Source organism: Nicotiana tabacum, chromosome 10 (assembly GCF_000715075.1).
Source record: "Nicotiana tabacum cultivar K326 chromosome 10, ASM71507v2, whole genome shotgun sequence".
Lineage (NCBI taxonomy): Eukaryota > Viridiplantae > Streptophyta > Magnoliopsida > Solanales > Solanaceae > Nicotiana > Nicotiana tabacum.
The window spans coordinates 153,198,910-153,270,525 of record NC_134089.1 but is presented as its reverse complement, the minus strand read 5'-3'; the positions used below and the strand labels follow the sequence as shown (position 1 = coordinate 153,270,525).

General features: G+C 37.5%; 5 protein-coding genes across 8 annotated transcripts; 1 reads left to right on the top strand and 4 right to left on the bottom strand.

The window, feature by feature from the left end:
* Positions 1-14,759: 14,759 nt before the first annotated feature.
* LOC107779021 (chromatin remodeling protein EBS) lies at positions 14,760-22,925 on the top strand. 4 transcript variants are annotated; one of them, XM_075223412.1, is made up of 6 exons: positions 14,760-15,132; positions 15,842-16,184; positions 16,311-16,379; positions 17,645-17,783; positions 20,728-20,782; positions 22,781-22,925. In XM_075223412.1, exons 1-5 carry the CDS (start codon positions 15,060-15,062, stop codon positions 20,752-20,754), a joined length of 651 nt encoding a protein of 216 aa, XP_075079513.1. In that variant the 5' UTR covers positions 14,760-15,059; the 3' UTR covers positions 20,755-20,782; positions 22,781-22,925. The 4 variants fall into 4 exon arrangements, with proteins under 4 accessions (XP_075079513.1, XP_075079512.1, XP_075079511.1 ...); XM_075223411.1 differs by lacking the exon at positions 22,781-22,925 and adding an exon at positions 21,327-21,821; XM_075223410.1 differs by lacking the exon at positions 22,781-22,925 and adding an exon at positions 21,132-21,821.
* Positions 22,926-28,021: 5,096 nt separating this feature from the next.
* Positions 28,022-32,345, bottom strand: LOC107779032 (plant UBX domain-containing protein 4). The gene is made up of 4 exons (XM_016599374.2): positions 31,775-32,345; positions 30,257-30,530; positions 28,703-28,798; positions 28,022-28,595 (listed from the first exon to the last, which is right to left on the bottom strand). The coding sequence occupies exons 1-4, from the start codon at positions 32,221-32,223 to the stop codon at positions 28,215-28,217; spliced, it is 1,200 nt and encodes a 399-aa protein (XP_016454860.2). The 5' UTR covers positions 32,224-32,345; the 3' UTR covers positions 28,022-28,214.
* A 2,169-nt stretch (positions 32,346-34,514) lies between these two features.
* Positions 34,515-36,592, bottom strand: LOC107778994 (glycine-rich RNA-binding protein 4, mitochondrial-like). The gene is made up of 4 exons (XM_016599330.2): positions 36,205-36,592; positions 36,031-36,099; positions 35,042-35,148; positions 34,515-34,953 (listed from the first exon to the last, which is right to left on the bottom strand). The coding sequence occupies exons 1-4, from the start codon at positions 36,329-36,331 to the stop codon at positions 34,840-34,842; spliced, it is 417 nt and encodes a 138-aa protein (XP_016454816.1). The 5' UTR covers positions 36,332-36,592; the 3' UTR covers positions 34,515-34,839.
* Positions 36,593-36,813: 221 nt separating this feature from the next.
* On the bottom strand, positions 36,814-43,625 carry LOC107779039 (pyrophosphate--fructose 6-phosphate 1-phosphotransferase subunit beta-like). The gene is made up of 16 exons (XM_016599383.2): positions 43,313-43,625; positions 42,588-42,749; positions 42,355-42,476; positions 41,964-42,017; positions 41,720-41,826; positions 41,531-41,636; positions 41,147-41,210; positions 40,905-40,993; positions 39,854-39,985; positions 39,491-39,661; positions 39,263-39,378; positions 39,020-39,131; positions 38,835-38,919; positions 38,011-38,055; positions 37,822-37,890; positions 36,814-37,338 (listed from the first exon to the last, which is right to left on the bottom strand). Exons 1-16 carry the CDS (start codon positions 43,473-43,475, stop codon positions 37,262-37,264), a joined length of 1,674 nt encoding a protein of 557 aa, XP_016454869.2. The 5' UTR covers positions 43,476-43,625; the 3' UTR covers positions 36,814-37,261.
* An 11,708-nt stretch (positions 43,626-55,333) lies between these two features.
* On the bottom strand, positions 55,334-59,161 carry LOC107779046 (protein NRT1/ PTR FAMILY 6.4). The gene is made up of 5 exons (XM_016599395.2): positions 58,706-59,161; positions 58,494-58,614; positions 58,190-58,407; positions 56,864-57,402; positions 55,334-56,422 (listed from the first exon to the last, which is right to left on the bottom strand). Exons 1-5 carry the CDS (start codon positions 58,706-58,708, stop codon positions 55,531-55,533), a joined length of 1,773 nt encoding a protein of 590 aa, XP_016454881.2. The 5' UTR covers positions 58,709-59,161; the 3' UTR covers positions 55,334-55,530.
* Between the last annotated feature and the right edge of the window lie 12,455 nt (positions 59,162-71,616).

Genomic DNA, 71,616 nt, shown 5'->3' with positions numbered 1-71,616 from the left:
AACACCCTCTATCTATTGCATTGTTCATAAATTGACATATACCGAACCTTTATATTTCACATGAATCCCAACATATGTTGATTGTTACCAACTCAGTGCGCCTGTTATTCTTTCCTGACATGCCATTTTGATGTGCTAGCCAGATCCCGTTTTGTGCAATTGGAAAACTGGTGGCCAATTTTGAAGTCATTTCTCACTTGTTCTGACCAAACAGACTCATGAAGAGGAAGTAAACAAGACAAAAGGAACAGAGTAAAGGACAATAAAAAGAGATGATTCCTAACAAGAAAACTACAAAGTAGAAACTTATCAGATGTGGATACCAACTCTAATGACCATGACATGCACCTTCGGATTAAGTGGCCTAATCTGTCAAACAAGTCTGATGTTCAACTCTTGTTATACCCCTAAACCGTGAAACTGGGCTTCAATGCTTCGATTATCTAATATGATTCACAATCCTTATTCGACTTGTAGTGCCCGAAGGGTTTTCACCATCAAGCCTCTCTCATTTTCTCTCTCTCAACTTACCGTCACCTTATGGTGCCTGTGAAGGTTTTCACCGATAAGACTCTCTCATTTTTTTCTTTTCTTCTTCTTTCCACTGATTCTGTAGATGACAAGGCATTAACCATAGTAAAAACATCATGTGTTCCTGGCATGTCTAAACTCAACACTCTCAAAGATTATCTGGGAGGTCTTTTTAGGATTGTGATGTGGCTTTTGGACAGGGTTAGAAAGAAAGGATATCATAAAGGCTCAAAATAACTAAGACAACAGAGTTAATTTATTTACAACTTTTGGAATCCATTTTAAAAACTTTGCCCCAATTTCTAAAACAAGGGAATTTGATTCTCTTTTTTCTTTTCTTTTTACTAAGAAAGACTGTCCCACTCTCAACTTCGTGGGATTATGAAATATTTTATTTAGTATGACCGAACCGTAAGGCTGCCTACGTATCTTGTGGTGACAAGAATAAGGTCAACCGTAGTTCACACGACTACTTTTTGTTACTATTTTCCTTTTCTTTTTCCTTTCTGCTTTTTCTTTTCTTTTCCTTTTTCCTTCTTTTTCCTTTTTTCTTTTTTTCTTTATCTCTATTTTTCTCTTTTTTTAAAAAAAAAATTTCTTTTGGAATGAACCTTTTAAAATAAACCTATGGGGACATAAACTTTTTTTTTCTTTTTTCGTATGACTCTAACTTGATTTCAAAAGAAGGGAGGTCAAAGAAATTAGTACATGCTCGAAAAGGGGTACCAAAGGGTTTAAAGTATTTGGATAGCTGAAAGAGGGTCTCCCAATCCCTGAAAATGCCAAGTACAACACATACAACTTGAAATGAAAATTGAAGATCATGCACAATATTTCTTTTGAGGCTTCGGCATTGATATTACCGATATGACTTCCACTTTTCTTAGTGCCTTGTCAAGTACAGAACCCTCGTTGGGTGATTCCTTTTTCACAGTGGATATCTTACGTCAATTCGGAGAAAACTTCCTTTATTTTGTAACTTGAGATGCATTTGAACTCAAAGTTGCTTGCTTTAAATCGTCCGGGATGCACTCTCCTTTAACGAATTCTTGTCACCCTATTAACTTTCCAAATTATCTGCCCCAGTTTCATATGGTTCGGGCTTCAAATGATCTCAAAATATCCAAATCTGTACTTATTTCCCTCAAGTGTCCCTATCATCTTCAAAATTGTTTCATTGTTTCCTGATTAAACTAACTTTTAAGACCAGGCTGAGAATTATGCGTGTATTTTATGTCACTAGAATTAGTAGGAAAAGAACTATAAAAGGGAAAGAGAACTAACAAACACTAACTAGAAATAACAGAAAATAGGAAATTGCATTATACAGATGGTAAAAAGGTTTGAACAACAAAACAAGTAAAATAAACTGGGGTACAGCCCTGGAACAAACCTAGATAATACTAAATGAGTTACTACAACTAAAGGAACTAGGCAAAATTAAAAGGATAGAAGGGTTTGAGGCACAAGACAATATTCGGATTACAACCCTGAAATAACCCGAACAACAGAAATAACAACAAAATAAACCACCAAGACTCCTCCCTAGCTAGCCAAGAAAGGAGCATCCTCCCAATCACCAAGCTCGATATCCTAGCTACTGGGTTCCACATCAACATTACTAGAACCTTCACAAGTCTTCATCGCATTGTCCTTAGCAAATTGCTTTTAGGTCTCTTTGGCCAGCTCATTCTTAGGATCAACTTCCGGAACCAAGAGTGATAGCACTGAAAGCTTTGTGGCAAGTGGCCCTCCAAGGATCCCAGAAGAGTTCTCATATTCCTTTTCCACACAAATCATGTCCACCATATGCGTCTTATTTTGAACAGGTAATGGACTTTGGCTAGTATCTGCTGCATTTGGATTTTGCACGGTAATGTCACCTGCATCAATAAGCTTCTGGACTGCTCCTTTCAGATGCCAACACTTTTCTATGTCATGCCCCGGGGCATTAGAGCAATATGCGCACCTTTGAGAAAAATCAAAATTCTTTGGAAGAGGGTTTGACACTTTTATCTGAATCGGTTTCAACATGTCCAATTGCATCAGCCTTTGGAACAAACTGGCATATGATTCTCCAATAGGAGAGAAAGACTTTTTCCTTTGCTGCTGCCTTCTCATTTTGTACTCTAGCCTCAGTTGAAACCTTTTGCGGGTAGGTGGTTGATATGCTTGAGGAGGCGGGTAAGACATTTATGGAAGTGGTGCAGGCCATCGCGGGCCTCGTGGGTGTGGAGCATATGGTGGTGCATTGCGGATAGGGTACTGGGAAGGTGAGGTATGACTTTGGGGATTTTATGGAGAGAAGTAGCATTGGGGAGAAATATTTGGAGCGCGAGGATATCCATGGGGTCGATATTGAGGCTGAAAGCGTTTAGCAGGAATGCCCATTGGATCCCGTCGTTGGCGGGGCTCAACAACATCTTTTCTATCAATCAGAGGACTGACCCGAGCAACTTGTTCCATCTGAGCCAAAACTCCCCAAAACTTCCCTCAGGTTTCTTTTCCATCTAAGATAGGGAGGAGCGGTGTGGGATAATATCTAGATTGTACTAAAAGTGTCGAACAAAATCTTGAGCTATGTCACCTCATGCATGCCACTTATTGACATGACATCTTGACGAGTGTTCCATTCCAAAGCTGCCCCAGTCAAGCTCTCACTAAAATACGCCATCAACAAATCATCTTTCCCGCCAACACTTCTCATTTCACTGCAGTAACCTCTCAGATGGGCTACTGGATCTCCACGTCCATCATATAAATTTAGCTCTGGCATTTTAAAACCTTTCAGCTTTCTGGCTATCTCATCTTGCTCCACTGTCTTAGCAGACTTTGCAATCTCACCGGGAGGCTCAAATTGAGGAGCGTGAGAGTATGGAACCGAGACCTTGAAAGTTGGTTCTGAAGCACAGTATTGGGCATCACAGATTTTGAAAACAGTCTCGCTAGAGGATCGAGAAGAGGTAGCAGGTGGATGTGCTACAAAAATATGAGTGGTCAAAGGAGCGGGATATGATATAGTTTTGGCGGGTGGAGTGTGAAAAGGTTGTAGGGAGATATCCTGGACTTGTGACATTGGCGGAATGGTGACAAGGCTTTCAGTGTAGTTAGTAGGAATTGATGGTGGAGGGCGCCCACTAATCCAGGCTTGGTATATTTCGGACATCTGTCTTTTCAACCTTAAGACCTCTTCTCTCAACTCAGATTTTGATTCAACAATTCCCTTAAGCGGGTCAACAACCCATGTGTCCAAGTCTTTGCTAGCCATGGCTACCTTGCTCTTTTACCTTGTGTTATATGGATGTGTTACTTAAAACCACAAACCAACCACCCTTCTGCTCAATGAAAATAACAAAAGGAACAAAATGGGGTCATCTTGTTAGCATTAGGGCATTTAACAGCTAAAAATATCACATCGTGTGCAATGCACCTAGCAACAATTAACGGTTCTAGAAAGATTTCGTGGGTCACAAGGTCACTTGGTATCATCCCAATTTTGTTCATTTCAATCTTCTCTTCTATTTTCTTTTCTAGCACTTCTTGGCTTGCTTATTTTCCTTCCTCTTTTTTTCTTCTAGTTATCACTATTTTCTTTCCTCTCATTTCTCACATCCCATAATTTCACCTCTTTTTTTTCTTTTAATAAAAAAAATGATTCGATCGAACCCTTTGTAGGTTGCCTACGTACCATGACACCGCATGAATCAGATCTTTGCGTAGTTCGGGAAGATCAAAAATAAAGTAAACAAACTAACGTTCTCAATTTCTTTTTTTTCTTTTTCTCTTTTTTACCTTGATGAATACTCTGATGAGAAATTATTAAGGAAAAACCCCTAGAAGAGAAAAATATTTTTTGATTTTTTTTAGGGAGGAAATATAAAGGATGAACCAAAGAAAAATATTTTCGTTTGATATCCTGAAAGAAAGATTTCGACCAAAGAAATGAAAAAGATAAAAAAAAACTTTCAGATTTCAGTTTTGATTGCCTAAGGGAGAAACTCTGAAGATAAACCAAAACTAAAGTATGTTTTTTTTTTCTTCTATGTACAATGTCCTAAAGTTCTAGTAAAATAAAAAGAATTTTTTTCTGTAATTTCCCAACGAAGAACCTCAAAAGAATTTTTTTTTTTTGGATTTTTTGGAATTAAAATCTTAAAGAAAACTTTTTAAAGAGGCACTAAAAGAAAATTCTCTCTTTTTTTTTTTTTGAATTTTTAGTCTTAATTTACTAAAGGAAATATAAAAGTAATTTTTATTTCTAAAGGAAAACCACCTCAAAGGATTTTTTTTCATTTCTAGAATTAGTATTCTAAAGAAAACTTTAACGAAAATATAAAAGCAAAATCTCTTTTTATTTTGGATTTTTGATTTATAACGCAACTTTTTTTCCAATACAAAATAGGAAATACAATAACAAAAAACTCGACATTATTGTACAATACTAGAAAGTAAAAGACGACATAAAAAGAAAAACTCAAAACATAAAAAAGAAAAGAATATCTCCTATTAATCCACTCCTAAATGAGCGATCCTGACTAAATGGTCCTGGGCTCTGTCATGCTCAAACTTCGGTAAGTAGATCCATACCTATGAGAAAATTAAGACCAAATAAAGTTAAAGACCTGGAACGCTATGTGAGACAATAACCCTTCCTGTTGGACACATGCAAGACATAATTGTGATTATTTTTGTAAAATGGCTTATTTGGCCAAAAGGTGGCTAGAAGTGCAAAATCTGGCTAAGACCCCGTAAAGCCAAGAACCTAAGATTTACTAGGAAGGCCGGACCCTATGTGAGTTGCCTACGTATCCCGCCCCGAGAGATGAGAATCAGGTTCGCGTAGTTCGGGCAGATCGGATACAGACAAGATTTAAAAAGGCAACTAATTTAGAAAAAATATTTTTTTGTCCTTTTTTTAAAAAAAATGATGAAACATGTAAACTCTTTTTGGATTTTTTTCCTTTTTCCTTTTTTTTGATTTTCTGATTTTCGGGAAATGATAAAAAAAAGTACAAAATCTTTTTGAATTTTTCATATTTTTTTTGTCTTTTTCTTAACAAAAGTGTGACATAAAACATAACTGGGCCCTACTTGCTTTATTCTCACACTTCACCCTCTTTTTTTTTTTTTCACTCGCCCTCAATTATCATTGGTCTGCCAAATGACCCTTTTACCCTTGGAGAAATGCAATATGTAGTACATAGGATGCATCAAGATGGTCTATTATTTTGGATACACCTGTCCTAGATGGACTCAACCCCTGTGTTGAGTCCCCAAAGTCAAATGCACATGATGCAAATAAACATTCCTACTAGGGATCCGGCATGAGGCTGAGTTATTCTAAGTTCAAAATCTGGGTATGTTGTTGTAGACTTGTGTACCCGAGCGGACAACTCGAGCCGAAGGGGGGGCTACGTACCAGGAACCAAAAGGCCATCAGACTTTGTAACTTGTCCGAGCCTCTTCCTAATTTAAGGTATGACACTAACAGAAGAGGAGTCACGCCAGTGTGCACATCCCCGAAATGAGAAGAGAAGGGTTGCGTAGCAGTTTATATACAGTTCATATAATATCAAAGCGGTAAAAAACAACATTTAGCACATTAGGCCCAAACACGTAATTAAAACCAGATAATAAATAAAAGCCAAATATAACAACTATTCTAAGCTCGAATTCTGAGCCCTGAACCAGAAGTTTTGAGTTCTAATCCCAGTAGAGTCGCCAGAGCTGTCCACCTCCTTTCTACACACCCGAGAGGATATAAGGGAGTTTTTTCTAATTTAAGTGACAATCGAAACGGGATTATTTTATTTAAAATTCAGAGTCACCACTTGATATAATTTATTGTGTCCCAAGTCACCGGTTTTAAATCCCGAATTGAGGAAAGATTGACTCTGTCTTATAGTCCGCGAACACAGAAATCAGGGTAAGTAATTTTGTTAACCCGGGAGAAGGTGTTAGGCATTCCCGGGTTCCGTGGTTCTAGCACGGTTGCTCAACTGTTATTATTGGCCTATTTATTTGATTTTAAAACATCTTTGAAACCTATGTGCATTTTTTAACTTTTAAACCGCTTTTATTATTTCAGAAAAATTCAAGGTTATTTAAAATACATCGTAAGCCACGCTACATGAAATGTGCCCGTGGTTCACGACACGTTCTATTTAGCCTTGTTGGAAATTGAAGACGGGTCACATGAAATGCATACCCCGGTTTGGAAATTGTGCGTAACAACTTCGTCACGGGAACCGTACCCGTAGCTATGACACTTTATTTTATTAACACACCTAAAGCAAACTACGAAATTAAAACACCTCATCTCGACATCTTAAAACTTTATCTAGTCCTGCCTATCACACAAAGAAAAGTGAACCGAAAGAGCTAAAGGTCCGAAATGATCTTCTTTGTAGAAACATTTGATGAGAAATGACGTAGAACTTCATTTATCACTTATGCACCTGACTAATTGAACGAAGTTACAGTTTATAATTGTACAAAAAAAATCACAACCAAAAATGAAGAGATTTTCATCACATGGAACATCACCAACAAGCATTAAGTCACCATCTTTAACTTCGTAAGCAGGTGCAAATTCTGACCCTTTATACCCTTTCCTTTCTGAGTATTCACCTATGTTGAGTTTGAACATGTTTTCCAACGCCTTAAGTAGTTCTAAATATCCCTTATACATTTTAGATCAATTTTTCTAAGATAAGGAGCTCGTCCCTTTAACACGCATTTTCTTATATTATCAAACTTCTTTCGGTGGGACTTCAGATCATTTGGTCTTGTTTTTGCTATTAATATATTGAAATTTAAATCAAACTTAAAAGGACTATACTCTTGGACTCAGCATGTGTATGTAGGACCAAAATTCCCACTTCTGAAACTACCAAAATATCAATAAACAAATTTAAAGTAATAAAGAACACATAAACGAATCTAGCTTGAAATACTTAAACATCAAAACAAAACAAACATGTAACAATATTGAATAAGTAAGGAATAAGATGACTTTAATAACAAATCTTTAGATTATATAAGAAGAACCTCCTTTGAAGGACCTATAACAAATCCGACTGGGATCCACGACGGAATTCGAACACGACCTCGATAGCATAGGAACCTCGCCGGTGACGGAGGAGCGACAGAAAAAATGAGAGAGAAGGCTACGTTTTGGTTGTTGTGGCAGTCGTGAGTGAGTTAAAGAAGCAGTAGCAGCTGCTTGTTGGTTGTCGCTGGTCAGCGATGGCGGGGAGCTTCAATGGAGTTTTCTTGCTGTCTCCATGAAGAAGACGATGGAGAAGCTACGTGGGGGGTGGGCTTCCTTAGTGTTCTAGCGGCTGAAGCTCCTTAGTATTAGGTCTAATTTTTGTTTTTAAGAAGAAGAAGTAGCAGCTTCTTTTTTTGTCTAGATCTGTTTGCGTCCAAGCTCCCTGGAAAAACGGCGGATGCGATTATGTATTTTTTTTAGGCGTAGGTCTATATCTCCTCCCTTTATTTTTAGCTGCTAGGTCCTTATATGTAGATGTCTAGGGTTTAATTAAAGGGTAGGGGTGTTGGGCTAAGGGTTAATTTTGGGGCAATGGGGATTTGGGCTCAAGGGCTAGTCCAAAATTGGGCCATTTTCTTGCCCAAAATTGAGCTAAAATTGTCTTGAATTAACTAACAATTGGGCTTCTTAGAAGATTTGGATTTCATTAACTAAGGCCCTAAGTTTTTCTTATTTAAAATAGTATAAAGCATTTATAAAAATGTAAGAATACTCCTAATTAATTAAAATAAACTATTAGAGATAAACCATAAATGAAACTGTTTTCTTTTTGGTATTTTTTTTCAAGATTAAAATGACTACAAACAACTATATTTTTGTAATTTTCATTTTCTTGTAATAAAATAAGTAAAAGAGTCAAAATTAGTTGAAATAATGATATTAGGACTAAACTAAATATTTACATACTAAAATATAAAAAATCTTGGGGAGGGTCAAAAATCACATGTCCGCAGTCGGCCATCGCGCAGTGCTTAGCACGATACCGTTGATACTTGGACGACATCTTCTCGTTGATGGACTTCCTCCTCCTCTCCCGACGCTCTCGCTCGGTCTCCATGATGAGGATCTGATACAAAGGAAAAGGAGAAGTTAGAAATAAAATACATGTCGACGATCGACACACAAGCCCAACGACGAAGAGGAAAGGAAAGACGCTTACCCGCAAGGCCATACCAGCGACGTTCTAAGACAATTCCATGTCACTCATCGCCCTAAGCACCTCGTTTTCAGGGGCAGCTCATAGAGGAGCTAAAACAGACGCCAGTTGCTCATAGTTCAGTAGCAAATTATAGTCCCTCGGGACGACTATGTGACGATCAGACCCTTCCGCTCTGACCTCCACGTGAGTATGACGACCTAAGAACTTGTTGACATCCTCCGGATCGACGTCTAAACCTGAGCCGTCACCTTCGACGCGACGACCTCCAACGTTAGACGACGCACCGCCCTCAGCAGAGTGCACGAAGCCGGCTCCTAGGTAAACTCCTTCTGCTTGGGGAGTTCTCCCTAATAAAATGGCGTCAGCCATAAATGTGGGTACGGGTGCCGCCTGCGATGCCCTTCTTCTTTCAGCGTCCACGGCCACGCCCTTCCTGAGCTCCATTCTCCTCATTTTTCTCGATAACTGCTCGTCCCCATTGGAGGATTTGTCCAAGAGGTGTGGGGCGGCATTGAAGAAGTCTCCTCCCTCACGACCATGACCCGAGAGGGACCTACTAATTGAATAGGTTGAGGACGGCCTACTCGAACAGATTCACTCAAAACAAAGTGCGTGTCCGCGACGGCAACGGCCTGTCGGAACGCAGGGACTAGCGCCTTCCGCCTGGAAGCTCCTCAACCTGTCGTCACAAAGGGTCGCATCAATAAACGATGTCATATAGCCAACGAAGGGGTAGGAGAAACACTTACCAGATGGAACTTTAAGGCCATAACGCTTTACGAAGGCGGGCCAATCCCGAGTTTCCGCTGCACCGGGCAACAGACGGGCTACCCAATCCCTTGTGCCCGCAATAGGGCGAGGTGAATGTCCCGTAGCTGCAAACGAGAAGCAAACAAACTTCATAATGAATAAAGATGAAGGAAGAGTAAAACGAGCAGTGACACTTACGAGTCTCATTCCATCGCTCCGGGAACCTGGCAGAGTCAGAAACGATGTGTTCAGTTTTGACGAAGAAGTACTTGTGCCAAAACTTGCGACTTGCCCGGTCGTCTGTCTCGACCACCAGCCCTTTTGTGCCACGGTGCCTCAAATGCACTATGGTACCCCTATGGAAACTAGGCGAGAATAGATTCAAAAAGTGATGGATGGAAACGTCACATTCCGCCAACTCTGCATACTTGGTCAACAACAGGAGTATCTTAAGCGTATATGGCGAAAGTTGTGCTAGACAAACCTGGTAGAATCTATAGAATTCTTTCTCTAATGGGAATAGAGGAAAAGTATAGCCAATCACGAAAGGGTACTCACAGAAAGCAATACCCAGGTCTATGGACCTCTACAAAATCTCTCCCCGCCGGAACCATATCGACATGAGCAGGAATGCCATACTTTACACGAAGAGCTTCAATGTGAACTTGCTACGTCTCAGAGAGTACGGGGTCAGGATTAGGAGGGGGATCTTTGAGAAAGTCACTTCGAGACATGGGATGTCTCGGTAGTAACTCCTCCACCGTAGGAAGGCTGTCACCCTCCTCTACCACCGTATCTTCACCGCCCGAAGGGGACACTATGGACAATGGGGCGACTTCAGGAATTCCTTCGCGAGATCGGTGTTGCCTTGGCATGATTTCGTTAAAAGCGAAAAAAAGTGTTGATACAGCATAAGCAAGGAAAGAAGATGAAGTTGTGAACGAAGAATATTAGAAGAAGAAGTGGAAGATTGTCAGTGCTAGCTCGGGAGGTAAAGAGGGATATTCAGAGGTGAAATGGCCAAGAACTTTCGAAAAAACAAACCCTCTTCCTATTTATAGGAATTGGTGGCGCCAAAATCGAAGCGGAAGGCCACAGAGTGGCACCAGAATCGAAGTAACATGCCATCAACTCCTATCTCAAAAACACACGTAATGATGACGCACGTGAAGATGACATCATTTCCCGGTAAAATGTATAACCTAGTATCTTGCCAAGCACGTCGATCGCCCACCATTGGCCAATGTCGTAATGCTTCGAAGGGTCAAATTTTCCCGTAGAAATGCATGGTGTCCGCTCATCGAGGATGCACCAGGATGCAACCTCGACAAGCGGAGGGACTAACTGTATGGGTCTAAATTTGAACAACCACGACCATCGAGGAGTACGACGAAATGGCGAGTTTCCCATAACCTGACGCCTTGCAGAGGACGACCTTGAGACAAATAAGAGATTGTACGACCCTTGTAATAATATAGGCCCGTTAGGGGATACTAAGAATATTCCTTCGAATATTCCTTATAATATGTCTTTTACAGCTTAGAGGAGACTGACTCCCTATATATATAGCGAACCATAACTTTGTAAAGGGCAGATGGAGAATATTGGCTATAATTCTACTTATGAATGAGAAATGTTCTTGAAAGGATTTTGCTGATTCAGATCGATAAAGCAATCTTGTTACCCGTCTTCTCCTTATCCATCTTTCCGTTAGAGATTATTATACTTAGCTAAGATTTACCCCTTCATCTTTGATTGATTTGTTTAAAAATGTTTCAATATCTTTTGAGTCAAACAACTATCTCAGGTCAAAGGAAACTTTTACATCACATTCTTCAAGAGAATATCCTATTGACAGTTTATGGTAATTCTAACCTTTAGGAATTATCCAATGAGTCGGTTCAATGATCATATCTCTATATGCATCATCTATCTATGTGATTTAGTTAATGAGATCAACTAATCTTTATCCAATAAAGACGATCACATAAATATTAATCTAATCAGATTACTAATGTCCAAATTAATAATCCTATGATCAAGAACAAATTTAGATTAAATTATAAGAAACTTCACTCTCATTATCATGATCTCCATCACAATGTCAAGTCTCAAATTTAATCAAGGACCTTATCAAATTAATCAAGCAATTAATAGTAATGATAAAAGAATATCAAATGCCATATATAATTTATATCAAATAATGTTCACAAAAATATGTCCAAATCATCAAATATGAGATTGGATCTAGGACATATTTACTATATCCCTAACACTATCATGATGTTTCAGTATTAAAAATGATTGATTTTTCAACGAATTTTCAAGCACGATTATTTTTCAAAAATTGAAACAAAGTGACTAGCCCGTATAATTTTACCTAATTTGGATATATTAGATAATTGTAGAGCCCAACTCGCTAATTTTGAAGTTACCGTCGGGAATAGCTACTTATTTGGTCGTAGTAGGTGATAACCCGTTTTGCCAAACTTTTAAAATTAGCTTATTTCGAGAGAAAAAATTGAAAATTATTTTTAATTTTTTTTTCGGTGAAATAATTTGTGTTTGATTAATTAATTTGAAAAACACTCTTGAACAGTAATTTAATGTTTGTCCAGGATTTAAAAAGTGTTTTTGTGTGTATTTTTCTACAAAATGCTTTTCAAAAAGAACTTTTGGAGAAACCATTTTTCTACTTTTCAAAAACTGCATATATTTCTACTAAAAAAATTATTTTTCCTTTTAAAAGCTTGTTCAAATACTTTTAACTCCCGGAAAAGAAAACTTTTGGCCAAACAAGCTACTATTTGGCCACTAATGTGACATTTGTTCTCTATTGTAGACAATCAGATTAGAATTCGGGTAAACACCAAAGAGCATCATGAAATTTAACACACTAACAGAATATGATTTCTTTTATATCGTATTCTACAATCATTACTTTCATCTAACAAAGTTTACTCTAAGTTGTTAGTATATTTATTGAACATGTTTTTCTTTTATCCATATTTCTCTTGCCTCTTTTTGAACAGGCAAACTATATGTTTTTAAGTGGAGAGGCAGAATATATTCATTTAAATTGTAATTGAATAATTATAAGCTAATTTCAAATACTTACAACCTTGTTGGATTTGGCGATTCGTAATAACATATACTTCTCTTGCGTCTTTTATAAATTTCAACGATATTGTCAAGAGTCAATCCAACAACAACAAACGACAACAACTCAGATGAATCCAATTAGTGGGTCTGGACTCTAGGGAGGGTAGAGTGTACGCAGTCCTTACCCCTATCCCGGAGGGACAGAGAGACTCTTTCCAGGAGATTCTCGGCCCAGAGATAATAGATCCGTAACAACAACATAAACCAAAAAAATAGTATCAGCGTCGTAAAAGGCAACAAATAAATAGAAGGCTAAAATAATGTGAAACACAACAAAAATCGCTAACAATCATAGACAAAACACTATCTCACTAACCGGCCCAACGAGGAGAAATGCTCGACTACCCCCTAACTTACAACCCTAATGCTCGACCTCCACGCCTTCCTATCAAGGGTCATGCCCTTGGAAATCTGAAGCCGCACCATGTCCTGCCTAGTCACCTCGCCCCAATACTTCTTAGGCCGCCCTCTACCTCTTCTCGTACATGCCAGAGCCAACCGCTCACACCTCCTAACCGGGGCATCTAGGTTCCTCCTTCGCACGTGACCGAACCATCTAAGCCTCGCTTCCCGCATCTTGTCGTCCAAGGGAGTCACGCTCACCCTCTCCCGAACATCCTTATTCCTAATCTTATCCATCCTAGTGTGCCCGCACATCCATCTCAACATCCTCATTTCTGCTACTTTCATCTTTTGGATATGTGAAATCCTGAATGGCCAACACTCAGTCCCATACAACATGGCCGGTCTAACCACCGCTTTATAGAACTTACCTTTAAGTTTCGGTAGCATATTCTTGTCACACAGGACTCCAGACGCTAACCTCTATTTTATCCACCCACCCCTCGATACGGTGCGTGACATCCCCGTCGGTGTCCTCATCTTTTTGTATAATTGACCCTAGGTACTTGAAACTCTCTCTCTTAGGAATGACTTGTGAGTCAAGTCTCACTTCCATGTCCGCTTCCCCCAACACGTCTCTGAACTTACACTCCAAATATTCCGTCTTGGTCCTACTAAAGTTGAAACCTATAGACTCTAGGGACTACCTCCATACCTCCAATCCCTCGCTAACGCTGTCGCGCGCCTCATCAATCAGAATTATATCATCAGCGAACAACATATACCATGGCAGTTCCCATTAAATATGGTGTGTTAGTGCGTCCATCCCCAGGGCAAATAAGAACGGGCTGAGCGCAGATCCTTGGTGTAACCCTATAACCACCAGAAAAGGATCTGAGTGACCTCCAATAGTCCTAACCCGAGTCTTAGATCCATCATACATATTTTTTATCGCCCTAATATAAGTTACCGACACACTTTTCACCTCCAGGCATCTCCAAAGAACATTCATAGAGACCTTGTCATACGCCTTCTCTAGGTCAATAAACATCATGTGCAAATCCTTCTTCCTATCTCTGTACTGTTCCTTCAACCTCCTGATAAGGTGGATAGCTTCCATAGTAGAACAACCCCGCATGAACCCGAACTGGAACTCAGATATAGAACCACCTTCCTTACCCTCCCTTCCACCACCATCTCCCAAACTTTCATGGTATGAGTCAGTAACTTGATACCCCTACAATTGTTATAATTTTGGATATCACCTTTGTTCTTGTATAAAGGAATCATCATACTCCAGCTCCACTCATTCTGAAAATTACATTAAACAACCCAGTCAGCCACTCCAAGCCTGCTCTACCCACATACCTCCAAAATTTTACTGGAATCTCGTCTGGTCCTGTCTCTTTTCCCCTACTCATCTTACGTATCACTTCCACGACCTCCTTAACTTTAATACGCTTACAACACCTAAAGTCTTGGTGACTCTCGGGGTGCAAGGGTTAATCCCTTGAGGGAATATCCTTAAAGCGCTTAATTTTTGGGTCCGTTTTTCCTAATATAATATGCTAAGAAGTTTGAGACACACAATAACCTCTCAATCCATCTAATATGAATTACTTAATTTGGTACAAATGTTTGCGTGCCAGGATAGTAATTTTAGAAAACTCAAACGGGAATATTCGATATTATAAAAAACCTGTGGGTAAAATGTGCAAATATCTCATATATACAATTGAATCCGGGGTTGCACGCAGGGTCCTAAATTGTCGCACGTAGAGGAACAAAACCTCTGTGTCTCCGACTTCTCATGCGCTTTCTCTCTCTTTCCCAGTCCTTTGCTCTACTCTCCACCCCCCATTTTCCAGCAACTAGGGTTTTTGCTCCTCTCTTTCTCTACTAAAAAGGAGCTTTTCAACTGTTATCCATTTCCATTTTTACAGTTGTCATCACCAGGAAATTTTCCTTAGTGGGTCATTCATTTTCACTTAAAAAAAGAAAAAAAGATTGAGTCTTTATTGCTGGGTTTTGTTTATTCTTGAAGACTGAGCTGAAAGATTGATGGCTAAGACTAAACCTGGAAAAAAAGACCTTGATTCTTACTCTATCAAGGGCACCAACAAAATCGTTAGACGTAATACACCTCCCCCCCCCTCCCCCGGCTCTTTATTGCTGTACCTTTATGATTGTGCTTGTGTTTATTTTATTTCTTGTTTTGATCAATTTGGATTTTGGTAATTTGATTTGTCATGTGCGAAGAAGGATAAAGTTGGTCCTTTTTTGGTGTTACAAGGTTTTTACTTTGGCTCATTGAAGTACTACTCTCTTTTTTTTTCTCCTTCTATGCTTTGTATTATAGATTGTCCATTAGTACTATCATTTTGTTGATCAATTTTTTTTTTTTTTATGACTATGGTGTATGGACCAGCTTCTATACGCCTCGACTAACTACCACCAACACACTTGTGTTTTGCCTCCGTTGGGATTTGAACCTGCAAACTCATGGTTATTCTTCCACTTAATTGACTAGTAGGCCACGCCTTTGGGTGCCTTTTTGTACTGCATTTATTCCTAGCTCATTGGGTTTTATCTTCCTAGATTGTTTGTCCCTTCTTTAACTTCGCTTTAATATTTCTAAGCTCAGTGCGTAGTTGTTGTCCTATAGCACGCATATTTCATGTATTGTGGACTTTGATGAGATTTGGGGCGTTTTTCTTCTCTTCATTATCAGCATTTGCTCCAACTCCCCCGGCCCCCACACAATCCTTTTCAGTTATTTAAGTTTTCGATTGTTGGATGTCATTAGACTGAAAAAATAAACTGTTTTGAACTTTCTTTCTCAGCTGGTGATTGTGTGTTGATGAGACCCTCTGATTCTGATAAGCCTCCGTACGTGGCAAGAGTAGAGAAGCTCGAGTCCGATCACCGGAATAATGTGAAGGTCAAAGTTAGATGGTACTACCGACCGGAGGAGTCTATTGGTGGTCGCAGACAATTCCATGGGGCCAAAGAGCTGTTCTTATCAGATCACTTCGATATGCAAAGTGCACATACCATTGAAGGGAAGTGCATAGTGCACTCTTTTAAGAACTACACCAAATTGGAGAATGTGGGCCCTGAGGATTACTTTTGTAGGTTCGAGTACAAAGCTGCCACAGGGGGATTTACTCCTGACCGCGTCGCTGTGTGAGTTTATACTAGCTTTGCTCTGGAGCATGAGAGCTACATTTTACATTTTTAGGTTTGAATTTGAAAGTTATGCTCATAGTGTTTACTAACACCTGGATACTTTGGGATGTTTTGATTTTGAAGGTATTGTAAGTGTGAGATGCCCTACAACCCTGATGATCTGATGGTACAGTGTGAAGGATGCAAAGACTGGTAAACTGACAATATCGTAAAAATTTATTCCCTTTACGCATGAACATGTCTTTTTTGCTTTTATGCATGGAAATCAACAAGCATAGCTCCATTTAATGTTCTAGTTGAACATAAAAGGATATCTTTATATTTGTAATTACTTTCAGTTTAGATCAAAAGCAGCAAAAAAGGAAAATAAATGTACAGTCACATCAAAGAACTCAAAGCTTGAAAGGGCAACAAATAAATTGTTGCATCTTTCCCCATTTCTCGTATATCAGCATATGGGGCAAGTTTAGTTGGTTCATTCGTGCAGATTTTATCTTCTAAAGTGGATTATATAATTGTATTGCCTTTTTACTGTCCACTATCTACATTATCTTGCTATTTCAATCGGGTGCACAACAAACAGACATAAATATTTCTTTTTGCAGACTTATAAATGTCATGATATTTTACTTGCATTTCAGGTAGTCTTTTAGATGAAATTCCTTTGTGTATCATGTAAGCATGCAATGCTGATCCATTTCAATTCGAGCTGCGACTGCCCTTTGTTAAAAATCCAGTTGAGGCAAACTTAAATAAGAAATTTGAGTTTGAATGCTGATATCACCCACGTATGTGTATACATATGTACTGTACCCGTCTATGTCCATGTCATTGCTGAAGTGAAAACATTGTTGTGGGGCATAATTAGGTATACAGATACAATATTATATCATATGGAAATTCCACCAGAATCTGGATTTGTTCCCAAGTGCCCACGAAGAAAACACATGGGTCCTGGCAAGTTTACGTGAAGTTTAAAATGGTTGACTAAAATATCTAGATCCAATTGGTGTCTTTATATCTTAGGAATTGGATGCAAATCTCTGATGGTGCCAGAAATCTTGTATGTCAAAGTTACATGTGGTTTCAAGGCTCTACGATGAGTTCAGCAATGCCACATTGGTTAAGCAATACTCGGGGCTGTATTGTTTATCTGATATGGCATGGAACTTGAAAGTAAGAGCAACTTCATCAGTGTGGTTGGAGTGTAAAATAGGGGAAATGAAAATCTTCACATGTCTGTAATTGCCTTCATTGGCTTTGGGTGAAATGGCTGCTTTATTCAGCATCTTTACGTTAGGAGGCCTGAGTTGTCGTGGAGTCTGTTTGTCCTAGTCTAACTGTCCGTGTTATGATTATCTGATAGTGTTTGTCTTAGTCTAACTGTCCGTGTTATGATTATCTGATAACTGTGTCTATAAGAAAGTCTTCTCATTTTCCTTGCAATTTTATTGCAGGTTCCATCCCTCTTGTATGGGTATGACCATTGAAGAAGCAAAGAAATTAGAGCATTTCTTGTGTTCTGACTGTTCCTCAGAAGATGATGGCAAACGTCCCTTGAGCTCATTTCATGTTTCACCACCTGTTGAGTCAAAGGTAAAATTTCTGTTACACACACTGGGTAACCTTTGACATGAAAGTATTGGCATTATTTGCAGATGTTGTGTCTCAAGTTTATTAACCGACTGTTGTTGTTTGTGAGAGGGTAATGGTGGTGGGTGGACTTTTGCACTATGTTCTTATGTGTAGTCTGCTGTTAGGATCATTCTGGACAGAGAAGGTTGCACTCAGTTAGTAGCAACCCCAGTGAAATCCCACAAGTGGGGTCTGGGGAGGGTAAAGTGTACGTAGACCTTACCCCTACCTAATGGCGGTAGAGAGGCTATATATTTAGTCTGGATATATCTAATATATCAGATTCTATTACAGTAAAAGAAGGAGAAGAGTGGACCTGAGAAAGGGGTATCTCCTAAGTCATGATGTTACCTGCCATTTAATACACCGAGCTACCGATACAATCAACAACTAGTGATCAAACCAAGCTGGTTTCACACTCTCGTTGTTGAGTTCCTCGAAGGAAAGAAAAAGGTTCAAAACATGGATGACCTGAGGATGGAGAATGTTGCAAGTTTAAGGCCTATGTGACAGCTTGGATAATATGAACTTAGATCCTGCTGAACTATGTTATACTTCAGATAGGTTCTCCATAGTTAACAAGTGGGAGTACTCAAAATACCTATGTAGCTCGAACTCTCTCGTGCATGTCAGATCCTCCAAAAGTAGTGCAATTTTGAAGGATCTGACACGGGTGTATCAGCATTTTGGAGAGTCCACGCAACATAGCAAATACTCACTCTTAGTAGTAAGATAGCCTTTAGAGTTGGGAACTGCTTTCACTGACAATAGAAGTACATTGGTTGGGTAGAATCTCACTAGGTTTTACCAACATAAAGAAAATTTCCTCTTTCCCTTTTGAAATGTCATTTGGCTGGACTTGGGTATGAGGTATGACATGAAGATACATTATAAAAGTAGGTACAAAGCTGAGATAAAGTTAACGTTTGAGATATCTGTAACTTTAACTAGTGTAGGTCTCAAGTATCACATTCGTGTTACCTTAATCAGTGATTTTTTTTGTTTTTGTTTTTGATGAAGTAATATTAGATTTCATTGCTGGCATCAAAAAGATGCATACTAATACAAAAGTTATGGAAGCAAAAAAGACTTTGTTAGCTCAATTACAAAATGACTATTCTAGAACTAGGGAGCTAAACAAGTTCAAAAAGTTGTCAGGAGAATCTAAGGGGGAAAGGTAATGCAACTATAAAGATACGAAAAACATCTAGCCTTAAGGAAATGATTTGGAGTTGATAAACCTTCAAAACATCTGTTGTTCCTTTTTGACCTTAATCAGTGAATTAACTATGCCTCAATCTCAAACTAGCCACAATATGATCCTGTATATTCAATTTAGAGGATTATCATTGCTAGACTATTTTTCTGATGGCCGTGAACCTACCTCAACCCTCCAAGTGACTGGAAATGCTCACATAAGAGAAGTTACCCTTAGTATTCACGTTTTATTAGTGTTAAGGTATTTGGGCTTTTTGCTAGTGGTAAGGTATTTGGTTTTCTTTTATTAGCGTTAAGGTCTTGGATAAGGATCTAATAAGGTGGGGAAAAGAGGGGGGGGGGGGGAGGTACTAACATTTAATTCAAGGAATTTTGAGACGATTCAAAAACAAAAGTTGGGCAAATACATGTTACATTAATGTAGGAGTATTCTGGAACTCTACTTCCCTACTTTTGTACGATGATGGGTCATTTGGTTTTCAATCAAGCTTGTGAGTACTGTATCTGATTCTTTTAGAATGTGTGTAATGCCTTATTTGTTCACTCTTCTTCCTTCTTCATATATTTTTTCTAAAGTCGAAGGGGTATCCAATATTTTGTAACTGAGGGATCTCAGGAAGTTTATATGTCAATAATTTTGGAGAAAAAGAATCACTGAGCACATGCAAACCACATTGGCAAGACCTCGCATCTCTCGTCTTCCCTCCCCCTAACCCTTTTGGCACAGAGAGTTGTGAACCAATGCTTGTCAAAGTTGATTTTAGATTTGGCTCCTGTGCCCTATGAGACTTGAGTTTCTTAAGGTATTGGGTTTGAGGTAATTGATGTCGATGTTCCTTCCTACCATGGTATTTTATGTAAGAATTAAGAGGGAAGAAGAGTAGATTACACGATGACATTTAATGTTGGGAAAAAGGCCATATTTGTCCCTCTACTTTAGGAAATTATCCATGTTTGTCCCTAGTTCTACTATCCGTCCAAATATGTCCCACCGTTAAGAAAGTAAACAAATTCGCCCCTAACACTAACAGAGTTCCAACATGGCACCGAGACCCTTCTCTTTGACTGCCAACTAGGCAAATGTTCAACCCTAATTAAAAAGAACTGTCTAGGGACAAACGTGGATACTTTCCTAAAGCAGGGAGAGGGATGGCTGTTAATGGGACAAGTAAAAATGGGGGTTGTTGATTGACTTCTCAGGTTGATTCAAATCTCCTATCGTCCTGTAACAGCAAATGTTTGATAGAAATGGTTGGTAATTGGGGTGATATGAGTGGCTGACTGTTAGAAGGAGAGGCGGATATGGGGTGAGGAGAGAGATAGGTTGAGCATGGGAATCTGGCTGAATAATCATGTTGAGCTATTTACTGAAATATTACCTGCTGACATGTAGATAGGAATTAAAGAAGACTACATATGCATCCATGTACATCTTTCTATGTGCCTCAAGTCACATCATTTTAGTTTTGATAACTGAGAAATCCGCTATTTTCAACTTTCAAACTCGGTCGAAAAGGCCCTTCACCACTGTCAAAGCCTGAATTTGAACTCTCGACCAATATGTACTACCCACAATGCATCATGACAATGCTATCATTGAAATCTTAGCTCTTGTTTGTAATCTTGATTATAGTTTATCTGTAGTTGGCAACCATTTAATCTAAACTGCCACTATTCCCATTGATAGGTGGAGTCAAAGCGAAGGAAGAGATAAATAGCTGACCTTGATGCAGTATGAGGAGGTACGCATTTTCTTGCGTACTAGCTCTGGCATTGTTGTATGTGTTATCAAATTGTATAGCACTGAGAGAACACTATCCCTTTTCCAAAAGTCAGAGAACCTTCTTTATTCACTATGGTAACTTGCTATTTATAAAAGTTTGTGCACTAGACTGGGTTGTCAACTGAATGCAAATTGTGTGGCCTAAATGAGTAATTACTGGATATTGCTGAGTCTATCAAAAGATGAATCTTAAGTGGTAAAAGTATCATAAACATTTTAAGTCTAGGTGTCTTTTTCTATGTTCATTTGTTTCATAATTATGACTTTCCTCTTCCTGTGTCTTCCCTTATTGTTCTTGAAAAATGTAGAAGTAGGATTTCTGGGTTAGATGGGAAGCTGGATGTACGATAACAAGCCTCTAAGAGCTGATCAAGAATCGTACTGACGAATAAGAACTTTTCCCATTTGGGAATTGCAATATCTGGAGTCCTTATTTCATAGCGCTATAGCATTTGCTCTATCTATATCTTAAATAGCAAACAAATTGAATTAGCACTTCTCAGATCAAGCTAGGCTAGCCTCTCCAGCTGAGTTGGGGCGCCAAGGCCATGTATGCACTAGCAATTGGTACATAGGAGAATGCAATCTGCAGATGCATATTGAGTTGGTTAAAATTGGTAAAATTGAGTTGTGATCTAATTCACTTAAATGTTCCTGTGAATTCGTCGACCGATGGTGATCTCTTGATCTAGGTCATGGCAACATGCTTGTAAATTAGTACCAGAGAGCTTGCTTCATCATCTGAAAATGAAGTTATTTTTGCTACTTAGTTGATTTTCTTAATTAATATTTGTGTGTGCGGGTGCGCCGGTTTCTATGGAAAATGTATAAAGAAGCGAGTTGGGGGAAGAGGGAACAAGCATGCTAAAAAATTCATACAGGGTCTGAGGAGGTTAGTGTGTACGCAACTCAAGGTAGAGAGGCAGAATTTTCTCCATTCCAACGACTTAAATTGATGCAAGATATTATTGTTTTATTTGAGATTGCTTTTGGAAAGCCACATGATAATTGAATTTGAGTAGTAATTACACAATTTGGTTTGTTTGTCTGATTACTTGGTCTAATATATAGTCTATTGTAATTGAAGAAGTGCGATCATACTGCAGTTTCAAGGATAGTGGTTAAGAATTGCATACTATTGTAAATACATTTTAAAAAGGCAAATTTTCAAGTTTCTGTCTTATATTTCTATTTATAAATATAAACTCTTTCTTAAACATAATTGTTTTCCTTGTTTTTTGGCCATCTTTTGAAAATGAAGTAATTGTTGAATTTTTAGTTATAATGACAAAATTTGGTCAAATAATGATTTCTGGAATTGGATCTCTGACTAACAAGTCCAAATTAAAACTCAATTATAATTAAACGACAACAACAATTACGTCAAGTTGGGGTCGTTTATATGAATTCACAGTTGTTTGTATAAAAAAAAGTTGGTTTAAATTTTTATATTCATTTTAGAAAAAAAGTAACTGATAATGTGAATTCCACTTGCGAACAAATATCATGTTGAGAAGCTACCTTAGGAAGGAATCAGCCAAATGCCAATAATATTCATCATATTGCAGCACCCTGTGAAGCTTTCCAACTTTGCACCAAATTCCTCTTAAGAATTATTTAGTGTAAAAAGTAGTCATTATTTAAATAGGAAATTGATAATAACAACAAACCTATTGTATAGGTGTTTTTAAAACAAGTATGAAAAATTAAAAAGCTAAGATGAAAATACCGAAGAAAAGTTAGAATAGAAAATTCACGAACTATCAAATTGATGTGTAGAGTTAAAATTAGAATAATTATTAAACGTGATTTTGATCACTCCCAAAACACGATATATCCATTGATTACATAATCTACAACTCATTCGTCGGCAAAAAATCAGAATAGCAATATTCAGATAAACAAAATAACAAACATCTACCTATGATGTCATTAACATAGAATTTTGTTTCTGCAGATGAGCTTCACGCCAACGTTTGTGTAGCTTCTCTTTGGACTCAATCAATTCCTTCTTTTTGGACTTCAACTTTGATAAAATTTGGGGCAAAACATGTTTCGGATCTTCCTTCAATCTTTTTATAATAAAGAAACTTTGTTCTTTGCATTCTTCCCTAATGCAACTGAGACTCACATGACTGAAATAATTGTCAACAATATTAATAATCTGATGCTGTTGCGTTGAGTCCCACAAGATATTCATTAAAGCCTTTGCAGATTGCACAGTTGTTCCCATACGTGACAAGTGACCGTCAATTTCAAACATCTCATCTTCTGCAGTTTTCTGCCTTTTGGCTTTGATTTCTTCACTACTACTACTACTACTTGGTGAAGATACATTCTCTTCCTCCCTTTTACTCTTCTTAATTTTCAAAACTGGCGCAAACTCATCCATCAAATCTTGGTTTTCATCACCAAAGATTTTCGCAATTGTATCATAAGCCTCGTTATTCGAAAGCTCACTCTTTGTCAAAGCCTTGATAATCTTCAAGTGTGCACAAATAACACCTTGATTATGAGCGAATCGTTTCTCCAATTTGTTCTGAAAATTAATGCAAGATTTTAACTTGTCCATATCTGCAACGACAATATTGTTGTTTTTGAATTGCGGAGGCAATGATGGAGGAGGCAAGAACATACGACATCCATATAGCAAATCGTCGTGCCCTTTGAACAGCGCCTGCAACTGTGAAGCAGCAGTTGGTCGGTCCAACTTTCCTCAACAAAACTACTATAGGAGTTGTATAAGTCAGGGTGGGACATTACACGCCGATTGAAGGAGATTGCCGCGCCATCGCTAACCATGTTTTTTTTTTCTATAATAAAAGAAGAGTTAGATTGTGAGGGACAGACCGAAGCTTCTCCAGATTATATAAAGGAAAGTCTGAGAACTCAATCCTAAGTACGCTAGGAATATGTTGTCTTAACTTGGTTTGACTTGTATACACAGAGGTGACGGAGCTAACTCAATTCAATTATGCCCTAATTGCTTCACTGTTGATTACTACTCCGTAGTATTATTTCTTCGGACCTAAAGATATTCAGTTATTCCATATAAATTGATATTGAAAATCATATTCCAAGTTCATATTATCTTCTTCGAGGATCTAGATGTACACACGATAATTCATTCCACGTAGCTTTTTCTCAACTGTTTATCTTGTCTCCTCCTCAGGTTAGAAAAACTAACTTTCTTCCTCAATTTTGGGTGCATTACAATATTAATAAAAATATACACCGTACATCAATAATAATAAGATAAAATTATTTGATTCCTGACCCTGAACCACTTGTGAGGGGAGAATATAATATACTTTCATATATAACGTATATCAAATTGATATAGATAACTTTGTTATCATAAGCAATATTTTAGCTATTAAGTGGAGACACTCAATAAATCATTTTAGTAAACCAACTATGATGTAAACCGACTTATCAAGATAAACTGTCTTGAATAGAAAATATGTAAATTATGCTCGAAATTAAATTACTGAGCAAGTTACCTCGCAAACACCAGTCATGTTGCGGGTTAATAATAATTGCACATGTAACCATCTCATAGATGCATCTTATGTGGTATACATGGCAAGTGAATGAGCCTATATTCACCTTTGATATTTTCAGCATTCGTGATTTCAATTTCAATTTTAGTTGGTCTATTAATTAATGAGAACAACATAAGAGAATTTGTAAAGAAATTTCTAGTTCTTTAATATTTACCCATGTGAATTCTCTTTTAATTTTGCACATTATACTTAAATTAATATGGCTAAATCAATTATGCCAACTGGATAAATTATCAATATTGATAAATTTTAGGTTTATACCATGACGTGTGCAATTATGAATAAACTTTCACTTTATTATGACATTCTTTTATTTGTGTAGTACAAACTGGACAATAAAGCGGGTAGCTTTTCATATACATATTACGCCGCTACAAGTTGTAGTAATAGAAGATATTAAATCTTCTTATTATTTGTAGTCTCAATATAACCAATCGCTTCCGCGAATACTTTAGAAACTCAATACGTTTCTTTGAGACTTACTACAATGCAATACCTTATTGGTAATCAATTGTACAACAACAACAAACCCAGTTTGATCCCAGCAGGTGGGGTCTGGGGAGGGTAGTCTGTACGCAGACCTTATCCCTACCTAATACAGGTAGAGAAGCTGTTTCCAATAGACCTTCGACTGAGGAAGGGCAAGAAGAAGAAGAGGAAAGCAAGGAAGGAAGAAAGATGGAAGATAAAAGAAAAATGGAGAGATAAAGGATAAGTGGTACCAAATAATAGCAACAGGGAATACAATACCTCAGGCGAACAAAACCACATAACGTAATAAAAATCTAAGAATATGAAGGGACATGCATGCTACTAAGACTATGGGTGAACAACTATAAACTACCTACTAACCTTCTACCTTAATCCTCGACCTCCACACCCTCCTATCAAGGGTCATGTGCTTAGTGAACTGAAGCAACGCCATGTCCTGCCTAATCACCTCTCCCCAATACTTCTTAGGCCTACCTCGACCTCTTCTCAAACTCTCCATGGCCAACCTCTCACACCTCCTAACAGGAGCATCAATGCTTCTTCTCTTAACATGTCCGAACCATCTCAGTCTCGACTCCCGCATCTTGTCCTCCACGAAGGCTACACCCACTCTGTCCCGGATAACTTCATTCTTAATCCTATCTCTCCTGGTAAACCCACACATCCATCTCAACATCCTCATCTCTGCTACTCTCATCTTCTGCACGTGGGAGTTCTTGATTGGCCAATACTCAGCCCCATACAGCATAGTCGGTCGAATCACCACTCGATAAAACTTACCCTTAAGTCTTAGTGGCACATTCCTATCACACAAAACACCAGAAGGGAGCCTCCAGTTCATCCATCCTGCTCGAATGTGATGCGCGACATCTTCATCAATCTCCTCGTTACCCTAGATAATCGACCCTAGATACTTAAAACTCGCTTTCTTGGGGATAACTTGAGCATCAAGCGTAACCTCTACGTCTGCATCATGGGTCACATCACTAAACTTGTACTCCAAGTATTCTGTCTTGGTTCTACTCAGTTTGATGATAATTAATTGTGTTTCTCCAAAATAGTATAATTAGTTCTTTCAGAGTTCTCAATTAATTTTGTACTACCACATATTTATCAATATCCATATGGTGAATATTTCTTTCAAAGAGAAAATTATACCATTATGGTCATGGTCAAAATCATTATAGGCAAGATATGTTGCTTCCATTACTTTTGCCCTATAATAATCACATTGCATTAATATTTTGGCATAATCACAATAGGTACGTGATCAATGACTATTCATGCCATAATAATAGAGTTATTTTCTTATTTCATCTCAAACCTCATTCTAGAGGTGAGTGTGGTATATTCACTACCACTAGCACATTCATATTCTTCCAAGAATGAATATGTACTCATAAATTACATATTGTCACATTCACATCATGAATGAGCCATAATCATCTATATGTGATTTACAAAATTTCTTGTCAAATCAATGACAAACATCACTTTCACGGAGTGAAGGATTATTTTGAGAATCCTTATTATTCTCATTACCACAATGATGACGATTATAATTTTGTCTATTACCACGTCCATATCCATTGATACCTTTACGGTAATAATTTTGTCTTCTTTCAGACTTATTACATATTGCTACCATATTCTCTTAAGGGAATGAGAATGAAGCAAATTCAATGGGACGAGTTTCCACTTATTGTGCTCACAATCATACATGAATTTGATCATAGCAAGACATAGAAATTTTACCACTTCGGGTGGTTATAATTTCTCACAAACTCTATTAGGGTTATAATCAAAATTTATTTCCGTTACTTGTATTTAAAATCAAATTATAGAATTTCAGGAATTTAAAAGAGAAAAATAAGATAAATACTTACCTTAAATCCAAAATTTAATCATAGGAAATTCATGGAACAATTGACAATTATTATGCTCAATCCCAAAGCTTCTACTCAATTGATTAGAGTCTCATGCTGATAAAGTGTTATAAAATAATAAAAGAAGAAGAAGAGTATCGCAGAGAAAAGTTGGGAGAGAGAATTCTTATCGATTTTGGGATCAATTACAATAGAATAGAATTCCTCTATTTATATGAGAAAAGTGACTTAGCTACAAAGTAACAAACCCTAGAATCTCTCTAGAATATAGACATTCACCTTAAATAAAATTCTATTTATAACAGGTTGCCTATTCTACTACAATTTCATGCACATTTTTATATTGAAATTAGATGCAAAGTTGTTAATTAATATTTTATTATTGGTTTTTGCAAATAAATTTCTCTCAAAATTTTTATAATCTTATTTTATTTCTTACAAGAGAAACGAGATATTTTTGATAAACGCTTTTCAGGCGTAATTTTAGTAAAAACAGCACGAGCTAGTCAGTTTTCGGATTGGTCATTCAAAAATAGCCAGCGTTTGTAAAGTCATTGAAAAATAGCCACTATTTTGCTGCAACACGGAAAGTTTTAGCATAATATATTGGAGATTGGAGCACATGTGTATAAACTTCCAGCATATTATGCTGGATCGGTATATACTGGAGTTCCAGTAAATTATGCTGGAGTTCCAGTATATTATGCTGGAGTATTTTTCGAATTTTGAACAATGTTTTCGTTCATATTTATCTTTACATGAAAAGTGGCTAAATTTCGATTACTTTTGAAACTGTGACTTTTTTTAGTGGCCACTTTTAAATCTGTCTATTTTTGAATTTTTCCCGTAATTTTATCACGGAATTAGAATAGTTTAATTGATTGTTTAACTCAACAAAATTAGATCGAAATTGTCATACCTTTTTTGCTCTTTTCCTTATTCTTCATATACTTTTTTCTAAGTGAAAGGCGCATCCCAATCCTTTTTACAAGTTGAGGAACTGAGGAAATTTGTATGTCATTAATTTACAGTTGAGGATCTACAGTACTTATAAGACTTGATCAAATAACGGAGGACAATGGATAACAGTATCTAAAAATGGGTTTACCTGATATCTAATAGTTGCAGCTGTTTGGACGTCAGATGTATGTATTTTGATGCCATATCGTATACCAAGGTATTTATCTTACCACAGCAAGATGTAGTATTGGTGATATTTGCAATTCAATGTGCAATAAACAAAAACTTAGCCAATGGAAAGTAGAAAGAAATTTCTGATTGCCTCTCAACTTCAAAAGATAAATTCATCAGTAGGCTCCAAGAAAAACATGAGCTAGCCCTGGAAGTTACTTGTGATTAGGAGTGTGTATATAGTTTAAATAGAGAGGTAAAATCAGCACGGTTCTTGGCGTAAATGCTGCAGATATAACATAAAATGTGTAACCAGCTAAAGTTTCTGGATTACAACTGAATTGGCTAGGCCGGCTTGCTCTATTGTCTGGTCCAGATCTGAGAGTTGTTTGGGAGGAAAGCCCACCGTCTGCAGTTGATAACTCCTTGGTCCTCCAGGCCTTGATGCATCAATAAACCCTCGAATATCTCTGATTGTGTGTTGGAAGTTAAACCGGGAAACCATTCGTGTACCATCTGCCAGTCTCAGTTGAATTGAGGTTGAAGGCTGTGATTGATCAACAACTAGGCCCACTGATGGGGTTGGAGCTGCGTCGAATGATGAGACAGCACCAATTGACTCAACTTGTTCAGCATTGCTAGTGCTACCTAAAGTTCTTCCCACACCCTGAAATGTAGCACGCCGCTTCTCTGGAACCTGCAAATAAGATCAAATAACAAATAAAAGAAGAGCGTCACTGTGAAGGGCAAGGATGTTTAGCAGCATAATCGAGACCCTTTGCTATTAGAGGAATAAGGACGTACAGGGCAGTCCTCCTCTCTCCTTGTCAGATTAACTCGCACAGATGTCCTCCTATCTTCTGGTTCAAGTTCTTTTGGGCATTCAGACTTCCGGATACTCTGAATTACAGATATCAAAATACTAAGAGCAACTCCGGAGAGAGAGAAAAACTATAAAGCAAAAGCATAAACAAGCAAAGCTCATATTGGTTGGCTCTGCCTAACAAGAAGACCATAAAATTACGCAAGAGATTTATCCAATTCCAACAAAAAAGTCTTGTGAAACGGTTATACAGCCACAGAATATCAGAATTTAGAGCACTCTGCCCAAAAAAGGGAATAAGAATTAAGAGCTTAATTCACTGATTTAAGTTCAACTAGTCAGAGCCATCACACAAAAGAAAAGAAAAAGGTTAAAACTTGGGATATTATGGTTTTACTTTTCCCTATGTGGGGATTGGAAAAAATTGTAGACTGACATATACAAACACCAACATGATAGTTGCAAAACAGTTTCATGATTTGACATGGCTAGGACACAACAAATGCTTCTCGATATATGCTTCTAGGGAGCACCTAAGACACCCTCAAATTTATTTCTTCAGCTCCTTCCGGTGAAAGATCATGGACTAAGGAAATTCACTACTATTGTTGCAAACTTTCTTCCATATCACTAACTTACACGCGATTACCTTCTCTACACATCATAACACTTGAATGGTCTGTGTCCAATTAAAGTACTAGTTTGTTACTTGTATTCAAAATTTCTCTTTCTGAGAAAAGTTTCAGTTAGTCACTAACTTTAAACTGAGGATGTATGTTGGACACCACGATTAGGACCATAACATTTATGTATAACTAGAGGTCCGAGCCTGAAGCGCTTGAAAGCAAACAAAATGTAAGGGGTGTTTTGTGGGAGGGTTTTTTATGAGGGAAACCATGAATTCAGTTCTCACACATAGCTACAGGAAGTAGGCATATAGCTGACGGAGTAGGAGAAGCCAGCATAATGTAAAGACTGCTTTTTGGAACCTACAACGTGCCTCTTTTTTCAATTTTCTACATGCACAATACTTCATAAGTGAACAAATTTCGAGTTGTACAAGATAAACAGTAAGCACGAGGAGTCCTCTGCCTACTCCAAAGGTCATTTCTATATGTAATTCCTAATAAAACCCTTGAGTGGATCTCCGTGTAAAGTATCTCTTTTTTGTGAAGTTTTTGTGTTCTATAGTCTGAATAATGCCATCACATTAACTAGTTTAAAATGGAGGTTTTGACTATTGAAACTACAAGATCCAAGTTGTGCCCAAAGACCTATCTCTTGCACAAGGTAATATTGGGATATAGCTTATTTTTAAATTGCGAAGTTGAATTGATTAAGTTTTCGTTATTTTATGGTTCATATCAGTTTCAACTAAAAAAGTAGAATGGCACAAATTTTATGAAACCCTACTTTAACAAACGGAAGTTTAGTTGAACTCAGCTGAAGAGAACCGTTCTGTATAGTGAATATAAAACCACAAAGATGAAGAACTACAGGTAACGTTCAAAAGGTAAAATCAAGATTGACATTACCTCTAAGAAAGAGGCATTTTCTGGATCATCGAACCTCCGCAAGGGCCCTTCATCTATAGTGAACCCATTGGTCCAGAAAGTGATAACATGAGTAATACTCTCAGGTGGCTGAGGAGCAGCGGACACAGTCTCACCCGTAAGTCTTCTAGCAGTTCCAGAAAAGCTTCTAGAGCCAGAAGATGCAGGAGGTGCTTCAACAGCTGCATATTGTCTAGCTTGATCGAATATTGCATCCACGTTATTTGCTTTAGATGGATCTTGAACAAGCATTCCACTACAAAAAGACTTTAATCAGCAAATTACTAATGAAAGTGCACACTGCATCTCCACAATACAAGGCTGAATAGTATTCAAGTGTATCCATGTAACAGAACATCTTAAGAACCAAGAACTATGCATTTAAGATGTTTGCATTCTCCGTCTCACAACAACAGAACAAGAAATTGGATGATGTAATACAGTGAAAGATGAAGCGAGAACCTGTAGTTAAAATGATCTACATATGCTCATGGACCAGAAACAAATCCTTATACAGCACTGCATGTATAAATTTTTAGATAACAGAACTGCATGCTTAATCTTTCATATTCCAAAAAATTTAGAAGTACTTAAATACATGAACAAATCATAGAGCCCTTTAAACCCAACCTCAACCTAAATCGTGAAATTTCACGACATCGTAATCGTAGGAATACTTCTAATAGTTATTTATTTATTTATTTATTTGATGACCGAGCAATCTGTTTGGGCCCAACCATTAGGACCAACCGCAGCCTTCTCCACTTAAATACCAGGCTTAGTTCGCATGGTGCGGGACTCAAACTTGTGACCTAAGGTCATTAGTCCTGTAGTCCCTCAACCTTGACACTTGATTAAGCCATGGGGATAGGATATTTCCAATTATTTACACCACCAAGTGGCGAAAACATGTAGCATATAGGACACACTAGCAGGAAAAGCATATTGAACCCATAAATTAGACCTGACCCCATACTTCAACAAAATACCTCCTTCTTTAACTAATAGGCCAAGGGTCCATTGGCTTCGAACAAAAATTTACAAAGCGCAAACATGTTACATTGATAATGATAAGCAACTATATAATGCAACATTATGATTTCAAGATACATCATGCAAGGTACCCAAGGGTGTGGCATAGCAGCCAATGAGGTGGAATGAAGATCATGGAAGACTAGGAACCAAATCCTAGAAAAGGCAAAAAAAAAATGATTTTGTTCTAATCCACCTAAGCATTGGTAGGTGAAGTCACCAGGTACCTAGTGGCTAGTGGGAGGATGCAGGTAGCCTACTGCATGGTCAAGGTGATGTTTTCACATATTCCTCGAATTATTGCCTCAAATTTCTCCAATACTAAATTCAAAATTATCATACTCAAACACTTTCTCCAATATTTAATAAAAAACAGAAGTACAACATAAAGACAATTACTTTATTACTAAATATGAAAGAAGCAGTAGAAAACCAATAGTAAAGTAGCAGCAGCAGTAGCAGTAATACCTTTTTTCTCCACCGGTATAATACTCTTGAGGCTCATCGGAGTCACTACCAGAACCGGTAACAGGCCGACGATTCAGATCAGAGAAAGTGTGAATTCCACCAGTTCTCCGCCCAGCAGCAGCAGCGCTGCTAGAGGTAGGAGGGTTTCTAGGTCGAGGCGGAGATGGGGATCGGGAGCGCGACGGCGAACGGCGTTGGGCAGCAACAAGGTTAGCAGCGGCCAAAGCAGGGGCGTCATCGTCGTAGTCAGCGGCGGCAGCGGCAGCGGCAGCGGCAGCGGCGGGGAGGGAATTGTTCTCGAAGAAAGTGGAGACGGCGGAATCCAAATCGAAGTTGTGGCTTTCGAGGAAGAAAAGGGCTTCGGGTTTTGAAGCAGAAGTAATTTCACAGAATGTATTGACGAGTGCTTCTCTTTGTGGATCGGCGGTGAGATTTGCTTGATTTTCCATCTTTTTCTGCTGTTGCTTCTTCGTCTTTCTCTCCTTCTGCTTCTACTAAGAGTACTAGTATGTAGAGGCAGAATTCGGTATATATTCCTTTCTTCAGCCAAAGTTAGAGGTTTATGACTTGGAGAGTTCGAGTCTCTTTATAATTGGATTTATTATGACTTGTAAGGGAAGAAAAGTAAAATCGTTAATATAAATAAATAAATAAGAAGAGAAAGTTTTTTCTTAATTAGTGATTTCTATTTAGGATATTTATTTTTAAACGTATAGTCGTATAGAGATTGGAGTTAGTGAAGGATTCATAGATAAGTCAATTAATTTATTTTACTTTTGCAAATTAATGTGCCTGAATGTTTTAGAAAATAAGGTTTCACATAATATGGTGTCAAGTTAAAATATCTAGCAGTGCACAAAATATTTTAGGAATGCAATGCAAGATGGTATGTTTAATTAATTAAAATATTGAATGAGGAGGCAACTTTATTTAAATTTAAAATTAGAATGTAAAATCATTTTAGAAGCTCCGGCTATTTTTCAAAAGCTAAACATAATTTGGTACCCTCAATTACTATTTTGTATTTTAATGTTTTGCTCCAAAGTGACCTATTGTGATGGGGACTCGGAACACTTCCCGGTTGTGATGGAGCTGCATCAGGGGTCAGCTCTCAGCCCATTTCTGTTTGCCCTGTCGATCGATGGGCTGGCGCGTCACATACAAGAGGAAGTGTCGTAGTGCATGTTGCTTGCAAATGACATTGTACTGATTGACGAGACACGTTGTGGTGTTAAAGAGAGGTTGGAGGTTTGGAGATAGATTTTAGAGTCTAAAGGTTTCAAATTGAGCAGGACCAAAACAGAATATGTGGAGTGCAAATTCAGTGGCGCGACTCAGGAAGAGGACGAAGATGTGAGGCTTGAGTCACAAGTCATTCCAAAGAGGAAGTTTCAAGTACCTTGGGTTTATTATACAAGGGAATGAGGAGATTGATGAGGATCTCACACACCGTATTAGGGCGGGGTGGATGAAATGGAGGCTCGCTTCCAGTGTTTTGTGGGATAAGAATGTGCCACAAAAACTTAAAGGTAAATTCTATAGAGCGGTGGTCATACCGACTATGCTGTATGGGGCAGAGTGTTGGCCGGTCAAGGCATGCCATGTCCAGAAGATAAGGGTGGCGGAGATGAGGATGTTGAGGTGCGGGCATACCAGGTTAAACAAAATTAGAAATGAAGTTATTAGAGACAAGTTGGGGGAGACCCCTGTGGAGGACAAGATGCGAGAGACGAGACTTAGATGGTTCGGGCATGTGAAGAAGAGGGGCTCTGATGCTCCGGTGAGGAGGCCTGAGAGGCTGATATAGGAGGATCGACGAAGAGGTAGAGGTAGGCCGAAGAAGTATTGGGGAGAGGTGATTAGGCAAGATATGGCGTTGCTCTAGCTTACTGAGGACATGATCATGGATAGGAAGGTGTGGAGACTGAGAATTAAGGTAAAGGGTTAGGTGGTAGACTTTGTACTTGTTTGTACTATTAGGTTGTCGACCTGGCCATCCTTTGTTTGTGGTTGACGTTCCGAGTGTTTTTTTTTTATCCCTAGTCTCATGTTACTACTTGTTGTTGTCTTGTGTTTTGGTTTTTTGATTGCATTATCTTTTGCTAGGTTTGTATTTTATTTTTATTTTTACTATGGTTGTCAGATTGGTTTGCTTGTTATTGCCCCCTCTCCTCTCCCCTTCTTGAGCCGAGGGTTTTCCGGAAATATCACCTCTACCTTTAAAGGCAGGGGTAATGTCTGCGTACACTCTACCCTCTCTAGACCCTATTTATGGGAATACACTGGGTATGTATGTTGTTGTTGTTGTTGTTGGTGGTGGTGGTGCTGCTCCAAAGTGACCTATTGGCTATTAGGTAATTAGGTTAAGCTAATCCACCTAATTGTTTTTACCAACAAATAAAAAGCAGTTCAGCCAATTTAACTTAAGTGAATATAATTCTTTACCACAGACAGAATCGAGGAACTTATGTCAACTTATTAGTATCTAATGAATGTGTAACAAGACATAATTTTATGGTAAAGACTACTTTTTTAATGGGTGAGGACTTAAAAGAGATGTAATATCTTACTTTAATGAGACTAAGGCATCTAAAGCAAATTAAATACAGTTTTGTCAGTGAAAAAAGTAGGACTGTATTGAGCTAAATATGGAGTTTATATAACTTACAATTCATAATTAGATGTACTTTGTATATCAACATTCTGAATGAAATTAGGATCTTAGCACTGCCAGACAACAAGAGGATCAAACAAAGAAAACTGCAACAGTTTCCTGGTTGCAGCGTAAGATTTCTCATTGTATTTTCTAGTATGTATAACAAGTACAACTCAAATTAACATAAAGTGAATTCCCACAAGACCATCTTAGGACTACCTTTATTTCCTGGTAGCTTTTGAATACAATAAGCACCTTTTGTTAAGCGTCCGTAGTGGTAAATTGATCCAGTAACACATGGTATATTCGCTCAAGTAAAAGAAGATGCAGCAGAAAATCACTCTTCAATGCCAGGACACTTCCAAAACAAGAATTCAACGAGTCTTATTATCACTTCCAAAACAAGAATTCAACGAGTCTTATTATCACCATTTCCAACGCCTGTAAGTCGAGGGACAACAACAGGTGCACCACGAACCTTTTCAAGGGCGAAGCTTACCCTCAAAGGGCGACCTAGAAATGCCTGAAAGAAAAAATAATGTCAATTCCAAGTTCCATGCCATTCTGACGAGGCTGAAAGGAAATATCACAGTCTATAGTCGTCACCTCACCTTTCCATCCATCGCATCTTTTGCACAGTTGGCCTCTTCGTCTTTTGAGAAGTGAACAAATCCAAACCCTCTTGATCGGCCAGTTTCTTTATCATACATTATTCTCACTAGACACATGAAAACGCAGATGTTCAGGCAATTTAGGTTCAGCTCAGAAATATGTGGGAATGTGCATGTATGTTAAAAGAAAAGGAAAAAAGAAAAAGAATCTTGACAATCAGTATCATGCAATCCAATGTTACTGTCTAATTGTTAAGGAGACTTGAGTGGCTGCAATTTTAAACAATTTGATAGTTAGCCATTACAAACTCTGCAATAAACATCCTTCATCCCAGTATATACTTTTGAGTGAAGCAGTATCAGGGGTGATAACATACCTACTTTGGAAGAACATTCTCAAGATTGCACATGATTGATTGATGAGCTGGTCAATTTTTTCTCTAGTAGGGTTAAGGCGGAGAAAGTTTGTCAGGAGCGTCATCACGAAATGGGCTCTAGGGTGTGAGTTTCTACTCACCCAAGAGTGAGTTCCAATTGAATAATCTCTAACAACTGTGTTCCAGAGGCAACATGGAAAGGTAAATCAAGAAAGGATAGTAGAGGACAAACAAAATTTCCTGTCAATGGCTGCCTCATGTTTGTTTGAAGGATGTGAAAACCCCATAAACCATTTGCTACTCCACTACTTTTATAGTTGGCTGGGCTCCTCATATTCATGTGTTGCCTGCAGAAGATAGTTCTTGAACTTGCGCAAACCACAGCCTAGAATTTTGGGTTGATGTTAAAATCTTTTACACACATTACACTCATAATTTGACGCTCAATCTCCATCAACCAATAAGTTTCACATGAATTTATCTTCATTTAAAGTACTTAGCAAAGAATTTCACAAGGCAGTTACATTTCATAAAGAGCTAAACCCATTGGGGCATTTTATCAAAAAGGTAAAGTACAACATATATATACCAATTATTAGCAATCTGTATTACCTTCTGTTACTTGCCCGAAAGAAGAGAATGCATCGTTGAGCGACTTCTCATCCACAGACCATGACAAACCTGTAAGTAATTTACAATATGATAAAACTGATATATAATATATAACAACATGAGCTGTAACCAAGTTGAAGTTATAGTTATTTGATTAAAGAGGATTAATAATACCAGCGACGAAGAGCTTGTTATTGGGAGGCAGGGAAGAAGCTGAAGGACGAGAGCAATACAATCGCCCATTTAGAATGTTTGGGAGTCTTACAACTCTTCGTGAAAACTGTATCAAACTTTCCTTCATTTTTGTTTCCTTAATAGTAGTAATAAATCTCCAAAGTGACTACTATATGCTCCTAGAAAAAAGGATACGACTTGTACGGTAAGCTCAGTTTATTATTATTTTTTTTTTTTATATAGGTGAATTACATATATCTTCCTCCATGTTGACTGCATAACATTTCCTGGATATCACATATTAAATAGGCATTTTTTAATTACAAAACTACAGAGTCCAAAATTACTAGGATTAAGACAGTCTAATATTTCCTCCCATCACGGGGCGCTGTTACATTTAATATAAATTTATTGGTATGGGGTCTCTGTTAATGTTTCACGATTTCTCAAAGATATTTGCAAGTATATATGGAGTTTTTACCGAGTCTTCGCAAAAACTAGAAAGTAATGCACATCACTTTATGAGTTTGAGGATCAACAAACATTCATGAAAAAGTAATGCATATCACAAATTGTTGAAATGGGTATCAAATTTTTGGAGAGTAACGATAAAGAAAGACTGTTTCCTTTGATAGTAATGGTAACTAGTGTTATTCTTTTGAGAAGAAGAGAATACTAGCAATTTAAGCTAGTAGTGTATACACTTCGGCTGCCGGTTCATCAGGGAACACAAATTCCAATGGCAATATTGATAAGGATTTAACCTTAAGAGAAGATTATCTCTTTTTAACCTTAGCTTCAGAAATGTGCTAGCTGCTAGTATAGAGACCATAAATCTACAACAGGACTAAAACAATTTGCCTCAAAAAATAATGATGAACAATGTGAACAACTTTTTTCTCCTTGAAAAATAAGAATAATTCCCTGGGAGATAACCAGCATGTGCTGATATTAAGCAATTTGTTTGCCATTCTGAGTCCATCTCCTATATGGGATGAATGCGTTTTGATGAAGATATCCAAGGAACAGAAAGCTCTAGATCAGATTTGGGAATGACTTAAGCTTTGGCTCCCAACTCCAGCATTAAAGTGTGATTGATTTCATTTGATGTTGGGCCGACAAATTGAAGTGGACCTGCTCAAAAATAAACAAGCAAAAGGGAGCACAGTTAAACACAAATCAAGGAGCACCTATGCTGAATTACAAATCAATCTGAGCAAAATTGCGTAAATGGGGGAGTCGTCGCTGAGATCAATGTACTTTAGTTGTACAAGAAAGGTAGAAAAAGTATCAACAGGATAACCAGAGAAGATAGTCGTTAATATAGTTATGGTTTTTCGCTTGATGTACTCAATGATGGTTCATTGCAGTGAATCTGTTACTTGTAAGGTATAGGTGTATTAGAGAGGAGGATATATTGGCTACTATACTCAGTAAAGATTGTGCCAGATAAAAAAAGGAATCACACATGAGCATGAAATTTCGTATTAACGTCATCAATAGTCTAATTATGCTTTGTATGTGGAAGAAAATGTCAAAGTTGTGGCCAAAACATGCCTTTTCAAATAGGAATATTGAAAACTTAAGAAGTGGTTAAAACCAATTTTAATGACATACCAGGGCTAAAGTATCGATTCTTTAGAGCCCACTCTTCTCGCAAGGAAGCAAATTTTTTGAAAGGAGCACCTGGGGATTGACAAATGCTTATACAACTGTGAAGCTTTAACCACTCAAAAATTACACGAAAAATGATTGATCTACTAAAGTAACAGGTAACATATGGCTTTTAGGTAAAGGAGCTTTTACCTTCTAATTCCACCATTGCCTTCTTAATCACAGGCTTGAATTTACCTGCAAAATTTGATCACTTCATCGCAAATGCAGTACAGAATCTCAGCGAAAAACCTATTCCCCTCATAAAACAAGACAGGTCTAAACAGAGGTTAGTCTAAACCCACTGGTTTCCATTCCGAACTTGTGTATTTATATATCTGAGAATCTATTACTATATAAAGTTAAACAACAGTGGCATTTGCTCCTCATGCCAGACAGAACTTCGAACTATGTACTAACTCTACATTCTAGATCTGCTTCTGCAGAGAGGTTCGCCATTTCATCGAGCTAACTACCAGTAATTTGATCTGTGGCTCCAAAACTCCAAGACCTTGTCTATATAAATTGGTTACTATCTCTTCATATAAGCAAGGGTTGACAATCCTTCAAACTCAGAATCTCAAGCATACGAGTTGAACTAGGTGTAGCTTTTCATATGATTTTAAACTGGGTACTTTTACTTTTACTTTATTATAGTTAAGGAAATATCTATCTGCTCTTTATTAGTAATTCATTTTTCTTGGTTGATGGTTGCAATATAGAATAGAAAAGTAAGGCACTTGTCCTTGGGTGAGAAATGTCTATATAGATGTCTTGAAATGACTAAAATAGATGCTCCAGAATAGACAAATTCAAACCAGTTTGTACTAGGGTATTCAGCTAAATCTCTCCTAAGAGAAGAGCAAGAGTCTGAGCAGCACAACCAGGCGCTTAAAACTTCATCAAGCTAAGACCTTTGCTTATCAACAGGGAGAATACACCATATATAGAGAACAAGTGAGGGAGGAGGTTGATACCATGTCTCCTTTCCACATCCATTAATGATGTTAGTGCTGTTCCACCGACAGTCCAATCTTCAACTGGAGCTCCCAAATTCCCCACCTAAATATACAAGGGTCTCAGTATAAATTGCAATTAACCAAAGGTTCTGATGCTATAACATAAAAGATAGTTAGAAATAAGGAGACATGGGAACACCGACAGAGGAAATCAAGCCTGTTTTCCCTGAATGAAGAAGTGCTCCAGCCCCATAACCCAATGCATAGCAATAGTTGGAGTCAAAATTTGAAGGCAAACCACATCTGCCCTCATAACTATAAAGCAAACACAGACAAATAACAACTACTATCAGGATAAACTTAAGAAAGTGAGGTACTAAGCACTTTACAAATTATAGGTTATTAAAGCAGAACTGCATAAGTCAAATTGAAGTTGTATCAATTACCCGAAAAAATGAGACTGCCCTTTAAAATGTTTGGTATATGAACTTTCCTTCCTCTTGTTCTCCAGTTCAGCTTCCACCATTTGAATTAGCATTTTCTCGGTTTCTATTTTGGCAACCTGTAGATTTTGCAATAAGAAAGTGTATCAGAAGAGAAAGAACATAGCATGACTTGACTAAATGAGCAATTATCCTATTTTGCCAAACTTTCGTCGAAAAGAAGAAGAGTACCTGGACATTTCCATGTGGATCTCTTTCAAGAAGTAACTGCTCCTGAATTGCTTGTGGTAGGAATTCGAAGAGCTCATGAGACTGGCTTCTGAGCTTCTTTTTCCAATTGCCAGCTTCATCAATAACATCATTAGCCAGTATTTCATTGAGCTCTGCAATCAACTGTTGCACCTGGAAAGAAGAGACATAATCTTAACAAGATATTGCTTCTCTGTTCATGATAATAGACGACTCAACTGAATCAGATGCAAAAGATGAACAAGCTTAAAGGAGAACTGAACGAAATGGAGGCAACCATGATCAGAAGTTATAAAAATTAGAAATTGAGTGGGAATCGTGATTTCTACAGTTGAAAGTTAAAACCTCTGGGATGAAGTCAATCAAGCCTTCGGGTATTAGTATAACCCCATAATTATAGCCAAGTTTTGCACGTTTGCAGATTACTCCTACGATATAATCTGTAACACTTTTAAGTGTTTGCTTCTGAGCTGCGACCTGTAGTAAAATGAAACCTTTGTAAATATTGGGGAGGAATCACAAAACACTTCCTAAAAGGATAATAATTCTAACTTTCATACTTAACACGTTCCTCATTATAAAATAATCTTCATAAACCATGGAAATGAAATTTTAATTGTCTGAATCATCTGGATTACATGCACTGACGTCCCTACCTAGTAGTATTAGTGGTAATATTAAAGTATTTACCTTAGACATGGTATGTATAAAAATTAAGATAAACTCCCTGAATTGAATTGAACTTCAGGAAATAATCCGATTCCCATTACTTCAAATTTTTTTCATTGGCTCTTTAAGAAAACATACTCTACTGGGACAGCAATACGCCAAGTTCCTCCCCAGAAACAAAAGAAATGGATAAAAGAAAACAATAAAATGACTAACAGAAGAAAAGAATGACCAATGGCATCATGTGAAATAACGTTAGAAGTTAGGTTTATCCTCTTCTAATTAAGACCAACACCTTTTGCTGGTATTAAGTCCATCTTATGAGAGCAGCTTTTACAAAGTCAAATGGGAAAAGTGAAGATTCAAACTTCAGGCAAGTTAACAATATGTGCCTCATAATTGAGGCAGTGGAATAGGTACTTACAAGTAACTGAAATATGAGTGGGATGTACAATAATCTAGGACATTAAAATAACTCTATTACCAGAAGTAATACCATAAACTTCGCATGTAGTTACAGATAGCCTCTTGAAAGAATTTACTTCATGAAAAAAGCATAGTTTTCATAATAGATTCATCCAACAGAACAGTTCTTCTCAGAAAACTGCGTATTGGTAATGCAATCTAGGAAAAGATTGAATTCTCTCTTTAAGTTTTGGACACATATTAAGTAGAATATGTTGCATACATGCATGAAAACCATGTCAACGACTTGGCAAACAATTACCTCTTCACCGATGATGGTAATGTTCGGATGCGTCTGTAGAGCACACTCCAATGTGATGTGTGATGCAGCACGACCCATAAGCCGTACAACTAGAGAAACCATAAATAGCATAAGAAAAAGATCACAAATAATGTTATTGATAGTTAATATTAAAATTTTATTTAGAAGAAAACACGTGCTATATTCTCAAAGTTAGGAATATATGAAGTGTATCCCTAGTCGTCTGCAACTTATGTACTTACAGTGATAGTATTTTCCTGTTGAACGCGCATCTATCATGACATTTCCAATCATTTCTGCATATATCTGCACCGTAATTGTGAAGTTGGATAATGATAGTAGCAACCTAACCGAAGTAATCAACTTTGTCGTGATAGTAATTCATTACTAAGAAAACTAAGAATGCAATTGAATGAAATACTTCCATAACAGATTGCATATAAGATAATGACACATAAAATTCTTCTTCGAAACACTATTTTAAAAAGGTATCCTTATCACCTCTACTCGCATACTAGAAATTAAAAAAATTAAAGGTCAAGAGAGAAGTGTTAACTAGATGTTATTTATAGAAGTCATGTGAAGTAAAATGGAGCTAGGCATTAAGACAAACGGAAAACAATTACCTTGCAAGCAGTATCAAATCCAAAACTAGTAGGAACTTCTTTGCATTTCAAATCACCATCAATTGTCTTTGGGCATCCAATAACCCGAGTTTTCAAGCCTTTACTCCTTTAGTTGTACCAAATAAACAAACTCCTATGAGAGGCATGCCAATGATGAATACCATGAGTCAGTCAAATGAGAATACTTACCTGAAGTTCTCAGCTAGAAGACAAGCATTCGTGTTTGAATCATCTCCGCCGATCACAACTATCCCATCTAAGTCAAGTTTCTTAGCTGTTTCTGCAGCTTGTTTGAACTGGGAAAAAACACAACAATAATAATCTGCAGACCAAGTTACAAATGAAACATAGTTTGCATAGAATAAATAAAGATCGGTGTTGGAGTGTGGAATTTGATGGTCCCTATTTGAATATAAAACAAAAGAAAGATAACCTGTTCATCAGTTTCTATCTTGTCTCTACCACTAGCGATCATATCAAAACCACCCTGTCAAAAAAAGTTCAATTACACATGTTCTGCAGAAGTCAAATTAGGCAGAAAATCAAAAAAGAAAAAGCAATAAACAAAGGTAGATATTTTTCTTAATCAAGTTGCAAATGTTCCCAAATCATAAGCTAAACCGTCATATTGCTACGAAAAGCTTTGGATAGAAAAAAAATTTCCCAGAAAAGTCAACATCCACATTTTGTTGAAGAAAAGTGTTCTGAACATGTGCAAACAGACACATACATGTTAACTGGATGGTGGAAATTGAAACATCAACATCATTTCAATTAATGTCATATTTATGAACTTCAACCCTAAAGATGAAGAAACTTCTTACTTGATTTCTGTAAGGATAAACGAAATCTGCTGTCAACTCTACATATTTACAGTTCATTATCCCTGCTGGACCTCCCCTAAATCCGTAGAGTGTGCTACCTTTCGTTTTCTCCTGCAAATAGTCTGGAAGAAAAAGAATCAACTAATGGCTGAGGTACATCCCCGCATTATGTTATGTGCTAGTACCGAACAGCAAAAAATACCATAAAGTAAAAATTATTGGAAAGCACTCACCAAAAATTCCAGAGATGACATTGTGCCCACCAGGTGCCTGTCCTCCAGACAAAACGACCCCAATTTTAAGATTATGATTCAATGTAGCTCCTGATGTGTGACCTGGCAGTAACGACACGGAAGGCTGCCCAAACAGATTTGGGAAAAGCTTCGCTATTTCCCCTGCATTATTGATGTCAAACTAAATGTGAAGCTAAGCCTAAAAGGATTTGTTAAGATTAATGAGCTCTAAATTAGAATAGCGAAAATATTTTGTTATCAGATCAAAAAGGATAGTGTCATGTTAAACAGAATAGAGGGAGTATTTATAATCTCCCTTTTACACCTTTCTATTTCAAACAAATTCAGATCATCCAAGATTCCAACTATTTAAAATCAAGTTTATATCATATATTCAGGTCTTTCATCTTTGTATGAAAATTGAGAACTAATCCAAGTCCATAAATCATCTATTTACAGTTATATATAATTATGAAACTTTATTGGTAAAGTGCAGCATTTTCCTCGCAATATATCTCGTGTTCCATGATCCTAGTGTCACGCGATGTCAGTCGTAATGCTAGTGTTATACATCAAGCTTTTGGCAGTTAGCTTCTATTTCATTGCACATTCAACGGTGTACATTCTAACAAACATCAATTCACCAAAATTCAACACAGTGTATATGCACAGCAGCAATTTCATTGGACAGAATGCAAGTTAGCGATAAAGGAGAAGAGGTTAACCTGGATTTCCAGCGGCAGAACTAGGGGGACCATCAACGACAGAGAATGGATTTTTGAGGACAGAAGGGAGAGGAAGCGATACAGTGAGACGGTTGCTTTGGACTTCGCTGTACGCCGAAGTCGATCGTCCTGGCTCTGCTGCTGCTTTTGCTGTTGCTGCCATTTTTCCTCTTGTGTGCTTAATTAATCCTGTGCAAATGTGTGTGTGTGTGTGTGTGTGTGTTATGTGCGTAAGGAGAAGGAGAAGATGCGAGATGTGAGAAACTTGAAGGTTTTTTAAGCGAATTCGTAGAAAGTGGAGAGTTCGTTATGGAGGTTATGATTTGAATGCCCCTTTTGAACTTATCTTAAGCGGGAGGAAATTGAGGAGTACAAATAGGATCAATTAAAATTGCTATTTAAATTTTATCCCTGTTTAAAGAATTTATATAATATTAACCTGCCGGGTCGTAATTTCCACAGTGTAATTTGCCCGTTCATCTTTTTCAATTTATTTAAAAAAGAATGATAATTTTCTATTTTGAAAATAATTTAACTTTAAATTTCTAATTCTAAGAACCTATAAATTTGTTACTAGTAGTACCTTATACATTAACCCACGCAACAAGCTCTTTACGTTTTATAATTATTTCATTGTTTTGTTTTAATTTATGTGCTACTATTTTATTTTACATTTTTTATTTTATTTTATGATCACACAAGTTTAATAATGACACTTTATAAAATGGAAAGTTTTAAAATTCCTTCTCGTGAATCGACAGAGTTGACATAAAAAACGGAGGGACTATATATATATATATTTTTTCCATGAATAGAAGCTACTATTGTTGAAGTGCGGCAGGAGCTTAAGCTGAATCTTCATTCTTAATGGTGTTTTAGCAGAGAGCAAAGAGAGGTAAAGCTACTATCGCCTGCTTTGCTTCTGTTTCATTTGTTCTTCGTCTGAAACATAGGGTTTGTTGGATTATATATAGCTGTATCTGTAAATGGACATTACTTTACTTATTGAGGGCTACATTGTTTTATTTTCCCGTTTCTCATAAATTGTGTATGGAATTGAACTCTTTGTTGGGAATAAACCCCTTACCAAAATAATATTCACGGTAATAAAGCGGAATAATAATGTAGCACCGAGATACGGTAATTAACAAGAATAAAAGAGTAACAATGACACCAAAATTTTTACGTGGAAAACCCTTCTGAATAAGGGAAAAAACCACGACCCCGAGAGGAGCAACTGATATCACTATAGTAAGGAATTTTACACTTTGTAGGTCGGAGGTAAATACTCCAAAGACCACTACAACACTCAAAAGAAATAACCCTCTTTTGATATTCCCACCTCACTACAATATCGCTCACTCTCTATTTTCCTCACAGACTATTTTCTTATACCTTGTCTGTGAAACCTCACTCTTTCTTTCTCTCTTTGTTGGTGTGAAGAAATGAGAGTTGAAGCTCTCCTTTTATAACCAAAGCTTCACCCTCTAAAGCCTACAATATTTGACAATTTACACACACTTTTCACAATTCAACAAAGTTGGCTACCAAACCAAAGAAATTCAACAAGGTTGGCTACCAAACCAAACTAATTCAACAAGGTTGGCTACCAACCAAACCAAGTCAACAAGGTTGGCTACCAAACCAAAGAAAACTCTTATTAGGCACATGCCTAATACTTCTTCAATGAGATGGACATCATCAATCTCCCCTCCAGTCTCATTCATCTAGAGGAGGTAGCACTGTCTTCTAGTTTGAGTGCATGCCGACAAGTTCTTTGCATAGCTCGAACTTGTTCCTTGGTACCACCTTGGTCAGCATATCTGCGGGATTCTCACTTGTAGAAATCTTCAAGATTTTTAGAGATTCATCATCTACCATTTCTCGAATCCAATGATATCTCACATCAATGTGTTTGGTCCTTGCATGGTACATAGAGTTCTTGCTAAGGTCTATTGCACTTTGACTGTCACAATAGACGACATACTCCTTCTGATGCAATCCAAGCTCTTGAAGAAATCGCTTGAGCCATATCATCTCCTTGCCAGTTTCTGTAGCGGCAATGTACTCTGCTTCAGTTGTTGAAAGTGCAACGCACTTCTGCAACTTAGACTGCCATGATATAGCTCCCCCTGAAAATGTAAATAAATATCCAGTAGTAGATTTTCTGTTGTCAATGTCACCTGCCATATCAGCATCTGTATAGCCCTTCAAGATTGGATCAGATCCTCCAAAGCACAAACAATCTCCCGTGGTACCTCTCAGGTACCTGAGTATCCACTTGACTGCTTCCCAATGTTCCTTTCCAGGATTTTCAAGAAACCTGCCTGACAACACCAACTGCATGAGCAATATCAGGTCTAGTACATACCATTGCATACATCAAGCTTCCGACTGCTGAAGAATAAGGAACTTTAGCCATGTTCCCTTTCTCCTCCACTGTTGTAGGACACATCTTCTTACTCAACTTTAGATGACCAGCAAGAGGTGTGCTGACTGGCTTAGCATTCTTCATGTTGAAGCGTTCTAGTACACGTTCAATGTACTTCTCCTGAGATAGCCACAACTTTCTACTTGTTCTCTCTCGAACTATCTTCATCCCTAGAATTTGTTGTGCTGGGCCCAAGTCCTTCATATCAAATGACTTGGACAGATCTCCTTTCAACTTTGCTATCAACCCCTTGTCTTTTCCTACAATTAACATGTCATCCACATACAACAACAATATAATAAAGTTATTCTCAGAAAATCTTTTGAAGTATACACATGGATCAGCATAGGTCTTTAGGTATGTTTGACTTTTCATGAATAAATCAAACTTCATGTACCACTGCCTTGGTGCCTGCTTCAATCCATAAAGACTCTTATTCAATTTGCACACCATGTGTTTCTTTCCAGCTACTTCAAATCCTTCTGGTTGCTCCATATAAATCTCCTCTTCCAAATCTCCATGAAGAAATGCAGTTTTCACATCCAACTGCTCCACTTCAAGATCTAGGCTAGCTGCTAAGCTCAAAATTGTTCGAATAGAAGTCATTTTAACAACGGGGGCGAAAATTTCGTCAAAATCAATACCTTTCTTCTGTTCGAAGCCTTTAACCACCAATCAAGCTTTGTATCTGACCAGCTTGCCATCTCCATCTTTCTTGAGTTTAAAGACCCATTTGCATTTGAGTGGTCTTTTACCCTTTGAAAGTTCAACCAGCTTGTATGTGCCATTTTTCTGTAGAGATTCCATCTCTTCTTGCATAGCTTTCATCCACTGGTTCTTTTCTGGATGGGACAACACCTCCTTAAGACTTTCTGGCTCCCCCTCATCACTGATGAGGACATACTCTATGGAAGGATACCTGCGTGACTCTACCCTTGGCTTCTCTGATCTCCTCAGAGGTTGAGGTTGTTCTTCTCCCTGAGTGGGGTGCTCCACTTCCTCGACACCTTCATCAAGTTGCTCCCCCTGCTCAATAACCTCACCAGGTTGCTCCCCCTGCCCGGCAACCTCTTCGGTCGTACTTTCTGCACTTGTGGGATTGTTAGAAGTAGAAGGAATAGTAACAAAGTTAGGAATTATACCATTCTTCGCCTTTTCTGACATATCAGCAGCAGTTCCAACTTCACTTTCTCGGAAGACTACATCTCTGCTTCTGATGACCTTCTTCTTTACAGGATCCCACAGTCTGTACCCGAACTATTCATCTCCATATCCGATAAATATGCAGGGAACAGATTTATCATCCAGCTTTGTTCTCTGCTCTTTTGGTACATGTGCAAAAGCTCTGCAACCGAACACCTTCAGATGCGAGTAGGACACCTCCTTGTTGGTCCAGACTCTCTCTGGGATTTCAAACGCCAACGGAACCGATGGACTCCTATTGATCAGGTAACAGGCTGTCTGAACTGCTTCACCCCAGAATGACTTAGGCAGTTTAGCCATTCTGAGCATGCTTCTCACCTTCTCCACAATGGTGCGGTTCATCCTCTCGGCTACGCCATTGTGCTGTGGGGTTCCAGGAACTGTCTTTTCATGTCTGATCCCATGACTTGAACAATACTCTTCAAATTCCCTTGAAGTGTACTCACCTCCATTGTCACTTCGGAGACGCTTTAGCTTTCGACCCGTCTCCCTTTCTACTAGAGCATGAAACTTCTGAAAAACTTGAAACACCTGATCTTTGGTTTTCAAAATATAAACCCATAATTTTTGTGAAGCATCATCAATAAAAGTAACAAAATATTTGTTACCGCCCATTGATTCAATTTCCATTGGGCCGCAAACATCAGAATATACTAAATCAAGTATATTCAATTTTCTTTCAGACGATGTCTGAAATGAGACTCTATGCTGCTTACCAAATAAACAGTAGTCACAAGGTTTTACCGTTGTACCTTTGGCATAAGAAATGAGTGATTTCTTGGCAAGAATCTGCAATCCCTTCTCGCTCATATGACCCATTCTTTTGTGCCACAAATCTACAGAAATCTCATCTTGTGCCGCGTTCAATTCACCTTGGCATATTTCTGCATTTGTCCTGTACAACGTGCCACGAGCAACTCCCTTTGCAATCACCAATGATTACTTAGTGAGTCTCCACTTTTGATTTGCAAGATAGCTCTCGTATCCATCTCGGTCTAAAGCAATTCCCGAGATCAAGTTCATCCGTATATCAGGTACATGCCGCACATCCTTTAGAACCAATATGCATCCGACATTTGTCTTGATACAAATGTCACCAATCCCCGCAATCTTTGAGTAACTTGTGTTACCCATTTTCACTGTGCCGAAATCACCTGCTACATATCTGCAAAAAGATCTCTTACCGGTGTGGCATGGTGAGATGCCGCTGTGTCAACCACCCATTCCGACTCTGAACCTGACATGTGCATGCATTCCTCTTCCTCATTTATAAAGAGGACAACATTATCATTATTTTGCACCATGGCGGCTGTGTTGTCGTCATTCTTCTGGCCACTGGTTTCACCTTTGCCCTTCCTTGGATTTGGGCAATCTCTTTTGAAGTGACCTGGTTGATTACAGTTGTAGCAATTTCCGACTCTTGATTTGGATCGGTTCTTTGACTTCCCACGAGCTCCGGATCTACCATAGTTGTTCGAACTCCTTTGATAACTCCTGCCTCTACCTTCTGTGATGAGAGCCTGTCCTTGATTTTCAGGCTTCTTTCTCATCTTCTCATTGAGTAGAAGAGCCGATGTGACATCTTTCAACTCAATAGTAGTCTTACCATGCAGGATGGTTGTTGCCAAATTATCGTACGAAGATGGCAACGAGTTCAATAGCAAGATGGCTTTATCTTCTTCCTCGATTTTCACTCCGAGGTTGGCAAGCTGTGTGATTAGTCCGTTAAACACATTTAAATGTGACAAAAAATTCGTACCTTCACTCATGTGTAGGGCGTATAACTGCTTCTTCAGGTACAATTTATTTGTCAGCGTTTTGGACATGTATAGGCTTTCCAACCTTGTCCAAATTCCTCGTGCAGTGTCTTCATCAATGATGTTATTTACCACATCATCTGATAAGTGCAACCTAATTGCACTAGCAGCTCTTTCATCCAAGTCAGCCCAATCCTCAGCTTTCATGGTATCAGGCTTTTTGGAATCAACATCTAGAACCTTGTGTAATCCTTGTTGGATGAGCAGATCTCTCATCCTTCTTTGCCATGTTGAGAAACCGTTATCTCCGTTGAATTTTGCTACCTCGTACTTTACTCCGGACATTTTTATTTTTCACCAAGTATAGTACTACCGACAGTGAATAGTATTTCAGTGAACGAGCAGAACCTGTGCTCTGATACCAGTTGTTGGGAATAAACCCCTTACCAAAATAATATTCACGGTAATAAAGCGAAATAATAATGTAGCACCGAGATACGGTAATTAACAAGAATAAAAGAGTAACAATGACACCAAAATTTTTACGTGGAAAACCCTTCTGAATAAGGGAAAAAACCACGACCCCGAGAGGAGCAACTGATATCACTATAGTAAGGAATTTTACACTTTGTAGGTCGGAGGTAAATACTCCAAAGACCACTACAACACTCAAAAGAAATAACCCTCTTTTGATATTCCCACCTCACTACAATATCGCTCACTCTCTATTTTCCTCACAGACTATTTTCTTATACCTTGTCTGTGAAACCTCACTCTTTCTTTCTCTCTTTGTTGGTGTGAAGAAATGAGAGTTGAAGCTCTCCTTTTATAGCCAAAGCTTCACCCTCTAAAGCCTACAATATTTGACAATTTACACACACTTTTCACAATTCAACAAAGTTGGCTACCAAACCAAAGAAATTCAACAAGGTTGGCTACCAAACCAAACTAATTCAACAAGGTTGGCTACCAACCAAACCAAGTCAACAAGGTTGGCTACCAAACCAAAGAAAACTCTTATTAGTCACATGCCTAATACTTCTTCAATGAGATGGACATCATCACTCTTCTATAGAAATAACTGGGGCAGGCATAAGAAATTTTCTAAATCAGCTTGCTAATTTATATTTGGAGATGGAGATGGTTAAAACCTCAGTTCAGAGTTGAGAAGGCCATATAAGTAAGTAAATTTAAGAAGATATATTGTTGCTAAAATTGACATCAGACATTGTAGAATGGAGAGTAATATTTTGTTGTAGTGAATTCCAAAGACATCTTCCCTTTCTATATTAACAGATCTCATCATAGTTTTCGTTGATAAAAGTTATGAGAAACTTTATGTCTTCAGTAATTTCAAGCATATTCTTTTTCCGGTGCTCGAATGGTCTTCCGGAATTCAGCGATGCACCTTCCGTGGCTGAGCAATCCAGGTATACGTAGTTATGGGGTTACTTAAAGCAAGTGATCTATTACTTAAATCATATTTCTGCACTCTGATGTCCTTATTGTGCGGAAGCCAAATGTATATAGTGTGAATAAGTCACAACTACTATACCAAAAATTTATGACAGTCACTAAATAATAAATAAGACAATAAAACAACAATAAAGGGAACACCAGAATTTACGAGGTTCGACTAATTTTGCCTACTCCTCGGACACAACCAATATTTCATTCCACTCCAAAAATACAAGTGAAATAATACTAAAGAGAGAAGATACAAATGCTTTAAACAGATGGGAAGACAAATGAGAGGTGTGTTTAAATCCTAAATATTAGGCCTTCTTTTATAGGGAGAAAATCCCCCCCAAACTCAAGAGCCCACCGATGTGGGACAAAGAATTTGCCAAACTTCAACAAATCTCCACCTTGGCAAAATTCCACATCTTCAATTTTCTCTCAATAACAAATTTCAAATTTTTGATTGTGTCTAAATCTTCAATCTTCAGTGTTCAACAATGTTGATCAAATCCAAACAATGTTGAAACTTGATCTCAGTCACCACCTTTGTCAGCATATCAACAGGATTCTCCGTAGTATGAATTTTCTTCACCGTGACTCCTCCTTCTTCTATGATTTCTCGTGCGAAATGATACCGAACATCAATATGCTTCGTCCTTGCATGATAAACTTGGTTCTTCGCTAATTGAATAGCACTTTGACTATCACAAAAAAATGTGATACCTTTTTGTTCAACACCAAGCTCCTTTAGCAATCCTTGAAGCCAAAGTGCCTCCTTCACAGCCTCTGTAATAGCCATGTACTCTGCCTCTGTTGTAGACAAAACAACTGTTGACCGCAAAGTAGACTTCCAACTAACTGGTGCCTTTGCAAAAGTAAACACATAACCAGTAGTTGATCTTCGTTTGTCCAGATCACCCGCAAAATCTGAGTCACAATATCCAACTATAGACTGATTGTCTTCCTGCTCAAAAACTAACCCGACATCTACAGTATTATGAATATACCGTAGAATCCACTTCACAGCTTGCCAATGCTCCTTCCCTGGATTGTGCATATATCTGCTAATAACTCCAACAGCTTGTGAAATGTCAGGCCTTGTGCAAACCATTGCATACATCAAGCTACCAACAACATTTGCGTATGGTACCTTTGACATATACTCTCATTCAGCTTCATCCATTGGTGACATAGTAGTACTTAGCTTAAAATGGGAAGCAAGTAGAGTACTAACTGGCTTAGTCTTGTCATCTATGCCAAAACATTGAAGTACTCTCTTCAAATATTCCTTTTGAGATAAACAGAGTTTTTTTGAACGTCTATCTCTAATTATCTCCATGCCAAGAATTTTCTTTGCCTCACCCAAATCCTTCATCTCGAACTCCTTCTTCAGTTGAATCTTCAACTTATCAATTTCTTCCGAATTCTTGGAAGCTATCAACATATCATCAACATATAAGAGAAGATATACAAAGGAACCATCTTTAAGCTTGCGCAAATACACACAATGATCGTATTTGCTTCTCTTGTACCCTTGCCGCAACATAAACTCGTCAAATCGCTTGTACCATTGTCTAGAAGATTGTTTCAATCCATACAACGATTTTTCAAGTTTGCACACCATATTTTCTTTTCCAGCAACTTTGAATCCTTCTGGCTGAGTCATGTAGATTTCCTCCTCCAAGTTTCCATGTAAAAACGCAGTTTTTACATCCATCTGAACTAGTTCCAAACCCAATTGTGTTACCAAAGCCAACATAATTCTAATGGAGGAATGTTTTACAACTGGAGAAAACACTTCATTGTAATCAATTCCCTCCTTTTGAGCATATCCTTTGGCCACCAATCTTGCTTTGTAGCGAACATCTACTTGGTTAGGAAATCCTTCTTTCTTTGCAAATACCCATTTGCACCCAATTGCTTTCTTTCCCTTCGGGAGATTGGCCAATCTCCATGTATGATTCTGATGAAGGGACTGTATTTCATCATTCATGGCAATCCTCCACTTATCTTCTTCTGAACTTTGGACAGCGTCTTTATAAGTGGTAGGAACATCATCAGCTACAATTGAGGTTGCACAAGCAACCGTCTCTATGAGACGAACAAGTTTCGTTATTGTTCTTTTTGGCCTGCTGGTTGCTATTGATTCAAGTTGTTGTTGAGGTTCCTGAGTTGGAATCTCCTCTACTGGCTCTCCTTCCAGAGGGTAATCTTCATTTGTTTCCTCCTCTGCTTTTTGTGTAGGAAAAATAAATTTTCCCTCAAACTCCACCTGCTTAGAAGCATCTTCATTTTGTTTGGTATCTTTTGTTACCTTATTTACCATAGCAGATTCATCAAAGGTAACATCCCTACTGAATATTACTTTCTTTGTCATAGGACACCATAAGCGATATCCTTTGACTCCAGAAGTAATTTCCATAAAAATAGCCTTTTTTGCCCTTGAATCCAATTTTGACTCTGTCACATGATAATATGCAGTTGAGCCAAACACGTGCAAAGAGTCATAATCTACAGCAGGCTTTCCATACCATTTTTCAAATGGTGTCTTGCCATCAATAGCAGCAGATGGTAGACGATTAATGAGGTGGCATGCATATGTAATTGCCTCAGCCCAAAATTCTTTGCCCAAGCCAGCATTGGACAACATACACCGTACCTTCTCCAGCAAGGTCCGGTTCATACGTTCTGCCACTCTATTCTGTTGTGGTGTATGTCTAACAGTGAAGTGTCGGACGATGCCATCATTTTCACAGACCTTATTGAAATGATCATTTTTGTATTCACCTCTATTGTCTGTGCGAATACACTTGATCCTCCTGCCTGTTTGATTCTCCACCATCGTCATCCATTTGAGAAAAATTCTCAGCACTTCATCTTTGCTTTTCATTGTATACACCCACACTCTTCGGGAAAAATCATCGACAAAGGTTACACAATAGTGCTTCCCATCCAATGAAGGTGTTTTGGAAGGACCCCAAACATCAAAGTGTACATAATCCAAAATGCCTTTAGTATTATGGATCGCTGTACCAAATTTAACCCTTGTCTGTTTCCCTTTGACACAATGCTCACAAAACTCCAAGTTGCAAACCTTTACTCCTTTTAACAATCCTTGATCTGATAGAGTTTTCAAGGATTTTCCTCCAGCATGTCCCAAGCGCATGTGTCATAGCTTAGTTGCTTCTGTCTCTTTGTCGTCACTGGATGTCACTGTCGTTGTCCCAATAACTGTACTGCCACGATAGCGGTACATATTATTATTCTTCCGATTAGCCTTCATTACCACTAGTGCACCGGAGCATACTCTCATCACTCCATTTTCTGCAATGATTTTGAACCCTTTTGATTCTAGGGCTCCTACAGAGATGAGATTCTTCTTCAAATCCGGTACAAATCGAACATCTGTTAATGTTCTGATCATTCCATCATGTTTCCTTAATCGTATTGAACCAATGCCATATGAGGTAAGAGGGCTGTTATCCGCTGTGTGGATGACTCCATATTCTCCTTCTTGAAATTCCACAAACCAGTCCCTGTTGGGACACATATGATAGCTACAAGCCGAGTCCATCAACCATATGTCTGATGATGTTGATGACTCTGTTGTAACTAATGAGAAAGTCGGAATCATCACAATCAGCTACATTTGAATCCATAATGGTCTTTCCATTGTTACGTTTGGCCTTATTCTTCAACTTCGGACAGTCTTTCTTCCAGTGCCCCTTTTCTCGACAAAAGGCACATTCATCTTTGCTGGGTCTGGATCTTGACTTGGATCTTCCCTTCTTTTTCCTCGTTTGATTTTGAGGACGACCCCTCACAAATAGTGTTTCTCCTTCTCTGCCCTTCTATTTTTCTCTCTTTCTTTGTTCATAGCTGTACAAAGCCGAACAAACTTCTCTGAGAGAAACTTCGTCATTTCCATGGAGTAGAGTAGTTTCAAGGTGCTCGTACTCATCAGGAAGTAACACCAACAACATCAAGGCCAAGTCACCATCATCATAAGTTGTATCCATATTTTGCAAATCTGTTACCAACTTATTGAAACTGGTGATATGTTCATTCATCGTGGTACCAGGAACATAGGTGAAGTGAAACAGTCTCTTCTTCATGTACAATTTATTTTGACTGTTTTTCTTCAAAAATTTATCCTCCAGTGCTTTCCATAATTTACTTGCAGAAGTTTCCTTTGTGTATGGATATTTCTGCTCTCTAGCAAGGTAGGATTGAATGGTACCGCAAGCAACACAGTTGATAATTTTCCAATCTTCTTCTCCAATAACATGTGGTCTCTTTTCTTCAATGGCAAGATCTAGCCCTTGTTGAAAAAGGACATCTAGAACCTCGCCTTGCCACATCCCAAAATGCCTGGATCCGTCAAAAATTTCTACCGCAAATTTCGCATTTGACACAATTCTTGTCATAAGCGAAGATGCCAATGATGACGTTTGATGTAGATTCTTCTTGTTTATTGTCTCCCATATTTGACACAAATATTATTTAATAGCTGACGACACAAATCAAGATTATTTCCTTTCTGATGTAGAAGATCAGACTAAGCTGCAACCACAGAGCATACTCAGACAGAACCTTGACTCAGTTACCAAGATAAATCTTTTCTGATGTGGAAGATCAGACTATGCTGCAACCACAGAGCATACTTAGACAGCACCTTGGCTCTGATACCAATTGTTGCGGAAGCCAAATGTATATAGTGTGAATAAGTCACAACTACTATACCAAAAATTTATGACAACCACCAAATAATAAATAAGACAATAAAGCAATAATAAAGGGAACACCAGAATTTACGAGGTTAGGCTAATTTTGCCTACTCCTCGGACACAACCAATATTTTATTCCACTCCAAAAATACAAGTGAAATAATACTAAAGAGAGAAGATACAAATGCCTTAAACAGATGAGAAGACAAATGAGAGGTGTGTTTAAATCCTAAACATTAGGCCTTCTTTTATAGGGGGGAAATCCCCCCCAAACTCAAGAGCGCACTGATGTGGGACAAAGAATTTGCCAAACTTCAATACTTATTAGGGGTAAGGTTTGCGTACATACTATTCTCTCAGACCCCGTGAGATTTCACTGGGTTTGATGTTGTTATTGTTATTGTTGTCCTTAAATCATCCAATATATCAGGAAAAACAGATGTTTTAACTGAAACGGAAGCTTAATACATTTGGCAAATTAGTATTGATGTCTTTGAGAAATCAATATGGTCCTATAATACAAACTCTGGAAATGAATGATGTGTTGAAAGCTTATACGACATGGTACGCCATCTTAATGAATTACTTAGCTGTATTTGGCTATAAAACAACTTGTATCGAAAATATCTTAACAGAGTATTAAGCTTCCTCCTTCTCCTCTGCTCCGAGTTTCTTTTCCTTGTTGCTGAGGGTCAAATCCTTCCAATCCTTGAGCTCTTCTTTGGAATCCTCAAGACTGCTAAGATGCTTTACCTTGTATTGGTGTCTCATTGAAAATACAATAAAAACCAAGAAATTAATTACTCCAAGCACTGCCAACAGCCAGTAGAAGAGGTCCAGCTTTCCTTTGTTTAAATTGCTTTTAAGCCAGCTTCTTTTTGTTACTTTTGTTACAAGGGACACTAGCAAGCTACTCACAAAATATCCCATTGAGAGTGTGCTGAGAAATAGGCCTGTGCTCATAGATTTCATCCCTTCTGGTGCCTCCCTAATGAAAAATTCAAGCTGACCTACATAGGCAAAAGCTTCCCCGGCACCTACAATGAAGAATTGAGGGACTAACCAAAAAGCTCTTATTTTGAAGTTGTCATGGATGGCACGGTCCCTCCTTAGTCGTTCTACCAAAGCTGAAGCTACCATACCAGCAACGGAGAGTACTAGTCCAATTCCAACTCTCTGAAGGCTTGTGAGTCCTTGGATGTTGTGAGTGAGTCTTCTGGCAATACGTACAGTGACCCTTTCATTTACTGAAGTAAAGAGAAGTATGCTAATAAAGAGAAAGAAGGAAAAGGAGCCAGCAGGGATGGCAAAGTTGCCGACATTCCGGTTCATGAAAGTAGCTTGTTCAATGGTGAAGGTATTCATCTGAGAGTATACTGTCCAAAAAAGTATGCATGTGGACCATATGGGAATCAGTTTAAGCACCATTTTCACTTCTTCAACTTCTGTAACTGTTGAAACTATCCAACGGTTCTTGCTATTTTCATTTGCCGTGGCACTGTCATCAATAATGGCTGCCTTGTCAAGACACCTGTTTGTTAACAAGTACTAGTACTGGTTAGCTTCTATTTACATCAAATATTTGTTTTTTACTACTTATTTTACATGATGATTCTTAATTTGCCATAAAACAACTACATTCAGGTAATTAATTCTGGCCTTACATGTTAAAATTTCACTGACTACATACTGATGCAATTGCCTCTGAATATATGTAGGTTAAAGATTCCATACTTCTGATGCCAATTGTCTATTTTGTGCATTCTGTTGGGTATGATCAGATCTGCCTAGCAAGTAGCGATCCTCCCATTGGTTTTCGATAAGATAATCAGTTAAGTAATGCCCTCCCATAATTATCAGTGTTTTACATGGATAATAGATAGGATTAGGAGTAATAGACTTATTTAGGTGATTGAAATTAGTTCGATAAGCATCTCTAGGCTGTTACTTTTACTTTTAATATCATGCTTACCTGAGCATATGTGTATGTGGTACTTTTGCATTGTGATATTCATTCAAGAATGCAGGATCAGAAGGGTAGGAAAGCTTTCTCTTCCTCCAAGCCAAGAACAAAACTCTCCATATGATAGTCAAAGGACTTCCTTGAGGCTTCTTGAATCTATAAAATGTCGTTCCACCAATCAATACAGCCACGCCCAGGACCATCGTGCCTGCTGATATCCCGTATCCCCATCCTCTTCCTACATTGTCTTGTAAATACACCAACACGGTCACTGCAAACAAAGAACCCAGGCTTATGCAGAAATAGAACCTGTTGAAGAAGTATATCATGGATTTGTTTTCCTTAGGATCTGATGGGTCAAATTGGTCCGACCCAAACCCGGAAACGTTCGACTTGATTCCACCGCCACCAAGAGCTAGGGTGTATAGTGCTGTATAGAGTAGAGCAAGTTGTTGGCTGCTGGCTGCAATGCAGTGACCCTTTCTTGAGTCACATTCAGGGGGCTTCATGCTTCGAATTGATGTCGCCAGTGTCAAAAGTGTTACCCCCTGGTTAGATATGAGATACATATTAAGGATGTTCAAGTGATATAACAATATTTATTGCTTCATTTATGGATTGTAATACGTAGAAAATTTTAAAAATTTAGTAGCATGTAAATAACAATAACATACCCAGTATAATCTCACGGGTGGGGTTTTGGGAGGGTAGTGAGTACACAGACCTTACCCTTACCTGGAGAGGTAGAGAGGCTGTTTCCGATTGATGCTCGGCTCAAGAAAAAGTGGAAAGGAAGAATAGGGGAGAAGAAGAGGAAGAAAGAGGGGGGAGAAGGTGATAAGCAAAGAGGAGAAAAAGTAGCATCAAATAGTAACCATCAGGGAGCAACAATATCTAGTAAAAGGGGCGAAAAAGTAGCACCAAATAGTAGCAATCAGAGAGCAACAATCCCAATAGCAATTTACAAAAACAAAGGACGTGGTTGCAAAGTAACAGATAATAACAAACTAGAAGGAAGTAACTTTCAACCCACGGCACGAATATTAGTAGCATGTAAATGATATAGGCTATAATATGTAGAAAGTTAATACTTCTAAGAGAAACAAGTAAGCTTTACATGTAATTATTTCAGTGAAAGCAAATCTTTTACAGTTGGAAAACTAGACACAGAGACTAGAATTGCGCACTGGTCTTGTTTCATTTCAGATCATTTTCTTTTATTGAATCTAGGCTACATGTTTTCTAATAGTGAGAAGACCCTTTTTTCCATTTCAGATTTTCCTTGTTGATATAGGAGACAACTTTTCTATCTCTAATTTGGCTCAAGAATCTTACCAAAGCAGCAATTGAAGCAAAGATTGCAACAGTCAAATAACGGCCAAGTTTAGCATCTGCAAGGAAACCACCTAGAAGACCAAGAAGATTAAGTGTGCCCATGAAGTTGGTGACAATGTTGGCAGATTTGGAGGCTGGAAGATGCAAGTCTCCAACCAAGTATGTAACTAAATTCATCGATATCCCCATGACACATATCCTTTCTGATAACTCCGTTCCTAAAACAGACATTTCAGTTATAAGACTGCAAAAACATTTGTTACACTCAAGATATTAGACAAAGTTCTATGGTAGGGAAGGGCACCTAGAATGAGTCCAGCAGCTAGCCATCCCCCTGTTCGAGACTTATCAACCGGATTTCCTCGAAAATCAACTAGAGTTCCATCTTCTGCACCATCTTTGGCAGCATGGTTATCAACCAAAACCTATGCATGATTAAAAGAAAGCTTAGATGAGATATGTAGGCATAAAACTAATAATATTCTAGAATAGAAGAGAATAGCTGAGTCTAATTACCATTGCTGTAAGAGGGCCTAAACAGAAAAGGAGGGGAAATGGGAATAGAAAGAGAGGTTTAAGATGAAGGGGGGATGATATTATTTTTGGATTCTTGATTATATAGTTTAAAGAAAAGATAAAGATGAATGATTAGGCCAAAAGATTAGAAAGGTATGCTGTTGCAGCAGCATTCTATTCCCTCAGTATGTTTTAAAGCAGGAAGGTACTGACTGATAATTGCAGGTTTGTTTGTATTTGGTAGCATCATTTTGTGGATGAAATAGCTTACAACCTACTGAACCATTAGATTGGAAATTGACATATGTTTGAATGAACGTGCTTCTTATCTACACAGAATGGGACCAGCTGTTTCAGCCTTCAGGTTATTGCCTCTTCTTTTTACAAATTACATTTGCTTGCTTTGATCTTTGACAGTGAACTTAATATAGGCTGGATTCAGCTAAAGGTTGAGGTGAATATCATGTTAAATCTTAGTCATAAAAAAAACTCTTTTTGAGCTGGATAACATATTCTTTCTCAATCCAATAGTCAAATCACCTTTATCTATATATAAATAATGCTGTCATTTCTCCCATGTTATTAGAAGAATTGTGTACTAAGAATAAAAAAGAGCCGCCATGCATTAAGCTCTCGCTATGCGCTGACATTCTTAGAACTGTGTACTAAGAATCACGCATATAACTTTTGCAGAAATTTCCTCTCGTGAACTCTTTCACTCTCTGAAATTAAAGTGTGCCAAAATTATTCAGAAATCTAACTTTGGCACAATCAACTTTGCATCATATCTGGAAAAACTTAATTTAGATGTTAAACGAATCGATTAATAAAAGTGTTGATTATGTTTTGGTACAATGGATACAGTTATTCATTTTTTTATTTTTTGGTCTATCATCATGTGTATTAATTAGTCACTTATTTGGCCATATATTGCATATTTCTCTCCTCACTTATCCTACCCCGGCCCCTCACTCACCGTCCTTATCCCAGGTCTCTCGTCTCTCCCCTCATTGATACAGTATGTATGTATATATTGTCAAGAAGTTTAAATACGGTAAGTATACTTAAGTTTGATATGTTAAAGATAATGGGAGAAGTTGGCTAATTGTCTATCTTTGTTTTATCTTAATCAACAGTCTAGATGCAACAGCTGTTTGGTGCGTTGATAAATTTGAGAAGATTTACGAAACAGTAATCTGAATTTATGGGAAAGTTAGGTAATTTGTTGAAAATGCTGAATACTAACATTAGTAGAAGTAAACTGAATTCTTGGAATGTGAAGCTAGGTGCTATATTAGAAAAAGAGGTGGTATTTATATTGGTTTTGTTCACTCCATATTTATTGTGAACCAGAAATGAGTTAAGTGTTGTTCTGCCTGTATTTGTAAATAATGATTCTGGAAATTAGAACGTCAGCTTATAAACGTAAATATAAATAAAACAGAAATTAATTCGAGCCCACTGAATTCACAGTGTTTCCTTAAGGAATTTAATCCCTTCATAGTACCCAAGATTATGGATTATTTCCTCCCAGGATAGAACGAATTATACACTGGTGTCGCGGTACTTCAAACCCCAGTGTTTCAGCGAATACAAGTTCGGCAGCAAATCACACTTACGGATGCTTTGTTTGTAGTTTAAAACAATGCAGAACAAGGGAGGAAAACTCAGAAGTCGAATGGAAATTCTGAGAGGAAGGAATGTAAATTATAGCCAACGTTGAGTTTTCGGTAAAGAGAAGATCAATAACTCTCAATTCTGTTTCAGTTAGCTGCTAAACACGGACCCGCTGCCACTCATTTAGTGGAGCACTTGGCCATGGTGGACGGAGCACCAGGCTGCTAACTAATGGAGTAATCACTTGTTATTATGGAGCAAGCGTTTGGCAATGGTGGGAGACGCACAAATCCACGGATTGGAACATATCCGTTACAAATACGGATATTATTTCGTTAATATCTACTATTAACAAATAAATTTGGTCAAAAAAATTAATCAATCAATTGACCGAATCTGAAGCCGAAGCCGAAGCTGAGCGAGCAAGCGACGACGACGGCGCGAGACTTGCCTTCTTCTTAACTCTTTAAGAGCTACATGAAGTGCATTTGTATATAAACCCACAAAACTCCTTTTCCTCTACCAATGAGGGACAATGTCTCATTAAAAGGAGAGGGAAACTTAAAAATTTTACTCAAAATTTTCATTTCCCTCCATTTCCCATTCACCCTCTTTTTAATACCTTTCTATATTAAAAAGAAGCTCCAACAATCCCCACATGAATGGGGAATGGCTATATCATGGAAGTATGCATGAAAAACTTGTGTGATTTGCAAGCAAGGATTAATTACATCTGGATAAGTAGGTTTCCCTTTGAACTTTCCGTAGTGAATAAATTTGGTCCAAAAAATTAATCAATCAATCGATTGACCAAATCCAAATCCAAATCCAAATCCGAATCCGAATCCGAATCTGAAGCCGTAGCCGAAGCCGAGCCGAGCGAGCGAGCGACGACGACGGCGCGAGGCTTGCCTTCTTCTTAACTCTTTAAGAACTATATGAAGTGCATTTGTATATAAACCTACCAAACTCCTTTTCCTCTACCAATGCTTATGGAGCAAGCATTTGGCAATGGTGGGAGATGCACAAATCCACGGATTGGAATATATCCATTACAAATATGGATATTATTACGTCAATATCTACTATTAACAAATAAATTTGGTCCAAAAAATTAATCAATCAATCGATCATTTGACCAAATCCAAATCCAAATTCAAATTCAAATCCGAATCCGAAGCCGAAGCCGAAGCCGTAGCCGTAGCCGAAGCTGAGCCGAGTGAGCGACGACGACGGCGCGAGGCTTGCCTTCTTCTTAACTCTTTAAGAGCTACATGAAGTGCATTTGTATATAAACCCACCAAACTCCTTTTCCTCTACCAATGAGGGACAATGTCTCATTAAAAGGAGAGGGAAACTTAAAAATTTTACTCAAAATTTTCATTTCCCTCCATTTCCCATTCACCCTCTTTTTAATACCTTTCTATATTAAAAAGAAACTCCAACAATCCCCCACATGAATGGGGAATGACTATATCATGGAAGTATGCATGAAAAACTTGTGTGATTTGCAAGCAAGGATTAATTGCATCTGGATAAGTAGGTTTCCCTTTGAACTTTCCGTAGTGAATAAATTTGGTCCAAAAAATTAATCAATCAATCGATTGACCAAATCCGAAGCCGAAGCCGAAGCCGAGCGAGCGAGCGACGACGACGGCGCGAGGCTTGCCTTCTTCTTAACTCTTTAAGAGCTACATGAAGTGCATTTGTATATAAACCCACCAAACTCCTTTTCTTCTACCAATGAGGGACAATGTTTCATTCAAATGAGAGGGAAACTTAAAAATTTTACTCAAAATTTTCATTTCCCTTCATTTTCCATTCACCCTCTTTTTAATACCTTTCTATATTAAAAAGAAACTCCAACAATCCCCCACATGAATGGGGAATGGCTATATCATGGAAGTATGCATGAAAAACTTGTGTGATTTGCAAGCAAGGATTAATTGCATCTAGATAAGTAGGTTTCCCTTTGAACTTTCCGTAGTGAACTTATGTCGGATATACTCGGTCAATCGGTAGATTTGATATCTTTGAACCGTCAAACTTTAGTGTATACCTAGACAACCATAAGTCACACAATCAATCCCTTAACCGTCTTTGGTTCTCATTGTTGTGTTCGTTTCAGCCATGAACACTGCGTGGTTTCATAAGTGCGTAGAGAATTGGCCTTGCAAAATTCTCCTTGAAGCGGCTAACACTTCACACTTACATAGGTGATTCCTAAACGTGTCATCCCGTAAATACACTATTTGATATACCCTGTATCAAATTTAAAAATCATTAAAAAGCCTTAATGCTTTATCCTTGGTATTGAACATTGTCTCATCACGAGAATGGACTAAAAAATTTTGTTGACAATGTTGAACCGTCATTAATGACTTTGTTTGATCTCCTTGAACCTAGATCTTGGGATCTCCAGTCTTCTAGGTAGAGTTACCGCCACAATGACTTGTTCTCGGCCATAGTCCCATTCTCCTTGATGATTTCTCAACTACCTCTCTAGTTAGGCCTTTTGTAAGTGGATCCGACACATTATCACTTGACTTTACATAGTCAATCGTGATAATTCCTCTAGAGAGAAGTTGCCTAACAGTTTTATGTCTTCGTCGTATATGACGAGATTTACCGTTATACATAACGCTCCCAGCCCTTCCAATTGCTGCTTGGCTATCACAGTGTATGCATATTGGTGCCAATGGTTTGGGCCAAAATGGAATGTCTTCCAAGAAATTCCGGAGCCATTCAGCTTCTTCACCGGCTTTATCTAAGGCTATGAACTCAGCCTCCATTGTAGAGCGGGCAATACATGTTTGTTTGGACGACTTCCAAGATACCGCTCCTCCACCAATAGTGAATACATATCCACTTGTGGACTTCGAATCAGTTGAACCGGTGATCCAATTTGCATCACAATATCCTTCAATCACTGCAGGATATTTACTGTAGTGCAAATTAAAGTTTTGGGTATGTTCTAAATATCCCAAAACTCGTTTCATTGCAATCTAGTGAGATTGGCCTGGATTGCTCGTGTATCGACTTAGTTTACTTATAGCACAAGCTATATCTGGTCGTGTACAATTCATGATGTACATTAAGCATCCCAACACACGAGCATAATCCAATTGTAATATGCTTTGGCCTTTGTTCTTTTCTAGTGCAAGATTCACGTCAATTGGAGTCTTTGCAACTTTAAAGCCTAAGTGCTTGAATTTTTCAAGTACTGTCTTAATATAATGAGATTGTGACAATGCCAGACCTTGAGGAGTCTTTTGGATCTTAATCCCCAGAATTAAATCCGCAATTCCCAAGTCCTTCATATCAAACTTGTTAGTTAGCATACACTTAGTAGCATTTATGTTGGCAATGTTATTACTCATTATCAGCATATCATCCACGTATAGGCAAACAATGACTATGTGATTTGGAACATTTTTAATGTACACACATTTATCACATTCATTTATCTTAAAACCATTTGACAACATTGTTTGGTCAAATTTCGCATGCCATTGTTTGAGTGCTTGTTTTAGTCCGTAAAAGGGACTTAACAAGTCTACATACTTTATTTTCTTTACCTGGAACCACAAACCCTTCAGGTTGTTCCATGTAAATTTCTTCCTCCAACTCTCCATTTAAGAAGGCAGTTTTAACATCCATTTGATGAATTTCAAGACCATACACTGCAGCTAATGCTACTAACATCTATATGGACGTAATCCTTGTAACTGGGGAGTATGTATCAAAGTAGTCAAGACCTTCTCGTTGTCTATACCCTTTGACAACAAGTCTTGCCTTAAATTTATCAATAGTGCCGTCATCTTTCATTTTTCTCTTAAAAATCCATTTAGAACCCAAAAGTTTATTTCCAGGAGGAAGATCAACCAATTCCCATGTATGGTTGTTCAATATGGATTCTATTTCACTATTGACTGCCTCTTTCCAGAACAATGATTCCGAAGAAGAAATAGTTTCTTTAAATGTTTGAGGCTCATTTTCCAATAAGAAAGTCACAAAATCTGGTCCAAACGAAGTAGACGTTCTTTGACATTTACTATGTCTTGGATCCCCCTGATTAAATGTACTTTCTTTTGTTTCTTCCCGAGGTCGTTTAGATCCTTCACCAATCGACTCGCATTCCTTTTTATACGGATATATGTTTTCAAAGAACTCAACATTATCTGATTCTATAACCGTATTATTATGAATGTCGGGATTTTCTGATTTATGAACCAGAAATCGATATGCTTTACTATTAGTCGCATATCCTATGAAAACACAATCAACTGTTTTCGGTCCTATTTTTACCCTTTTGGGTTTAGGAACTTGCACTTTTTCCAAACACCCCCACACTTTAAAATAATTCAAGTTGGGCTTCCTTCCTTTCCATCTTTCATATGGAATGGATTGTGTTTTGTTATGGGGTACTCAATTTAGTATTCGGCTGGCCGTAAGAACGGCTTCCCCCACAAGTTCTGTGGCAAACCAGAACTTATCAACAATGCGTTCATCATCTCCTTTAATGAACGATTCTTTCTTTCCACAATCCCATTAGATTGGGGTGTGTAAGGGGCTGTTGTTTGATGAATAATTCCATATTCTAAACATATTTGTTCAAAAGGAGATTCATATTCACCACCCCTATCACTTCTTATCATTTTGATTTTCTTGTTAAGTTGCGTTTCAACTTCATTTTTGTATTGCTTGAATGCGTCTATTGCTTCATCTTTACTATTAAGTAAGTAAACATAGCAATATCGAGTACTATCGTCAATAAAAGTTATGAAATACTTCTTTCCACCGCGAGATGGTATTGACTTTATGTCACAAATATCTGTGTGAATTAAAGTCTAAAGGATTTGAATTCCTTTCAACCGACTTATAAGGATGTTTAACATACTTAGATTCCACACATATTTGACATTTTGATTTTTCGCATTCAAACTTAGGCAATACTTCCAAGTTAATCATTTTTCGCAAGGTTTTATAATTGACATGACCCAAACGTACATGCCATAAATCATTTGACTCAAGTAAGTAAGAAGAAGCTGAAGTTTTATTATTAGTTTCAACAACTATTACATTCAGCTTGAAAAGGCCCTCAGTAAGGTAATCTTTTCCTACAAACATTTCATTCTTACTAATCACTACCTTGTCAGATACAAAAACGCACTTGAAACCGTGCTTTAGAAGAAGTCCAGTAGAGACTAAGTTCTTCCTAATCTCGGGAACATGAACGGCGTTGTTCAAAGTCACGACCTTGCCAGAAGTCATCTTGAGAAATATCTTACCGTATCCTTCAATTTTTGCTGTAGCAGCATTTCCCATAGAGAGCGTCTCTTCGGGTCCAGCAGAAGCATATGTAGAAAATGCTTCCCTCATAGCACAAACATGGCGAGTGGCTCTAGAATCAATCCACCACTCCTTTGGGTTTCCTACCAGGTTGCATTCAGAAAGCATGGCGCACAAGTCATCAACATCATCATGCTTTTCTACCATGTTTGCTTGACCCCTTTGCTTGTCTTTCTTCCGAGCACGACACTCCATAGATTTGTGTTCGGTTTTCCCACAATTGTAGCAGTTTCCACTGAACCGCTTCTTGCTTGGGTTGTATTTCGGACCAGAAGCCTTCTTTCTCTTTTTGTTATCTTCAACAATATTTGCTCACATTATTGTTGAATTTCCACGGCCTCTCCTTTCAACAGCTTTATTGTCCTCTTCGATTCTCAATCGAACAATGAGATCTTCAAGGGACATCTCCTTTCGTTTGTGTTTCAAATAATTTTTAAAGTCCTTCCACAATGGAGGCAACTTCTCAATTATTGCTGCTACTTGAAATGCCTCATTGATGACAAGACCTTCAATGAAAATTCCGTTAGTAAAATTACTAAAAATTTTACTTTCAATATTAGCATTCATTTGAAATATATCTTCAGCAAGTAGATCATGAATAATCACTTGTAACTCCTGGACTTGGGTAATAACAGACTTGTTGGGGGCTATTCAGGATCAACTACATAAGAGAACCCTTGTCTGGTTAGTCTGTCCAAATTGACAATTGTGTCAATGGGACCATGTTTTTGTTGTAATCCTTATTTACAAATCTCACACGGTACAAATAGGGATTCTCAATCGAAACGACCATTGATAGGGTTTCTCCCCAAATTACAGTATGTTTATTTTATGTAGCATGCTATGTGGAGCCAAATAGTTCTTTTTCTTCCTTTAGCTCTAATAATAGTTTCATATAACATATTTTCGCTTAAAAGGGACCAAAGTTGCACATCCCACCTAGATCAAAATTTAGTAAGATTTTGTGAGGATCAAAACAAAAGTTTATATATAAGTAAGGTGTCAGCTGCAGGGACGGATCTAGAAGTCGAGTACGGTATCAACCGAAATAAGTAGCTTTAGTTCAACTCTGTATTTGTATTTAAAAGTTCGCTAAATATGTATAAAATTTAAATTTAGAACCCAATTACTAAAACTTAATGTCAATATTTTAGAATTTAAAATCCATAAAGTTCAAATTCTATTTTCGCCGCGGTAACTTAATCGTCTTTGATATTTACACCAACCAATAGCATTTAACCCTAAGACGAGAACTAGTGTCACATTCAAGCATTATATATTTATTTATGGTTAAGTAATAATTTTTTATGCAAAATATATGTCATGCGTCCAATTTTGTGCAAAGCATAATCCTAATAAGATCTTTTTCTACTTGAAAAAAATACAATAGAATCTAACTCTAGATTTTCTCATAAGTTTAGCACCTAGATTTTCTTTATTTGGGGAGGGCCACAGAGGCGTATCCAAGTTGAGGAATATGGGTGCACATGAACTCATACTTCTTTTCCTAAGCCATGTATTACAATGTTATATTTCTTCAAAATTATTTAGATATATGTGCGTGAACCCATGCTCAAAGATTATTATGGTGCAATTATTATTGGGTGTATCTCTACAACTGAAAATGACAGTTCAAATCCCATTAAATCCTATAATTTTAAAAGTGTAGTGTGTCATTGTAAAAGACTAAAGTTAAACTAGTCAAATATAAATTCTAGATCCGCTTCTTCATAATACTGCACTCAACCTCTTGAAATCCTGAATTCGTCTCTGGCGGCGTCAAGAGACGTGCATATCTTCTATGTTAAGAACAAAAGATAAGAAGAGATCCTTTTCATTTCCTCCTCCTGGATTTTGGAAGGTCCAAAACGAACTATTGACTGGCGAGCATTCAGAGTCAAAAACTCATGCAAAGAACCATTATTCATTTGAAACCACACAATACCTATTTTGATTGCTTGAGTCCATTGAAACCACAATTAGGTTTCGGACTCTTTCTTATGCTGCATTTGTACAACTAGTATTATGTACTAAATGATTCTATTTTCTTCTCTTGTCCCTTTCGAAATGATATTGTTCTGAACAAAAGGCATTGGCTGAATTCTCCAATAATGTTTGAGTGCTTTCGGCAGCGATACCCAGAATGATGAACCCTATTATTTCCCTCAACCATTACATCATGAATAGTTTAACCAATTTGATGCTTTTGTACGTAATTAAATCCACATGCTATGTATCACTTATATATATATATATATATATATTATTATTATAAAAGCACGAATGTTGAACGGTAAAAATATTCTTAAAATATTAGCCGCCTATTGATTATGCCCTTTCATAATTTAATTATATCTTAAACATTAATGCCTAAAACGGAAAAGCAGTTCAAATATTGTAGAGTCCGGTAAAAATATCATTCTTAGAGCCCACTTCGTAAAGAAAATATATTCATCCATTCATTATTTTAATGAAAATCAAATTCTATATTCATTATCTATAGTTCTGTACTGTAAATATTAGACAAGTGTGAAGAAAATATTCTATAGTTCGGGAAGTTAATTATGGGCTGGAACCAAAACAAGTCAAATATTAGATATATTTCAATTTCTCTACAGAATCAAGTATAAAATTCACCACAAATGGTAATGTTTACGCTTTAGGTTATCAAAAGTTAATTTATTATGTGGCGTGATCATGAATTTTGAATATACCTTCCCATAAGTGTTTGTTGCATTCTCAAAGTGATTTTAAAACTTTTAACATAATTTTCAAAATGTCCAGTTTCATTTTATCTATAGATTGTGTCAAAACTTTATAAATCTTTATTAATGAGTTGGTTTTGACAACATATATACTGTTCTTTTTTTAAAAAAGAATTATTGAACTTTATATATTTAGCATCGCTTCACAAACAACAGTGAATAATATCGTATTTTAAAGTGAGTTTACAACTTTAATCATATAACATTGTGATTCTAAAATATTTAATTAGTTCCATTTTTTCCTCCTATATTATGTCAAAAACATTATTGATAACTTGATTTGAATTATATATTATATTATTTTTATTTTAAAGAATTGATTATTAAACTTCCTCTTTGTGCATATTCAACGGTGTAAACGATTGAAAGTTTATTATTTTCAATACGCATTTCTCGTGCAGCGCACGAATATAGAGACTAGTATATATATAAAAAGACGAAGGCCCTTAGTGAAATATCGCTCGCCTTTTTTACCCTCTAAAAATAAATTTTACATTGGATATAATTATAATTTAAGTTACTTTCCTAATATTTAGGATATTTAAATCACCTAAAAATTTGGTTATCAAAAATTTCCTTATTGAACTAAGTAAGAAGTCCTATTTTTTAGCCTTTGGCCATCATAACATATTAATTAATTAATTAATAAGAAAGAGTGACTTTTTAGACCCAATAAATGCTTTAAGTGGGCTCTTTAATAATATTTACCTACAATAAAGGGCTAAAATCTAAAATTAATGCCTTTTCTTTTCATTTCAAACTTGATCTTTATCACAAATATTGTATATATTTTTTATTTTTCTTTTATGTCCCTAAAAGTTAATTGACAAACATTAATAAGAGAATGTTATAAATATATTATATTATGGATGTTCATTTAGTATTCTGTTGTAAATAAGCTTCCTGAAGAAGCTTATCCATATGGGACTCCACCGTAATATATTTATCTATTTAGTACTATATTGGAAATAAGCTTCCTGAAGAAGCTTATCACTTCGGTACCCGGTTATGGATATATTACCCCCAGTAGAAGTTTATCAATACCGGGTATAATAAGCTTATCTTTTCAGTACCCGGTTATGGATAAACATTACCCCGGTAGAAGATTATCCATACCGGATATAATAAGCTTATCCATTCAGTACTCCGTTATGGATAAATATTGCTCTCAGTAGAAGATTATCCATATCTGGTACAGCAGCAGCTTACACAGCAGCTTGTAGCAGCTTACACAGCAGCTTGTAGCAGCTTACACAACAGCTTGTAGTAGCAGCTTACACAGCAGCTTATAGTAGCTTACACTGCAGCTTGTAGTAGCAGCTTACACAGCAGCTTGTAGTAGCAACTTACATAGCAGCTTCCTTTCTTCTATAAATAGAAGAGATTTCAGTTCATTATGTACATCAGTTTGAATTCGAATAATATATCAGTTTCTCTCTATACTTGTCTTTACTTTATAGTTTTTATTTCATAACAAGTTATCAGCACGAAGCTCTACCATCTCGAGCAAATATTTTGAAAGTATCTGAGGTAAGAACTTTCTTTTCCTAAATAATGTCAAATCTTTCTAAACTTGAATTTGTAGCCCTGGATATATCGGGCAAAAACTACATGTCTTGGGTGCTTGATGCTGAAATTCATCTTGATGCGATGGGTCTGGCAGACACCATCAAGGATAAAAATCAGGCATCAAACCAAGACCGTGCCAAAGCAATGATATTCCTACGCCATCACCTTGATGAGGGCCTGAAAATGGAATATCTCACTATTAAAGATCCAGTCATACTGTGGAATAATTTGAAAGATAGATATGACCACCTGAAGATGGTCGTTCTTCCACAGGCACGTTATGATTGGACTCATCTAAGGCTACAAGATTTTAAATCTATCAGTGAGTATAATTCTGCTATGTTCAGAATTATTTCCCAATTAAAATTATGTGGTGATAATATTACTGATCATGATATGTTGGAGAAAACTTTCACCACTTTTCATGCCTCGAATATGCTCCTGCAGCAGCAATATCGAGAGATGGGATTTAAAAAGTATTCTGAACTTATCTCACATCTTCTTATAGCAGAGCAACATAATGGGATATTAATGAAAAATCATGAAAGTCGACCTATTGGTTCTTGTCCATTCCCTGAAGTGAATGAGATGAACTTCCACCAAGCTAAACGTGGAAGAGGTCGTGGCCCCAGTTGTGGTCATGGCCGTAGTCGGGGAAGAAACCCCAATCATGGTAATAATAATGCACCAAAGAAGCCTCCTCACCACCAGCAGTGGAAAAGGAAGGAACAAAAGCATGAAGCGGTGCAAGCGCCAAATGCAGAAAATGCATGCTATAGATGTGGAGGAAAAGGGCACTGGTCACGTACTTGTCGTATGCCAAAGTACCTGGTTGAGCTTTATCAAGCCTCCCTGAAGAAGACAGAGAAAAATGCTGAAACAAATTTTATTTCTGAAGATAATTTAGACTTCATGCATTTGGATGTAGCTGATTACTTTGCACTCCCAGAAGGAGAAATAAGTCATGTAATCGGTAGTGAATCTGTAGAAATGTAAATATTTTAATTTTTGTTGTTTGTAATAAATAGTATGGTTATGTAATTGTTGTACATAAATAAAAGTTATGCTTTGATAATGATGTTTACTATAATATATTTTATTTATGTTATTTTGAAGAATATGGATAACCCTCAAATTATGTTTGGATCAAAGACAAATCATGAAGATATGTGTGTTATTGATAGTGGAACAACTCATGCCATATTCAACGATCAGAAATACTTTTCTTATTTGCATAAGGAAAAAGCAAATGTTTCAATAATTTCTGGTAATATAAGTTTGATTGAAGGCTCCGGAAGAGCCATAATATTTCTGTCTAAGGGAACAAAACTTATTATAGACAATGCATTGTTCTCCTCCAAGTCCCGAAGAAACTTGTTGAGTTTTATAGATATCCGCCGAAATGGGTATCATGTAGAGACAATAGATGAAATAAAAAGGGAATATCTTTGTATTACAAAGAATATTTCTGGCCAGAAATTCATTGTAGAAAAGTTACCAACTTTATCTTCTGGCTTATACTATTCAAAAATTAGTACAATTGAAGCACACTCTATCGTAAACCAGAAGTTTACGGATTCAAATACTTTTGTGCTTTGGCATGGCCGT

Bases quoted from the DNA above. Each gene is read 5' to 3' on its own strand.
- LOC107779021 (XM_075223412.1), top strand. From the start codon at position 15,060: ATGGCTAAGACTAAACCTGGAAAAAAAGACCTTGATTCTTACTCTATC. The intron at 16,185-16,310 runs GTGAGTTTATAC...TTGATTTTGAAG, and splicing joins ACTCCTGACCGCGTCGCTGT to GTATTGTAAGTGTGAGATGC. The intron at 17,784-20,727 runs GTAAAATTTCTG...TCCCATTGATAG, and splicing joins CACCACCTGTTGAGTCAAAG to GTGGAGTCAAAGCGAAGGAA.
- LOC107779032 (XM_016599374.2), bottom strand. From the start codon at position 32,223: ATGGAAAATCAAGCAAATCTCACCGCCGATCCACAAAGAGAAGCACTC. The intron at 28,799-30,256 runs GTAATGTCAATC...TCTGTAATTCAG, and splicing joins AAAATGCCTCTTTCTTAGAG to AGTATCCGGAAGTCTGAATG. The intron at 28,596-28,702 runs GTACGTCCTTAT...TCTTATTTGCAG, and splicing joins GGAGAGAGGAGGACTGCCCT to GTTCCAGAGAAGCGGCGTGC.
- LOC107778994 (XM_016599330.2), bottom strand. From the start codon at position 36,331: ATGAAGGAAAGTTTGATACAGTTTTCACGAAGAGTTGTAAGACTCCCA. The intron at 35,149-36,030 runs GTAATACAGATT...TCATGTGTCTAG, and splicing joins TTTCGGGCAAGTAACAGAAG to TGAGAATAATGTATGATAAA. The intron at 34,954-35,041 runs GTGAGGTGACGA...TTTTTCTTTCAG, and splicing joins AAGATGCGATGGATGGAAAG to GCATTTCTAGGTCGCCCTTT.
- LOC107779039 (XM_016599383.2), bottom strand. From the start codon at position 43,475: ATGGCAGCAACAGCAAAAGCAGCAGCAGAGCCAGGACGATCGACTTCG. The intron at 39,662-39,853 runs GTTTTAACTTTC...TCTTCTTTCCAG, and splicing joins TGATTGACTTCATCCCAGAG to GTGCAACAGTTGATTGCAGA. The intron at 39,132-39,262 runs GTAATTGATACA...TTTGCTTTATAG, and splicing joins GGGCAGTCTCATTTTTTCGG to TTATGAGGGCAGATGTGGTT.
- LOC107779046 (XM_016599395.2), bottom strand. The intron at 57,403-58,189 runs GTAAGATTCTTG...ATATCTAACCAG, and splicing joins TTGCTTCAATTGCTGCTTTG to GGGGTAACACTTTTGACACT. The intron at 56,423-56,863 runs GTAAGCATGATA...GTTAACAAACAG, and splicing joins CCACATACACATATGCTCAG to GTGTCTTGACAAGGCAGCCA.